The sequence below is a fragment of the Hydractinia symbiolongicarpus genome, chromosome 6, assembly GCF_029227915.1.
Source record: "Hydractinia symbiolongicarpus strain clone_291-10 chromosome 6, HSymV2.1, whole genome shotgun sequence".
In the NCBI taxonomy this organism is placed as follows: Eukaryota; Metazoa; Cnidaria; class Hydrozoa; order Anthoathecata; family Hydractiniidae; genus Hydractinia; species Hydractinia symbiolongicarpus.
In genome coordinates this window covers 30,600,341-30,663,396 of record NC_079880.1, presented here as the reverse complement: position 1 = coordinate 30,663,396, position 63,056 = coordinate 30,600,341, and the positions used below count along the sequence as shown (strand labels likewise).

Genomic DNA, 63,056 nt, shown 5'->3' with positions numbered 1-63,056 from the left:
ATTTTTTGAAAAGAAAACCTTTGGTGGTAGTTTTGTAAAAAACAGAACTGCTTTTCAATAGAAATAAGAAATACGTGGGGTAACTAATAGATGTTACTTTTTCAAATCGTGTCGCAAATTAAGGACAGCACAAAACACAGTAGCTACAAAATTCTACGAATTTGCTTGGACCCCGACAATAATTTGCAAAATATGTGGTAGTTATTTTTTATTTTTAATACCATCAACGTTAGCTAGCATTAATATTTAAAACAACAAGTAAAGTAAAAAGTGAGTATTGCGTCGCTCGTGTTTGTTTTATGCGGAAGCTCAATATCTTAAAAAATCTTTTGTTGTAAATATCTCACTGACGCTCTCAATTACGTCACACGGTTAGCAAAAAGAATAATTTTTTAAAAACGTTTTAATTTCTAGAAAGACGTATACGTTTACAAAAATGGGAAATCGTTGTTGTGTTGGAAAGAGAAAACCTGAAATTGAGTTACCTTTTAAGACATCTGACATTGTCCGTTTAAAAATATCGTGGACCAAAATCAAGCCAGAATGGAACAAGGTCATTAAAATTGCTTTTAAAAGGTATGATGTAGATTATTATTATCTCTTCTCATTTTATTTTGTATTGTTATTGTTGCCCTCTAACATTAAAAAATACTGTAAATTTAAGAAAACCCCGGAGTGTTTTTCAATTCTTTTAGTGATTCAAAATTTTGGATCAATAAAGGCTTTATTTTATATCAATAGTTTTTATGTTATAAGCAAGGTCTCAAATTTCGATGCAAAAAAACACTAACTTCACTGCAGTGCCGAGAGTGTGGACGCTGAACGGAACATAGGTTTGGATGTTTAAGTTAATTAGAAATTATTTGAATAGGCTGATAGGGGAAGTCGAAAGTAAAACTTTTGTAACCTTGCAAAATCATCTGTTTGTTTTCAATAAGACATAACGTGATTAAATGTTTTTTTTAATTTCCATTTTGTTTGGGAAAGTAAAATAGGATGGACTGTAAAAAACTGTTGTCAAATTTTCTTTATCTTGTTGAAGGTGGTTCAGCGCTTATCCAGAAATATGGAGCATGTTCAGCACCGCTGCACAAAACTTGGACGATTTGCTGGAATCACCAATCATTTCACGCCATGCAAAAAAATTTGAAGAATTAATTGAAATTGTCATTTACAATTTGCATAAAGGAGAAGTACTGGTCCAATCGTTGATTGATCATGGCAGATTTCATCATTCGTTTGGTGCACAACAGAGATTTGCAACTGTAAGTATTTTTACAGTTTCGATGTTTAACTAAACAATAACAAATCAAACCTTAATCATACCAGTACTGATGAATATCAGTCGTGGACACAAAGCATGTGACAAGTCAAAGTTTTAGGTAGAGTTTCTCCACATCTTATCTTCCCTCTTGATAAATTAAAATATTCGCCAAAAAAAAAAAGATTAGACTATTCACTTTTATCCATAAATGTTTCCAATGTCGACAATTGTCCCAAATGTTTCACAAAATTGAATAGATTTAAAGATTGTAACTTTTGTCTCTGAAATCACTACTTCTAAACGGATTTATAAATATCATGTTTTTAAAGAGGTTGTTAAAATAGAAAAATATCAGAGGGATTATTATTGAAGAAAGTTTGATGAGAAGTATCTGCAGAAACTACAAGTATATGACTTCTTTCTAATATGAAATTCGCGAGTGCGAGATGTGAGAAAATGGAGCAGTAGCTTCTACTTCTATTTGATTTTTAGACTTTAGCTACAAGTTTGAAGTTTGCAGTTTTCACGTTCCTGCAAAATGACGAAAGTGTGGATGATTGTAAAACACAAGAGGCTTGGGACAGTCTATTCAACTTTTTGTCTGGGTTGCTGAAATTAGGTATGCGAAAAGCGATTGAAGAAGAAAAAAACAGCACAAATGACACAAAACAATCAAAAAAAGAGCAACAGAGATCAATGGCAGACAATTTACGTCACTTATTCGAATGTTAAACAGGTGTAATACACTTAGAAACAGCGTCGGTGCGGATGATTACTTTATGAAAGCGCATTCAAGTTGACGAAAATTCCAACGAAGGATTTTGAATAATGAAAATATAATGGAAGAGTCTTTGAGGATTGATGGGTGAGCTGTTAAAAAGAAAGACATTGTGTATTGAATTAAGAAACTAGAAGCAGATTCTTTTACAAGGGACTGTTTCAGCAATTTTTGTTATAGTCTTTATTGTTATTGTTATTTTATTTTTTGTTGTTGTTGTTGTTGTTGTTGTTGTTGTTGTTGTTGTAGGAAATATATCTCTTTGTAATTATCGTTATCGATGTGGTTTTGGAAAAAAGTACCAGCAATAAAATACATTTTTGCATCCTCATTTCTGTACTTTTCATCTGGTACTTTTGAGCGCAAAAAGACAGTAATTGTGCGCCAAAAGTTTTTTGATTTTTTTTTAATATTCCGTAAAAATTCCATTCATATTTTCTCTCTCGATTAGTTCTGAAATCTAAAAACACGCTACATAGTATACTTTTGCATCCAGATAATCAATGTTATGTTATCTAAATGTCTAAAAAATCCCGTGTAAAGATTGTCATACTGCTGATTTTAGTGAAACAAAACGAATGTTCTAGCACAAAAGGCCGTACGCAACATTAATACAGACAAAATAAGATTGCGGACCACAGCTGGGAGAATGATCATAATTATAGACTGGGATAATAAACATATCATGAACTAAGAGAAAGATGAAAAACCCAGAAATGGTATACACAAAAATACTCATATCAATAGCATTTCTTATCAAATTCAAAACACTTCGAAAACCGAACATTAAGAAAAAGTGAAAATGGTTCGAGAAAAAAAACATGAAAAAAAACTTTTAGAAAAAAAAGAAAACATATTGTTTCCATTAAGGTCCGTAATTACTTTAATCGTTGTGATGTGATTGGTTGATTTCGATCTTCTAATTATCACCTTGACTAATAAACAGCCAAAGATAATTTGCGATCTTTTTCCGTCGATAATACCTGTAAATGTCAAAACGTAGCCTAGAATAAACTGGCTTATATGAGATGAAAATATTTATATTATTTAACGAGAGTGACTGAACAGATGAGTGATATAATACATTACTTGAGAATTATTACTTGCGCAGAAATAACACTTTATATTCTAAACGTTAGTGTGACACTCAATGTTTACAATTTTCGGGGGGTGAGAAGACTTTATTGGAGGGGAAGCGTGTAAAATATCAAGAGGAGTAGGTGGTTTGCAATTGAAACAAAAAATTTTTACGTAATTTCTACATTATCATCATCATCGTCGATTCTATGAAATGTTCGCGCAAAAAGTATGTAAAAACGCCTCTTATTTTTTTTTGTATCGCGTTCCGAGTGTTACTTAACCTGTGCATTTGTTATAATATTTTTCGGTAGATTATGTATTTATGTTTTTCAATTTCGACAAATTGTTCAAATCAGATACGCTCCCAGTAACATTCAAAGGTGACACAAAAGTCATGAAATTGCATATTTGTTAAGGTTTTATTAGCTTATTCATCTAGAAAATATACTTTCAAGTTCCAAACTACATCAAAAATAGACCTCTGCGTGCAAAAAATACAACAAGAGAACTACCCTGATATCTTGTTGAGACGTAAGTATTAATTAAATAGGGCATAAAAAATTGAAAAGGTTTCCCTAACATTTCCAGAAATGTATTGTAGCAATGAAAGGTTTTCAGAAGCCAACTTAACTTAGTAAAAATAAAAACAAAGAACAAACATTTTTTTCCTGACGGAGAAAATAACAATTCATTTTTTGTAAGCCATCTTTAATAAATGGAGGAAAACTAATTCACTTCTACTTTTTCAGTTAGCAGTATTTATTTCTAAGAATGCTCGGATGTGTTCAAGTTAAGTATTTCACGCTTAGCAAAATAATACACAAATTATAAAAATCGCTTCAGCAGTAAAATTTGTGCAAATAATGGGGTTGATAAGAATGATTGTTACCCTCCCAACAGTCGCATTAACCTCATTGATAAAACTACTGTGGCGAAAAACTGCTTACTTTAAAAATTAGCGCGAACTTAACAGAAGAAAGACAAATATGAAGAAATAAACGCAAAAGTTTATGGCAATTTCTGTTTTCTTTTTCTTTTTTTCCTAACTATTATACAATGGTCAGCCTAACATCAGTTGTTGTGTACCTAACAATTTACCATACTGTCTAAAACCCCACCTCGTCTCCAGGACTACTTAGGTTCATAGCTACTAGTTCGTTCTGTCTCAAATATAAGAACGTTAGAAGTCCTAGGGACTATAATGTTTCAACATTGTATTCGCTATTATTGTTTGAAACTTTAGTACTGGTTTCAATTATGAATTTATAAAAGTGCTGCTGTGAATTAGCTTAAAAAAGAATCAACCCTAATTTTTAACAAGCTTAATCTCGCGCTGATTCCCACAATCCGTGACTGAAATAATTAAACAAAGGCAGTTCTTTTCGTCAAACACGGACAAAAGGTTAAAATAGCCGCTACTCTACAGCCTGTCGGCTGTAGAGTTGCTTCTTTCGCGCACACGTGAACCATTTATGGCATTGTTGGAATACGTCGTTTGAGAAAGAAAAACAATCAATGTTCGTCTGACGTAACCCGCCTATTGTTGCACCATAATCCGTTGGATCAAACGAGACAGATAGAATTGCCTCTCTTAATTGCAGCCCTATTAAAATAATTTATACCAGAGTGCGCAGGTTATTGAGAATATCTATTTTGTAAGTTACTAAGTGGGGAAAAAAAGTAAAGAAATAAAATGGACGAGTTTTAGTATTTTATAAGAAGCAGTTTAAATTTTTTTTTCAAATGCACGATATCTAAGTCCTGCAACCATGAACATATATAATGAAACAGCAAGGCTAATTAAGCCGCTATGAGAAATCACGTTGATTGTTTTTATATTGCAGTCGGGCATTTTGGAATTGTCAATGTGCAGTGACTTCGGATTCTAAGTTATTTTGTCAAATACATGCCCTTGAAACATAATAATTGTGGCTGACGGCAGCAAATTCATTTCTCATGAATTTGATAGCGGCAAGAGACCGCTATGAGAAATCACGTTGATTGTTTTTATATTGCAGTCGCGCATTTTGGAATTGTCAATGTGCAGTGACTTCGGATTCTAAGTTATTTTGTCAAATACATGCTCTTGAAACATAATAATTGTGGTTGACGACAGCAAGTTTATTTCTCATGAATTTGATAGCGGCAAGAGACCGCTATGAGAAATCACGTTGATTGTTTTTATATTGCAGTCGCGCATTTTGGAATTGTCAATGTGCAGTGACTTCGGATTCTAAGTTATTTTGTCAAATACATGCTCTTGAAACATAATAATTGTGGCTGACGGCAGCAAATTCATTTCTCATGAATTTGATAGCGGCAAGAGACCGCTATGAGAAATCACGTTGATTGTTTTTATATTGCAGTCGCGCATTTTGGAATTGTCAATGTGCAGTGACTTCGGATTCTAAGTTATTTTGTCAAATACATGCCCTTGAAACATAATAATTGTGGCTGACGGCAGCAAATTCATTTCTCATGAATTTGATAGCGGCAAGAGACCGCTATGAGAAATCACGTTGATTGTTTTTATATTGCAGTCGCGCATTTTGGAATTGTCAATGTGCAGTGACTTCGGATTCTAAGTTATTTTGTCAAATACATGCTCTTGAAACATAATAATTGTGGTTGACGACAGCAAGTTTATTTCTCATGAATTTGATAGCGGCAAGAGACCGCTATGAGAAATCACGTTGATTGTTTTTATATTGCAGTCGCGCATTTTGGAATTGTCAATGTCCAGTGACTTCGGATTCTAAGTTATTTTGTCAAATACATGCTCTTGAAACATAATAATTGTGGCTGACGGCAGCAAGTTCATTTCTCATGAATTTGATAGCGGCAAGAGACCGCTATGAGAAATCACGTTGATTGTTTTTATATTGCAGTCGGGCACTTTGGAATTGTCAATGTGCAGTGACTTCGGATTCTAAGTTATTTTGTCAAATACATGCTCTTGAAACATAATAATTGTGGCTGACGGCAGCAAGTTCATTTCTCATGAATTTGATAGCGGCAAGAGACCGCTATGAGAAATCACGTTGATTGTTTTTATATTGCAGTCGGGCACTTTGGAATTGTCAATGTGTAGTGACTTCGGATTCTAAGTTATTTTGTCAAATACATGCTCTTGAAACATAATAATTGTGGCTGACGGCAGCAAGTTCATTTCTCATGAATTTGATAGCGGCAAGAGACCCTGGAGAGGAGGATGCATAATGTTGATTTAAAGTTCTACCACTTGTTTAACCCATTTTTTAATCCAGTGGTATGGAATATAATTATATCTGGGTTTTATCAAAGCATACATAGTAAAACAAAACCGCTACATTATCAACGAATTCGAAAAAGGAAATCTTGGCCGAGCTAAGAACTGACTTTTTAAATTTCTTAGGCAAATTTGATTTCAAATACTTTGACTTACATGTAGAAATGCAGAAAACGGTTTTATTTTTTTTCGCAAATTGTGATGACGTCTTATATCTGACATCCGGCGGGAAATAGGTGCAAAGCTCTAGGGAAATTTATAAAAGCCAAAAACATATATACTATGGTTTTGAGCCATTCCAGTGAGCTATCAGTAAGGCAACATAAAGACAAAAGTAATTAAAATTTGTTGATTGTTGCAGAAAAACTGTCCCATATGCTGAAATCTCCCGGAAAAAAAACAGCCTTCAAATTTAAGTAACATCTTCGCCAAAATCAAAAAGTAAAAATAAACTTAACACAAAAATATGTGCTATGTTTAATAAGCTTTGTTCACACTAAATTGTTAACGACTTAACAGCGTTAAAGATGTTGTGTTTTAGTTGACAGTGTTAGTGCCCTTAATAACATCGATAGCTTGAATTATTTCGCATGATATGCTTGTGGTATTGACCTTAACGGGAAGAAACGAAACACTTCGTCCAAATGTAGCAAAATGATTAATTCAATAAACCCTGACCTCAGGCATCTAACAACATTAACCATTTGAATGCATCAACCATTTGAATTATTGTTTGTATGGTATAAACTTGGAAAGTGCTTTTTATAACATCAGCGGAGTGTGTGGTTTCACAGCAAGTGGGCCACCCAGTCCTAGTGTTATTGCAGCAACAAAGAGCAGCGCGTCATTTTTTCCAGTAATATGCATGAAAACCTACTATCGTGGACGTTGCTGAATAGGGATCTCGCAACAATGTCCTGTGTCACCTGCTCGATTAGAAAAGTTTTATACAGGTGTATTAAGTATCATTTTCTTTGACAGCTTGTGAAGACTTGTGCATTGTTTACCTGATACTTAGTGCAACAAACAAAAAAACATTACGATAAAGATGGTGGTTAAAATGGTAATTTCTATTTGGTCTGTATTTTCATATGCGGTCAAACTTGATGTACGTACAGTAACTCCCGGGATTTAAAAAAAGTGGTCGTTTTTTGGTCTTCACCAAACTTGTGGAGTGCAAGAAACTAATTGAAATTAGGCAAGCGCTGTGATCTCCAAGTTATGCAAACTGTAATGTGAATGTAAATGCTTTACTACGTATTCGTTTCAAGGTAGAAAAATGTGGCCCATTTGTCTTCAGTTTTTAAATAGAAATAATGATCTTCTTACACAGGTATTATTTTGTCTTAAGATAAGTCGTGTGTTATGTAGGTGGTCGTAACAAATGACAATAAAATACAATTGGGGTAACACGAATGTGGGCGTCTGAGCGGGTCACTGTAAGTTCTTCGCTTTTAACTTTATGAAAACAAGAAATTTTATGACAACCAAAATGGTAACTCTAAGGCATCATGTATTCCAAATATCAGCACGAAAACGTCCTACAAAATGTGTTATGTAAAAACCTTTTACTATTTTCACAGCATCGACTTAAAGAATTTCGTATTCGTTTTTGATAGATTTCATCAGGCAGCACGCATACGCGATGCCACTAACCTAAAAAAATACACATTTTTTTTTATAACAAACATGATATTTTTTTGAAACTGTGATAAAAGATAGTTTCAACTACTAACTCGTTAGTTTTTACAGAGGTAAATTCTTAAATTAACAGGATTGCTTGCATTTTTAGAGCAAAAAATAGGGGTCTGGCCTATGAATCTTACGAAAATCTTCTTTAAAAAGTTAAGAAAGGCCGAGTCTAAACCCCAACAGTATGTTTCTCATAAAAAAGGGGAATATTTATTTAGGAGGTATACAATACCTGATTTTAAAAAAAGCTTAAAAGATTTACCTGAAGCAATGCAACTGAAATGGCGACTCCTCCAACGATTGCCATGTTGTTCTGATAAAAAAATAAAATAAGCGCTGGTTTTTGTAACAATGAAAAACAAATAAAGCAAAAAAAGTAAAGCAAAAACAAAAAAATAAAAGCGAAATTCTGAATGTGGTTTAGTAAATATTTTAAAGAAGAACTATAGAACACATCAGCACAAAATTCATTTTACACCTAATATACATTCAAGAATGGGAGAAAACATATTGTTTTTAAAAATTAAACAGACCTTGTCTGACTTGTTGATCTGGGAGTGTATTGAAGTATGATGTAAGTGAGGTATCTTTCTACAAAAGCAACACGACAATCAATCTTACCTTGATGTTGTGTGCAAATGCTACGGCACCAACAACTAACTCAATAATAACCATGATACCAAGAAGACAAGAAAATGCAAGTATCATGAAATAATGTCCTCTAAAGCCAACATAACATCCAAAACAACTGACAAGCAGTGTTATGAATCCAACAACGATAAGAGACACGCATAAGTTGTTTGATAACTGGTCACCATTATCTATCAGTATGCATCCCACGATGATTAGTGCCACTCCACTGACCTAAGAAGAAAGGCGTAAGTTTTTACTTTACAGAAATCTGTTTTTCGTTGCATTCTGAAATATACCTACATTTGTTTAGAAGGAACTCTTCCAGCATCCATGCTGTGAAAATACCTATTACAAACCTAAGAATGAGGGAAATGAAAGGAGGTATTTTTTTCCACACTTAAATGTTCAAAACGGTTTGTGTAAAAATGTCTCTTTTTTCTTTGCCGCAGAATTCTGTAAAAAAATATAATTCTTGTTGAGGGAACTTTATGAAACAGACACTTGTTTTATTCGTGAGTTTGGCAGAAATCCACCTACTCCATAACAATTTCAGAACTCCATAAAAAACCTTCTGAACACCTTATAAAACTCCCTAATAACCTTCGAATTAGGCAACGCAAACCAACTGTCTTTATGGTCTAAAAAGCATATATTAAGACGTGTTTTACTTTATCCCTTCATATTGCATAAACTCCTGATTTTTACTGTGTTTTTCTCCTATTTACCACCATAACAACTTACCCATATCAGTTGATTGCAGATATAAATAAGATGCTTAAACACATTCACTTCGCTTGAAAAAATCATGGAAGAAGTCTGTTCCTCCATTTTCTTTTAGCTTTTCAAATTACTTGTTTTTTCCACGCTTTGCAAAATTAAACGGATGTACTCAATGTTTTTGTTGTTGTACTGTGACCCGAGATGGGAAGTATAGACTGAGCTTACGATGTCTGTGTCATTGACTGAGGGCTTTGTAGTGCAGTACAACATCAAAACCGATTAGCATCCGTTTTTTACCTGACTGCATCTAAACATAAATTTTCTTATGTAAACAAAGTCAAGCAGAAAAAAATAGACGTTCGATTGTATTACTTTGGGAATTCAAGTTTTGTAAATTTACAAAACATCATCTTCGAATTCGAATTCCTGTATACTTAGTTAGTTAGTTTTATAAGTTTGAAACAACAAGAAATTTAAAAAGAAACTGTATCCTGCCAAGTAAGGGAAAGAAATGGAGGGAGTTTTTTTTACAGCTTTTGAAATGGACTTTAAATAGTGTTCAGTTTAGCATAATGTCAATGTGTTAGAAATCTCACCAATTTTCCAGCAATATTTAGTCAGTCAAACTTTAATCCTGTCCCCACTCCGCTCCATCCCAACATAAAAATATTTGGTTATAAATTTATTAGTGTGGTAAGTTAGCCAAAAAGAACTTCGTCCCCAGTTCAGTACACGACTTAAGTACGAATTACGAATTCTACCTGTGAACTTATCCATGCGTATAGATGTCCACTAATTTCTACGTCAGTTTTTAAATAAAGCATGCCATTTAAGGCATAAATTGGAACTCTAATCGAAAAAATCTTAAACATATTAAGCTTAGGCCATAGGAAAGAATCACCTTAAAACTTCTGTGAAAATTGCTAGTAGTTGAAATTCGTCGTAACGCTTGCAAGGTCAAAATAAACAAAATAAATATTTGAAATAATAAAGAAGTCAGTTTAAAAAAACAAAGAGAAAAATATTAAATGTATAAATGACATTCATAAATGAGTTAAGTCGAAAGGACTTCTCCTTTGTTTTTTGTAAATTTATACATTTAATGTACCCCTTATGTCTCTAATCCTCTGACTGGGAGCGTTTCGCAGCTTGGTCCCAATTATGCGTCGCATTTCTTGCTCATTCGCATCTTTGAAACGCTCGTTGACAGAATCTATAGAGAAAAAAATAGCTTATTTCCAGATAAATAATGGACTTTCATCGAAACGTAGTCAGAAAACACACCATACATAGAAGGGTAACAACGTAATACATCAGCTAATACACTTACCTTACTATAATTTTATAAATTAATTTGCCGACAATCACAAAACAAAAGTACTTACTTTTTAAAAGGTGTCCCGCAGATGCTTTCATTAAAATACCGCCAATTTTTATTGAATGAAAAATTGCTCGATCCGCGAAATTTTAAATTTTTGTTTATTTTTGTTAGCAAAATCTGAGCCTTTCTATTGGTAGGCCTACTTCTTCAACCGACTACTGAAGATGAAAAGACAAAAATGACAAGAAATTTGTTTTAAGTAGCTAGTTTCAGCAGGTGTTATATTTTCTAATGATTCTAGAAATAAAGCGAGTTTAAAAATTACTTGAAGTACAATAAAGTACAATAGATATAATTTCAGCTGGTTATGCTTGTTTTTTTCGACGGTTTCTTGGATGGAACAGCAGACGAATCTTTACTCTTTTTCTTTTTTTCCCATTTGGCAGGGAACCCGCATCGCAAGATTTAATTAAAAATGACCCAAGAATCTTTAAGTTTCAACAAAACTCACTACAGTAACGCAGATGAAGCTTGCAAAATGTTCTCAAAAGAAGTTCTCAAACCGTACATAGAAAACGTTATTAAAGAACAAGAAAAATTATTAAATTTACCACTTGGTCAAAAAACCTTAGTCTTTACTGGAAAAATGACGAAAGAAGTATTGGATCTGTATGAGAAAGAAGATATCGAAATCGTCTGCGTTCCTGCTAATATGACGCACTTACTCCAACCTCTGGTTTTGGTCGTAAACGGTTACGCAAAGAAGAATACACGTAGAAGGTTTAACGATTGGTATACCGCTCAGAGTGGTCTGCAACCAGATGAAGGTAAATCGCTGCAAGACATCAGACATCATCATCAATGGATGGTGGATTTATTCAATGATCTGACGAAAGGTGGCAAGAATGTTATTAAAAACGCCTGGAAAGCAGCAGGTATCACTGAAGCGCTTGAAGCTTGTGTAGAAGGTCTCGAATTACTTGACCATTTCCAGGATATCGATCCTTTGCTTCCAGCTTCTAATGCAGATGATTAACCGAATTTGAGTTCTTTTTCCAGCCTTACAGAGGAACAATTGAAAGTTGCTTACAACAAACGAAGTGAAATAGTAGTGAATGAATTGGATAAAGAATCAAAATATGAACCGATCTCTGGAGATGAAGATGATGTTGACTTCTCTCGTACCGCGTTTGACGCTTTTGATTAACAATTAAGATTCGTTTCGTTTTTTATCTAGTGGTGTTTTTATCCATTTGTGTTTATTTTACCAGACGATATAGTTCTGTTGAAAAAACTTTGAACTAAAATGCAAAACTACACTTTGTCTCGGTTGGTGTAGAAATGACCGGTGTAACGAGGTCGATGAGATTGTGCCATTCGGCCTCGAACCCTCTTGACAACTTATTTTACCTTTTTCAAAAATTGCTATTATTAAATCATCCGCGAAATTAAGTCCCGCGAAAAATTAGAACATCCCTCATCCGCGAAAATAAGTCTCCGCGAAGTACTAACATTTCGTAGATGAGCTCAACCGCGAAATTAAATCCCCGCGAAAATTTAGTTGTTATTTTTTGTTCACATATTATAAACAACATTCTCTGTAAAATTCAGCCATTTATTATATAATTTAAAGGTGAATATTGGCCTGAATGTAAGACCAGTTTTGTGTCTAACCACAGGTTTCCCCATTAATTTAAAGTCTTTGTATTCCAAATTTTTATTAAAAGAAACATTCTCTGAAAAATGATCCCAAAAACATGACTACGGTGGCCGACAGCTGCCATGCAAAAAAAGAATCTAAAATTAAAAAAATAAATCAACTTTGTTTTGGATCAAATGAAATGAAATAAACTTTGCTTAAAATCATTTCATTTGATCTAAAGCAAAGTTGATTTCAATTATTTTTATTTATCCGCGGGAATGAAAACATTGGTGAATCTTTTACGCGAGATTACATGAAAACTAGCCGAGGAGGTAAAAAATTTATTTATAAAGCGGTTCGACATTGATTTTTAAAAGAATGTCTTTAGATCTAGAACTCTATAATGTTGTATTTATTATAATGTAGTCAAGTTTAGCTTAAGATAAACATATTTCATATTCCTGTACAAGTAATTGATTCACTAGTCACTAGTGTTTGAATTGAAATGCAACCTCAGAAACAAAAAGTTGTTTGTTGGCGCGCGATTATTTTTGCGCAAAAGCCGCTTCTTTTGCTTCCCGTACAAAAGTTTGGCTGATTTTTTCTGCCATTTTAAGTCTTATCGCTCCTGGTTACTTGTTGTGGATTTTCGTGTATGTATTTTGTCCTTATCTTAGTCTTTCAACTATGGTTTTACATTGATTTCATATCATTTTGGAGCTTAAAACATTTGGATTGCATCATTTAAGGAACTTATAGCTAGCTAAATCAGGTGCATTTTGGAAAATTATTCTGCAGAATATGTATTGCAAAAGGTCTTATGTCACTCGATCCATAGTTGATGCTCCAAAACCATCCTTATCAACAGGGGTGTTTCCTGATGTTTGCTTATTTTGTTGCAAGAGAGAAAAGAAGACAGGTGTGGTGAAACAAAAGTTAGTTGCTGCTTTGACAGAAAATTGACACTGACACTAATCTTAAGTCATTAGCTTTTGAATTACGGGAGGCTGTTTTTAATGCTGAAAAAGGACGATTACCAGCAAATTTGTTAGTACAGGACATTGGAAAAGGAGAGATTGATGTTCCAGAAGCCATTTCAAAATTTCTATCATATCTTTTTGCAGGACCAGATATCCAAGGATCAAATTCACCTTCAAAATTACGAAGAATTAAGGCTATCAGCCAAGATATTGTCTTCGCTGTTACTTCTGGACGACAAAAACCTCCAAAACATCTTACACTAGGCCTTACTATAAAAAGTATTTCAGGGAGTAGGAAGATAATTGAGATATTAAATTGCATTGTGTGAGCTATCATTCAATCGAAGAACTGGAGACGAAACTCACGCTTGAAGTAAACAAAGATAAAAAATACTATGCCTTATAGAATGAAAGACGATCAGAACTTGGGTACTGTTGTAGCGTTTGACAACTTTAACAGGTTTGTGGAAATTTGAGTGGAAAAAGCACATTGCATGACACTGTATGAATTGCTTATCAAATACAAAGAAAATATGATATTACTGTCCTAAATTATAGAGAAACAAGTGAAAAAGATCAGTCAGTAGTAAGGAATTGATGCCTTCCATCAAGAAAAAGAGAAGAAGAATTTTTGCCTTGCAGGAAGAAACCAAAGATGAACAAAGCTACATTTCTACCAAGAAACGATAAAAGAAGACTGTATATACCTAACTCGTACAAACAATCTTGGTTTAAAGATATCCTTTGGATGATTGATCTACTTGTGAATGACACGAACAACATACCAATATGGGTTGGTTGGAATGCTTCATTACATCTTTGCAATGATGAAAATGTTCAAAAGATATGGTATAATTGTCAACTTAACCAATCTCCTACATCAAGTTCACGGGTTCTTGAAACAATGAAGAAAGCGCAACGCGTAGCTGCAGAAGGAATTAAAGACAGCATTGCTGTAACTTACGATCTTGCAATTTCAAAAGTTGCAATGCAGATTCAAGTGGAAGAATCACCCAGATTCGATAATCTGTTCATTGCCATTTTCCATGCAATTGATAAATTTATAGAAGAATCTGGAGGTTCGTATGTCTTAACGGAGAGCAACATTTTGGCTAAAGGTTGTCTTAAAGGTTTTATAACTGGGAAGAAAGAGATGTAAACGCCTTCATTATCTACTCAGTGTAGCCTTTGAGATACTACATTTCAAGTCGTATATGGCACAGCTGTCAAACGTTGAAGAGGTTACCAGTATTATTCAATCAGAATTGGATGTTATAAAGCAAAATGAATTAAATAGTCAATATACACCTTGCACAGAATTTGGTGCTGTCTTGAAAGGGTATGAACAATACCTTGCAAAGACCAAGGAAGGTGCTCATGGGAAAACAGCACAATACTGGATCACTTATATCAACATGTTTCATCTTTATCATGCGTTTATTAGAAGCATTCAAATCGGTAATTTTTGGGCTATATACGTATTGTTTATCTAAAATTGGAGATATTTTCTTTGCTTTTAACCATCGAAATTACGCACGATGGCTCGTAAGGTATCACGATAACTTACTGAGAGTAGAAGAAACACATCCAACTGTCTTCGAAGAGTTCCGGAAAGGTTGGTTTTCCTTGCAGAGAACTGAGAAATCATTCTCTGCACAACCTATTAATTTAACTCTAGAACAAATCATTAATGCTGATGCAGCAAGTGAACGAACAGGAATCGGAGCGTTAACAAACTTTATATCTGCAAGGCAACGCTGGACTGACAGTCATTTTGTTCGAACCGAATTTATATCTCATATTCTTGACGATCTGTACTTGACAAAAAAGGAAGATGTCACTCAAGACCTAAAGCTAAATCAGATAAGGAAAAATAACACCAACCTTAATGCAATCATAACATCAATAGAAGAAACAATGAATCCATTCTCCGAAAATGTAGACAAAGATAAGTTATACAACATTGGTACTAGCAAATGTGCAGCAGAGGATACTGAAGATTTTCCTCTGAATGTAATGAAATCTGGTTCTGATTTGTGCAAGAAACTTTTAAGGGAATGCATAACTAATCCAAAGCGGTTTGAAGAAAGCATCAAAAGACAATAGTTAAAAACATTTGCAACAGAAGCTGGGATTCAAAAGATTCGAGGACCAAATCAAAAGGTAGTCGCAATTAGTATGGTACGAGACATTTTTAGTTCTATTCTCTACCTATCTTTACAACAGAAAGTTGATATGGCTGAGGTTTTAAAGTTTCCTCTCACTCCAGTACCTTTATCACTGAGTCATGTAGATGGACCAATGCAAAAAACTACAAAAGCTTCGATCATGAAACACTTAGAATCTAAAGTTGTCACCATTAATCCTTCCTACCTTAAGGGAAGAAATTTTCGCGGGAAGAAAATTTCGCGGTTTTCGCGGTTTTTGGAAAAAACCGCGAAATTTTCTTCCCGCGAAAATTTTAAAAATTCACCGACCGCGAAATTAAATTCCCGCGAAATTTTTCGAAATTTGTTGACCGCGAAATTAAATTCTCGCGAAAATTTTTGATTTTATTTGCATTGGAATTATAAATTCAGTGAAAACTGAGAATGGAGAAATGGCATATACATAAAAGTATCTTTTCTAACATAAGAGATGCTCTAAGAATTACAATAATCAATAAAACTTTCATTAATCAATCAGAGTCAATCGTGATAATCTTTTCCGTTTTCTTCTTGCCATCTCGCCTTTTAGTAGTTGTTTTAATGCTAATGGTCTTGCTAAAAAAACTTCGGATATCTTTCTGATTGCTCGCTTCATCTTTGGACTTGCTCTTCTTCGATTGGGATGAAGTGGAAGGTAAATTGATGCTTTCCTCGGTCACATTATTAGGTTGTAAAAAGGATCCCAGATTTTCCTCATTCTTGGGTTCAATGTACAATTCCTCTATAAGTTGTTTATATTTTTCCATCAACAGAAGGTTAATACAAATACCAGCAATTTTCACTGTGATTTTACATGGAATCTCCATACCGCCTTGAACGATGGGAGAGCGTCTATAATGTTCACTTGTAAGCTTGGCATTAACGATTGCTCCTCTATCCATGAAAAATTTTGTAACACGCGAGATCTCTCGTGGAAGATGACCAACTGCATTTGTATCTCCTATTTCGCAAACCTTGATCGCGAAACGATCAAAGGGATTTCCAAACTCGTGATGACCAGCCCAGCTTCATCGAAGTATCGGACGAGATACGGGAAGGATACGTAAACGAAATCGTAGAAAATGATGAAGATGACGACGACAATGATGATGATGCAGAATGGGGGTTCGAAGAAGACTTTGATAGAAACGCATTTGACTTCATTATCGATGATGAATGTAACGAGTAATTAACAATTTAGAAAGACTATTTTTTCTCGACCGCGAAAATTATATTTTTTTCTCGACCGCGAAATTAAATTCCGCGAAAAAAATCGTTTTGATCAACCGCGAAATTAAATTCCCGCGAAAATTTCTTCCCTTAAGGTATGTCAATACTACTATTATTGATGCAATTTTTTTTCTTCACTTGCAGTTTGATTTACCTACCACTTTTGGTGAAATCTCCCATTATCTCTTTAAAAAATGTTAAAAGTGAGTCATACATTCCGTTTTTGATAAAACAGTATCTCCATCAATTAAAGATTGTGAAAGACACAAAAAAATGCTGGACGGGAGAGATTCTTTTACATTTCAGGACCAGGACAGAAGCGCCCTGGAAGCTGGATCCAGGCCTTAAGAAACGACCAGTTTAAAGAATCTCTAGTGCAGTTTCTTGTTCAGAGCTGGGAGGATGACAACCTTGCTCCTGTACTTCAAGGAAAAACCCTGTTTGCAAATGGAGGTAATATTTGCTACTCCTACAAAGTTCACGATGATATGATGCTAAAAACTGTGGAACCGCTGTTGTACTGCTCACACGAAGAAGCAGATTCGCGAATAATTTTATCATGTCACATCAATATCTTCGCCAAATAATGTACTGATTCGCACAGCTGACACTGATGTTATAATTATTACACTCAGTTGTTTTTCTATACTCGATCAGCAAATCAATTTATGGTTAGAGGTTGGTTTGTACACAAAAAATACACTTAGATATATCAGTGTCAACCAATTGCACAAAAAGTTGGGTGATATGCTATGTAAGTCACTCCCTGCATATCACGCTTTCACCGGTTGTGATTATAATGCTGTTTTTAGTCGAAAGGGAAAGATTCAACCATTAAAATTGTTAGAAAAAAGTGAAAAGACTCAGCAGATATTCGGCGAACTAGGTATGTTTCTGTTATATAAAAGAACATATAAAAAATTTACAATAAAATACACGAAGCTTTTCGTAAATAAAACTTTACATCTTCATGTAAGTAATACTGCTAATACAATAAAGCCACTATATATATAATAATATTTTTGCCGAAACTCTCAAAGGACTTTGAATATGAGATGAGTAGAATAGAAAATAAAAATACATTCGTCGTAATAAGAAATTATATTTTTACGTCACGCCGTTATGGAAAAGTAATAATCTTTTTTATTCAACTTGTTCGTTAAGAACAGGCCTTAACGACTTTATATAGAATGCCTCTAAAATTCTCCGCCTTAAACAGTTTTTAGGAGCGCAACTTAAAATTTTCTAACAAAAAGAGTATCCATCATTCGCGACAACATGATTAGCTGGTTCGGACTTTGAATACATTTTGTTATTTTTTAGTTGGCGATTTTTGATTGTTGTGTTTGCAAACGTTATTGCTGTGTGTTACAACCTTATATAAGTTATTGTTCTGTTTGCAAAGTTATATAAGTTATTGTTGTGTTTGCAAAGTTATTTAAGTTATTGTTGAGTTTGCAAAGTTATATAAGTTATTGTTGAGTTTGCAAAGTTATATAAGTTGTTGTTGAGTTTGCAAAGTTATATAAGTTGTTGTTGTGTTTGCAAAGTTATATAAGTTGTTGTTGTGTTTGCAAAGTCATATAAGTTATTGTTGTGTTTGCAAAGTTATATAAGTTATTGTTGTGTTTGCAAAGTTATATAAGTTATTGTTGTGTTTGCAAAGTCATATAAGTTATTGTTGTGTTTGCAAAGTTATATAAGTTATTGTTGTGTTTGCAAAGTTATATAAGTTATTGTTGTGTTTGCAAAGTTATATAAGTTATTGTTGTGTTTGCAAAGTTATATAAGTTATTGTTGTGTTTGCAAAGTTATATAAGTTATTGTTGTGTTTGCAAAGTCATATAAGTTATTGTTCTGTTTGCAAAGTCTTATAAGTTATTGTTGAGTTTGCAAAGTTATAGAAGTTATTGTTTTGTTTGCAAAGTTATAGAAGTTATTGTTGTGTTTGCAAAGTTATATAAGTTATTGTTGTGTTTGCAAAGTCATATAAGTTATTGTTGTGTTTGCAAAGTTATATAAGTTATTGTTGTGTTTGCAAAGTTATATAAGTTATTGTTGTGTTTGCAAAGTTATATTATGTTTTTTCTCTTTTCTTGAATTTATGTACTTCAATCACAAATTGAGAAATGTTTCCTCACCTTTATGGGGGGTCTAACCAAGACTTAGGACCCCAATAATTGGTAAGTTCTTCTTCGTTCAAGTTCTTTTATATAAGTAGTACTTACATACATATTTTGGTGCATGTACTTTATGAGGTATTTTATAGGCTTTTTTGAATTCTTTGTGGGGGTCTTAACTGTACTTTGAACCAAGTATTTTAGTAAGTTATTGTATTTGAAGTCTAAATTTTGATAATTTATCTTGGGTAGTTTTTGTGCCTTGTACCTGGTGAGGTAACATTTACACAGTTTCTATGGGATTTAGAGTCAAGAACTTGGTGGGGGGTCTGACTATGCTTTAAGACCGGATTTTTGGTAAGTTTTTATATTTTTAGACTTCCCCATTGCATCATTGTACAATCTTGTGGGCCTTTTTAGGCCTCTTTGAGGGGGTCTGACCTACACTTTGCCTCTTATAATTTGGTAAGTTTTTCTAAATATTGAATACTTAGCTTCTTATATATTAATTCCCTTGCGTGACTAAAACTGTGAGTCCACGACACGGAAATCACGGGTCACTTTCTTATGACGTGGCTGTACGCTAAAATTTAACTAAAAGATTAGGGATGTACTTCATAGAAATCGCACATAAGGTGTAAATATATAACCCGCTGCTAATAACGATATAAATATATATACCCTTATGCCAAAAAACTCTATGTTAGCATATATATATAGGTATCGCTACATATGAAACGGTATTAGATATTCACAAAGCATACGGACTGTTAAATGAAGTTCCTAGCATAAAACGGAAATTGTGTTTACGAAAAAGATGGCTGTTCTTTTTGAGTATTCTCTACTCTTTCATTCAAAATAAATCTTTAAAAAAACATTTGAAGAAGAGCATGGTTTTATAAATTAATCATAGCAAGGTTCTGTAAGGTTTTTTCATGTTTTATTTTCAGTTTTGATTATATTATTGTTGCCAGACATGTTTTATAGCTAGCATCATAAAAAGCCAACCACCACCAACAACTAGCTAGCTAGCTAGGAATATATATATATATATATATATATATATATGTAGCCATGTTCTTTATACCTAGCTAAGTCTCCAGTTTATATTTAAGTGACTAGCTATTAGCTGCTGTAGCTAGCTAATGCTAGCTTTAAACTAAAGATTCCCAGTATATATATTCCCACAAAACACATCAAACGTTATTAACCCTGAAAATTTTAAACATTTTCCTGGGCTTTTTTTGGTTTGCGAAGTTCTTTTCCTCCAAATATTCTGAAAATAAAGTTCAGAAATTACTTATTTTTAAAATGTAAATTTAATTTGTTTCAAATTGTGGGCAAAAACCTTAATCAGCATGCTAAAAGAACTGACTTTTCTTAATTTAGAATTACTAAACACAACCATTTTCTTACAATTAGTGTAAACTTTTGTGCGTATGGCTTATATTTAATACACCAAAAGAGCTACTTTGTTGATTTCAATTTTATACTCTTTGTAAGCTATTTTTTTCTTCTTTTTGACATTTCTGTTTTACCACTCAATTTTTACATTTTATAAGTTATTTGGAACAGAATGGTATGAAATAGACCAAAATACCTGATCTTAGTTATTTTTAATTTACAGGCTGTGTCTGTGAAACTTTAAGGGGAACATTTGGTGGAAGACAATGGCATGACATATACTGATAGAACTGATTTTTGTTGTGTTAGATGTTATATCTGAACCTTTTTGACATTTTATGTTAATTTTGCGAGGAAGGACCATATATATATACACAGAAGAAGAATTCAATTTTACACCTTGCAAGCTTTGTTTTTCTATATTTTGTATAAATTCTTACTGGGGAGGACTCCGTGCAATATATCGAAATGACTGATCCTTCTCGATTTAAATTTGATGTGTTCTAAATCGTATATAGTTTTAGAAATTTTGTGTAAGATTTAATGGGTAAGGGCTAGATGCAATATGTCAAAAAAACTTTTTTTGTTGAATCAGAAGCACTCCCTACAACCATTCTTTTTTTTACACTTTGTGAAGCTTTTGTGAGGAAAGAGTGTATGCAATATTATCGAAATAACTGATTTTTGTTGCAAACTGTTTTTCTTTGGCATTTTGCATTAAAATATTGTTTTAGAGGGCATATGCAGTAGATATATGTACTGAAATAGTTAAATTTTGCAAACTTTGATTTTGTCGTTACCTCTCATTTTTTACATTTTGATTAAACTTTTGTGGGAGACCGTCGGTATGCGAAGGTCCAAATTAAGAGATTTTAGTATTATTTAGAATTTGTATTTTGTGTTGCAAAATTGGTGCAAAAATTGACATAAAATGAACTTATATACAGATTGATTGCTGTTGTTTAACATGACTCATTATGACTTATATATATATTTTATGAAAATTTGTGACAGAATACTATGTGAGATTTGAAATTTTGTTTACTTTATTGATGGTAAAACAGCATGCAAATTGCTAAAAGGACTTTATTAATTTTAGGTTTAAACACCGTTATTTTGTTGGCATTTTGTCTAAAGTTTGGTGAGGAGGGACTGTATGCAATATATCAAATAATGTTTTATTGCATTATAATTTGTCCTTGCAAATCCCTTTTTTACACCTTAGATAAAAAATTCTGTCAGAGGCACAATTTATTGTTTATTTTTCACATTGTGTGTCAACCTTTGGCAGGGTTTGCAATAAACTAACTGATTTTAACATATACAATGAGAGAGATTTGTGTTTGACATTGATCAGCTTTTTTGTATATATGTGGCGTTTTAAGTGATTTAAATTTTATGGGTGAGATGTATGTTGAAATGCTTTTGGAAACTTCTTTCCGAATAATTTTCGCATTTGTCAGATGGTCAAAGCAAGTAATTTTAGTAGATTTAGATTTTAAATGTCACATAAATACTGCAGTTGTTGAAAACCTTTAATTTTTTTGGTCATTTATATAATAATGCAGATGTAAGATGCGCACTGCTGTATTGTTTGTTTTTTGATGGACATATATCTGCTACATAAATTAAATGGAATACAGTGGATTCTTCCACGGGAAACAGCTAGTATAAGATTATTTTTAACAAGATTTTATGCATGTACCCGATGGGGTGAAAACATGCCCAATTTGGGATAATTCAAGAGGCCTGGAGAGAAACACCCTAAACACAATGCAGCTTACAAACATTTTTTTGCATTTCCAGTTACTTACTCTTAATACATCAGGTCAAACCTTCCGTACCTTATGGGTTGAACGATTTCGTCATGAGCTGGACTATATGAAAATTTTTTGAGAATCACATCCAAGCTGCCACTTTATATAAGCTAGCCTTTCATATGTGATATTTTTTTCCTCATTCACAAGTTTGTTACTCAAATTCGCAGTAAAATGTTGTGGCGATGGCACAAACAGGACTTGCCTATTGGGTTTTACAGGAATTGATTTTTTCGCTTACCCAGTGTTGTATCTTGGTTTTTATTATATATAAACTGTAGTCAATTGTATATTATTGGTATATTCTTTTGTTATTCATGGTTTTTGAAAATAATTGATTGAAAAAAAAAAGAAAATATTATTGATATATATTTTTTTTATTGTAAAAGTTCTTTACAGTGTTTTTTTTTTTAATTGCGACATCACCCTCTATATGCAAGGACTGCTGCTACCCCTTAAAATAGATCTTTCGAACAAAAGCGTAGATAGTTATAGAAGAATTAAACCTCAACCAAATTGTCACTGAACCAACACATATTCAAAGCAACATTCTTGATCTAGTTCTTACCAACAATACAAATCTTATACACAACACTAATATCATCCCTACAGTTCGTTCTACGTCCCACCATAACTTTGTTGAGGTTTCCACTATCTACAAGATCAACTGCACCGACTCCCAACAACTCATCGCACAACACTACCAAATTTCGATAATTTGAACTTTCATAGTGATGCTGTAAACGGGGAAAATATAGGAGAAAATTTCTCTAGAATCAATTGGTCTACAGAATTTATTTACTATACCCCTAGAAGACAAATTTCAGCGTTTTCTTAAAATCTCATACGACAAATAATAAAATTATTTTCATCCTTGGAAAATACCAAGAAAAAGAAAAAAATTGATGCGACGAAGATCTCGGATCATTAAACTGATCTTAAGAATCACCTCCCTGCGTCTCTCCAAAGAACTTGTAGAAATCAAAAAAATCATCAAAATTCATATAAAAATTCTAAAACAAAACAAGAACAATTAGCCACAAATTTCATAAGAAAAACCCTAAATATTTCTTCAACTACACGAAAAAATTTTCGAAAGTGAAAACAAAAGTCGGACCACTTCTTGATAAAAACAAAAAATACGAAAACAATCCTCATAAGATGGCTGAAATTCTGTCTGAACATTACTCTTTGATGTTTAGTAATCCAAAGCCAGAAACCCCAACAAATAAAGTTACTGAACCTACCCCAACCATACAAGAACTAGCTTTCACGGAAAAAAGCATTAAAGATGCAATAAGTGAACTGTCTTCAAACTCGGCTCCAAGTCCAAATGGTTTTCTGGCACTGCTTCTCCTTAATAGACCTGTTCTGAACCAACTAAGAACACCGGGGCAACTTTGGACGCGGGGCTAGCGCGTCTTTAGGGAGGACGGGTGTGCGGGATGGTCCATCTATACACCAATCCGACATCTCCCGGGGAGCGTACGGGAAAAAGGGTCTGGCTGGGGGGAAAAGTTAGTGTTCATAATTTTTTATTGACGGGCCCGGCCTAACTTTGGACAAATGTACGCAAATTCGTCTTAAGTCACCTATTGACAAAGGAATCTTTTAAAAACCGTGTCATCGAATGGGACAAACTCAACTGTACACAAAGGACTCTTGCAATTTTAGAAAACGTGTCACAAGATGAGACAAGCCTAACTATTGAAAAACATTTCCCGTGTTTTTAAAAGACGATTTTTTTTTTGATTTTTTGATTTTCTCTTTATTTAACGTCGATAGATACAATAGTATTTAAATAACTAATTTAAATCGACAACAAAACGTAAAACAAGGCAAACAGCGATAAAAAATAAGAAAAATAAATAAATAAATAAGTAAAGTTAAAATATGTATGGTATATCCATGCATATTTTACAGGTGCAAACATCACCTTCCCAAAATTTTATAGTGAGAAATAAATTTTATAAATGGGGAATAGCAGCACAGTCAGTAGAGCGTTCGACTCATGTCCAAGTGGTTGTGGGTTTGATCCCCACATAAGCCTAGCTAGTAGTGGTATGGAGTCACTCAATACAAGATTTTGAGATTTAACCCTCGCTTTCGAACACCTGGGCGGCTACCTCTCCAAAAATGTTTTACTCATTTGACGTGTGATACCTCAAATGAGAAAAAAACTGCTGACATCAGCAAAACACCAACGACATCTGACGTATCCGATGACATCCGACAGTATCATGCTCAAGTAGTTAAGTAGAGAGGGAAAGTCCCTACTCAATTTTTTGTCTACTTCAGAAAAGATCCGAAAGTCAAGAGGTCGAGAAAGTAAAGAGAGACAAACACGGCAATCTATTTCGATGAGCAACGCGCTGAAATGTTGAAGAGGATGATGAGGATTGATCATAGGTTCAGCTGGCCATATGATGAGGAGGAATTGTTTGACATGTACACCAATGACTATAATCTATCAATGCTTAAAATGGAATACTATACGTCCAAGCCGGAGGGAGGGTAACTCATTCTACGGGAAGATGATCGAAGATGTCGCCAATCGCAAGAGGAAAGCGCAGAATGGATAGAGCTATTAATTGGTGCTTTTCAGGAACGAAAAAAAGGATCTTGAGCTATTGTGAAGCGGAGCGCTGGAACGGGGTAATGAGCGAAAACCTGGTCCTAAGCGACTCTATCCCTGCAAACAAAGGCAAGGATAAGAGATATGTGATTGGATATCTTGCCCAAGACAGCAACGCGGAGCATAGTTCCAACTTATCCCCATTGCTGATAAAGACCCCTAAAAAGGTCTTCTCGCAGGGCGTCTCTGAATATTGTGATAATTCCGCGTTGTTCACTATGGTGTTTGATCTTGGTGACTATCGTGAGTGGTTGGCTAAATACGACGTGATCTTGAACATGCACCGGCAGATTTTAACCATGTTTTAATTGATTTACTAAGATTGAATTGTGTGTTCAAACCGACAAGTTTTCTTGTTTAATTTAATTTTGCTTTGAATTGATTTATTTTTGCGGAGCGTAGTGAAGGGGAGCGCAGCGAAGCTATTTTCCTCGTTCCCATAAATATATTAGAGCGTATCGAATTTCCGCGTTTTCTCCTAGTACATCAAATTTCAAAACGTCCGATTTTTGACCCACTTACCCAAATATTTTTTATGGTCATTTCTTCCGTGAAAATCTGGTTCGTCGAGACCATGCCGTTTCCAGTTGAGATCAGTTTGGCATACGGTCTTAGCCACGGTCACTCTCACTAATATCACGTGACATTGTCTCACATACATAGCGCTTAAAATGAAAATTGCTCGTTGTAGCCATATTGGCTTGTTGTGTTCCGTACGATGTCATTCATTGTACGAAGTTGGGCTTTTTTGCCGTAGCGCTGAGAGTGACTATCCTCGTACAAAACTGACCATCTTCGTACAGCGGCGAATATCGTCAAAAAATGAAAAATAATAACTTTTTTGAAATATCTTCTTTTCTTTTAAGTCTTTTGCAAAAAAAAGACATTTGTTTTACGATTTGGATGCCTCTTTGGAAAATACTAATATGTATATATATATTTATACTTTGTTTTATATTAACAGAGAATAAACAATGATGTTTTTGAAAAATGGTACTAGTGCTCGTAAGTATAAATTTGATCTCTTTGATTCAAATAAGGTTATATCAGGTATGATATTGTTATTGACTTCTTTTATTAACCTTTCCATGGTTTTTATGGTAGTGACCTTTGAATTCTAATGCTATATTGAATTTTCGTTCGAAAAACCTGTAAATCACCCTATATATATTTTCTGTTGGAACGTGGCATAATACTGAAGAATTGAAGGGACAACATGAGTCATTTGCTGCTGCTTTGGCTTCCTTTGTTCAAACTGAAAACTGTCCCCCTATATTAATAGATGCATTGAAGGAGGCTAAACAATCATTCGATAAAAAGAGTGAGAGAAAACAAAGTCACACTCGTGTAATCAATAATGAAACCGATAATCAGTCTTCATGTCAATCATCACAATATACAGATGCAAGTTCTCAAAGTTCCCAAAATTCAGTCATTGCACAAATGAACATAGGCAGAGCGATAATGAGAGATATTGCAAGGCATCACGTTGCTGATATCAATGAGCCGGATGTACAACAAGTTCTTCCCAATGGAGGGCCTACATTTGATTGGAATAATTATGCAATTCAAAGTTTTGGTAGTCAATGGCCAATTAATGCTGACACATGGTTACAATCTATATCTGAAGAAGCAGAAAGAAATGAATTGCATCTGGCTGATGATTGTACCTTACCCCAAATAAACATCTTAAATGCTAATGAATTACAGAGAACAGTCATTGGTATAAATCTTCAGCATTTATTGCAAGTTGCAAAAGGAACTTTGCCAACAGGTACCCAGCCATTACGTTTATTAATACAAGGAACAGCTGGTGTTGGGAAAACATTCATCATTACTGCGCTCACCAGAATCGTTCGGCGTATTTTTAAGCGAAATTCTGCTGTTATGAACTTGGCCCCAACTGGTGCAGCATCAGTCCTCATACCTAATGGTCGCACTATACATTCAATGACTCCACCACCACACAAACTGAAAAAAGATAAGAATTTAAATTCTGTCCAGCTTTCTGACTATCCGTTGGGTGATGTATCTCTAAGAAAGCTGAGAAAGTATACAGGTATGCATGAAAACAATGAGCTGAAATTATTTCAACTTAATATTGATGAACGTAGCATGCAGTCGAAGCTTCTTGTGGCCTGGTGCAGCCAAAGATTATGCGAGGCTACGGGAGACTTTGATAATTATTATGGTGGTGTACCAGCTGTCAATTTCTTTGGTGACCTTGGTCAGCTTGGACCAATTCGTGCTTTGGATCTACATCAGCCACCAAAACACGATGATTCGACAATCAACTTTGCTGGCTATGCAATCTATCGCTCGTTTCAAGATGTTATTGTTCTTACAGAAACAATGCGTCAAGGCCCAGATCAGTTAGCTCTTTTGCAGCGACTTCTTAGAATACGTAATGGATCGATCACTCAACAAGACTGGCAAGATATAAATAGTCGTTACGAAGATGGTTTGCCACAAACCGAAAAATGTAACTTTTCGCATGGTCGCGTCCTTACATTGATGGAAACATGGAATGAAGTTAATGAGGAAAATCACAATAAATTAGCTAGCCTCGGTGTGCCTGTTGCTGTAATTCCATCAAGAGGCAGTGGTAAACACCACTCTTTGACTGATAAGCAACTGGGTCAAATACCGCTGAGATCTTTAATGGCAGTTGGTGCAACTGTAATACTCACTAAGAACCAAAAAGGTCTTACGGGCCTCGGTCTTAATAATGGTGCGATGGGAAAAGTAATTGCAATCCTTTATTCGCCAAATATGTCACCACCTGAATTTCCTATAGCTGTCATTGTCGATTTCCCAAATTATAAAGGCCCAATATGGATTCCAGAACATCCAACATGGATACCAATTACTGCTGTTGAAGGTCGATGTGAATCTAATTGTTGCAGCAGAAATGGCCTGCCATTGATGCCAGGATATGCGATAACAATTGCTAAAAGTCAGGGTATGTCGATTGGAGATGGTAAAACTGCCACCCACATGCGTATCAAGTTACAACAATCAATTCAGATGGAAAAAAATAACCTTGGTACAGCTTACACTGCATTTTCAAGATGCGAAAAAGAAAGGAATTGGGCACTTGTCGAGCCAATTACTCAAGAACGTCTCTTGTACGTTAATACACATCCTCGTATGAAAGCCAGACAAGAGGAAGAGCAACGACTGAAAGCATTATCGAATGAAACCATCAAAAAATTTGATATCACTATAGTAAAGTATATTAACTTGCTGAAAGACCTTGACGAGTTTTGCGATGATGATATTGAAGATGCAGTTTGTCCTTCACCATCTGCAGATTGCTCATGTATTATATGCACATCTCAATCATAATGATAATCACAACTGAAATTAACCTATGTTGCAGATAATATACATTAAAAAACATTGTATATGTTCATATATTTGTTGTGAAATCAATATGCGAAGTAAAATTTTGATTTAGAAAATAAACAAAATAAAAACCGTCTGACCATGAATTCGTAATTATTGGATGTAATAAGCCGAAGTCAAATACTTGATTTAATATCAATGTATAGTAAGCTGTATCCAAGAATCATGGTAAACATTTTTAATTCAACAGACAGAATAGTTGTTTCTCAAAACAACCGTCTGCCCATGAATTCGTAATTATTGGATGTAATAAGCCGAAGTCAAATACTTGATTATAATATCAATGTATAGTAAGCTGTATCCAAGAATCATGGTAAACATTTTTAGTTCGACAGACAGAATAGTTGTTTCTCAAAACAACCGTCTGCCCATGAATTCGTAATTATTGGATGTAATAAGCCGAAGTCAAACACTTGATCTAATATCAATGTGTAGTAAGCTGTATCCAAGAATCATGGTAAACATTTTTAGTTCAACAGACAGAATAGTTGTTTCTCAAAACAACCGTCTGCCCATGAATTCGTAATTATTGGATGTAATAAGCCGAAGTCAGATACTTGATTTAATATCAATGTATAGTAAGCTGTATCCAAGAATCATGGTTAAAATAAAGTAAAAATACTCTGCCTAACATCAGGCATCACGATGTGTGATTATTATCAACAAACTCAATTTAAAGGCAAATTAATCCTCGTTTTTTGTAAGAAGCCTAAGCATTTGTGTGCACTCAAAGTTTATTAAAGTTTTGATAATCAAATTTAAATTGTCCTTATTTAACACTGAAAAATCTTTTATTTACAAGGCTTTTTGTCTAAAATGCATGCTCATTAACACATACCAAGTCTTAAGTTACTGAAGGCCCTAATATAATCAAGTTTGTAACCTGACTTTTGGGTTGATTTACCTTCTTGTCTTTTTTCCTTCTAAGAATGTAAAACAAAAGGTTTTTAACATTAAGCTAAGTCAATTTAAAAGTGGGTCACTTCTTGGTTTCCTCCCCTTTTTTTGTAAAATTTTATGTGTTAATAAAAGCATACAGTGTATGACATTCTAAAAATTTAGTTACATATATTGCGTATGTATATATACTTAAAATTATGCCAGGGGTTCATATAACTTAATTTATGGAAACGTTACTGAGAGAAAGCGTTTAAGCCAAAAAAGAAATGTTTTTTTGCATAAAATGAAATTTAACATTGTGATTGACTTTACTAAGTTTCAAGTTTTACTAAGTTAACACAAAAATTAGATTTGAACTTTTTGTGTTTATTTTGCAAAAGTTTTTACAAATTAAGTATGATCCATCATTGAGTATGGTAACTATTGAAACCAATGTCAGTAAATCCTGAAATGTAAAATCTGACACTTTAATGTTCCTCAAAATGAGTATATTATGAAAAGATTTTATTATATGATAATTTTTAACTGGCCATGATGATACTTAAGATATCACACAGTCTTGATTTTAAACCACGAAGGAAAAAAATTAAAAATTATGTGAGGACATTAAAGAGATATATCGGTGAGGATAGGTCCGGTTGTAAGGGGATGGAGGAGACCGGCAATTAATACCTTATAAAAAGGAATTGAATTTGCACTAAATATGTGAAAGTTAATGTATTTTGTAATTTGAATGATACTGTACAGTTTCAGTTCCTTTGTTGCTCTCTTTTGTCTTTTTCCTGTTTTCAGGTACTATAATAAACTTTCAAGGAATTTGTAGAAGACGTTAGCAAGTTTTTTCAAATTCTACTGGAAGATATAACATGGCAGTTATTTTAAATGAAAAACAATCAGATAAGTACCTCTTATTAATTAATTTTATATTTAAATGTGTACTATACATAAAGGCGAGACCATTTTCATTGTGTAATGTAATTTTTAAGTTATTTTAACAATTTTGAAACCACACCCTTTTTAAATTTCCTTCTGTATAAAATTTGACATGATTATGTCATTGTACCACCAGTAAAATCTTTGCTAATTTTTCACATCAGTATTTTTCATGACTACTCTGTCACAGTTAGTTTGGACAGCCAAATGATCATGTCATTTGATTTTTTGACTGCTTAATTCATAATGCAGTTACTTTAGTACGAAAATTAACATTCTAGTTGTAAATCATTTAGGAAATTTCTTTACATTAACAATGGCAATTGATCACATATGAGAAAAAAGTAGAGGATGAGACATACTAGAGGATTTATTTGGTAAGCATATACTTTACAAGCTTTTTTCTGAAATCGTAGCATTAAGGGTGGGGAGTGGTAGAGCCTTAGTTCTAGCCTGTGTTTGGAAATTTGATTGTTCTAACTTTATTTTTAAGAGTTACACAATTTTCTAATCATCATAATCCTCAAATAATTCCCCTTGTTTATATCAGTTATTAGTATAGTATCTTACTGTTATAGGACCCCTCATAGTTGCTAGTGACAACAAGGTTGCAAAGTGAGAAAAATGATTAGAAGTTTACCAGTATTGCAGTTAATAGACAGATTGAACTTGTTTGTTAGGTCTACTTTTATACGGTAGCAGTAACGTCACGTAGAATTCAAATCAAGATTTTAAATTACCTGTGAAGCTACTTACGTTAAACGTCTTCTGGATACGTATGGCCGTATATAGTAGGCGAGATATGTTGCTACATTTACTTGTTATATAAAACCATTTGGCACTGAATATTTCCTTTGATATTGTTTTGTTCCATAGCATAGATTATTTGTGAGTTTAGTCAGTAAATTTTAGCTACCACAAGGGAATTAATTTAGCAAGCTTTTGTCCATTTGGCGAAAATTCATTTTTTTCTTGGTATTTTTGGGAAAAATTAATAATAAATATATATATTAGTATACATATAGAAAATTGTTCTGAAGTATTTCATTATATCGTCTGCACCAGACAGTTAGGGACCGTTCACATATTACGTAATAAATTTTTTATAAATATCCAAATAAATATCCAAATAAATATGTACAAAATTGACTACTGTATTTTTTTGTCACTATGTAGCACCTTGTAGATTTTTTGACCATTCTTTAATTTTATTATTAAACATTCATAAATAATAAGATTCTTTCTAAGCATCCGAAAATATATACAGTACACTCCCGATAACTCGAACGCCCAATAACTCGAACTTCCAGTAACTTGAACTGTTTTTGAATTCCCGTTGAACCTTCACTAATACTTTCTCACAAAAATCACTCGATAACTCGAACCCCCGATAACTCGAACATTTGTTAAGTCGAACCTGGACAGAAATTCCCCCGATAACTCGAACTTCAGAGGAAAAATGAAAACAATCTCGGTAAAAAGTGACTACTTTTCTTTCAATAATATAAATTGTTCTTCCAAAGTTGACAAAAACTTTTTTCTCCTGTATTTTAATTGACAGAGAGAGACGTTACCGCTACAGTGAAACAGAGTCACATTAGAACTTTTTTCAGTGATGTATAACTATGACTGTATTCTTGTTAGAATAGAAAAGAAAAAAAAATTTTAATAACTCGAACTATTTTCACTTATCGGCCAAAGTTCGAGTTATCGAATGCCCCGGTAAGTCGAACATTCGATAACTCGAACTATTTTTTTGGTCCCTTGAGGTTCGAGTTATCGGGAGTGTACTGTACTGATAATCTAGAAATAATTTGTGATGTTTTACAACTGATTTATTTGTGTTTTTTAGCAAATATAGAGAAAAAAATGGCGGCACAAATTAACTTAGAACTTGGTAAGTATATTATTGATTTTGTTACTATTAGTGGTATTAATAAATAAAAAAATTATACCTGTTATTATATATTATACCGTTTTTTATAGTTTCACTTTATGCTAAATTCGTGGAGCACAGGATACAACATCCTGGCTCCATGAATTATCGGTCGTTTGGCCGATGGCTAAAGCAGGGTGGGGTCGAGTGGACCAATGAAGAAGACCCCACCGAAACAGCTCCCAACATGGAATTGAGTAAGAAATCACTTTTCATGTATTCAAAATTTTGTTAGGATCTAAAACTTTGGTATACCTTAGGTATTATCTATGTTACTTATTGTATTAACCTTTACATTATTTTTTCTTTAAGTGCAAGTATGGACAAAATTTTTACAGTACAGACTTAGACATAGCGGGTCAATGGACCTAGAAGTGTTTGGACGTTGGGTGCATAATGGCGGGGTTGAGTTTTGTGGTGGGCGACGGGATCGTGGTAGAAGTAGCAGTCGTGGTTGGAGACGCGGTCGTGGTGGGAGACGCGGTCGTGGTGGGCCGTATAAGCCACAATATTAAAATGTATTTTTATTACTAACCCTTTGTAAAACGAGGTGCACTTTTTTTTAATAAAATATCCTAAATTTAAAATGGGCCTAAATATTGCCAAAATTCAAACAATTGCTAAACTATTTTTCAGGCTGAATTTAAAATAAATACTTTGAAAAAAACAACATTTTTTCCATTGAAAAAAATAAATACTTTGAAAAAAACAACATTTTTTCCATTGAAATTAACTAGATAAACAAATATTTTGTCTACCTTGTTTTACGAAGGGTTAGATGTTATTAAATTTGTTAATTATCTTAACTCTATATTGAAGAATTTTTTTATTCCCTTGATAGATTCAAAATTTTAATGTCAACTGATGGACACCATCATAAATTAAGCTATTCCAAAACGAATATCAAATGAGATATATTTTTATCCACCTTGTTGCGACGGGTAAACGTAAAGGACGGGCGATCCCGTGGATTTTTACACGGGCAGGCGTCGTCTGTCTGTTCGTGCCTCTGTTTGTCTTTTTGTTACGGAAATGTGATATATAAAGGATGGGCGACCCCTTGTTTTTTCAAAGGGCTACCAACTAGTCTCTATAATAATAGCCGTCGTCTGGCTGTGTGTTCAAAAGGGTTACCGCGTCCTGTTACGGAAACACGAAATGTGATATATAAAGGACGGGCGACCCCGTGGATTTCTCCACGGGTTAACGACTAGTCTCTTTAATAATAGCCGTATTTTGTCGGTCTGTCCGCGAGGAATACGTCGTGTTACGGAAACACGAAATGAGTTACATAAAGGACGGACGACTCCGTGGAATCTTCCACGAGTAACCGACTATCTCTTTAATAATAGCCGTCGTCTGTCTGTGTGTCCGCGAAAGCCGCGTCCTGTTACGGAAACACGAAATGCGATATATAAAGGACGGGCGACCCCGTGGATTTTTCCACGGGTTAACGACTAGTCTCTATTATAATAGCCGTATTTTGTCTGTGTGTTCAAAAGGGTGACCGCGTCCCGTAACGGAAACACGAAATGTGATATATAAAGGACGGGCGACCCCGTGGATTTTTCCACGGGCTAACGACTAGTCTCTTTTTAATAATAGCAGTATTCTGTCTGTCTCTACGCAAGATGGTAACCACAGTAGCATGACATGAAATGCAGTATATAGCTAAAGGACGGGTAAACTAATTGCCTACCCTTTTCATGCCTTTTCTTATGCTGTTGCCTGTGCCTCCCATGCCTTGCTTACCCCTGCCTTGCTGTTTCCTATTCCAGTTTCCCTGCCTGCCTTTGTCGTGTCTTTGAATTGCCGTCCTTCCTATGTCTTTCCTGGTGCCTGCCTACTATGCCCTTGCCTGTGCCTTCCATGCCTTGCCTACCCCTGCCATGCTGATTCCTTGCCATCCTTCCTATGCCTTTCCTGGTGCCTGCCTACTATGCCGTTGCCTGTGCCTTCCATGTCTTGCCTACCCCCCTGCCTTGCCGATTCCCTGCCTGCCTTAGGCCGTGCCCTTTCCTTGCCGTGCTTAATGCCTTTGCCTTGGCAACCTCTCCGCAACACTTTCTATACTGGTTGCGGAGCGTAGTGAAGGGGAGCGCAGCGAAGCTATTTTCCTCGTTCCCATAAATATATTAGAGCGTATCGAATTTCCGCGTTTTCTCCTAGTACATCAAATTTCAAAACGTCCGATTTTTGACCCACTTACCCAAATATTTTTTATGGTCATTTCTTCCGTGAAAATCTGGTTCGTCGAGACCATGCCGTTTCCAGTTGAGATCAGTTTGGCATACGGTCTTAGCCACGGTCACTCTCACTAATATCACGTGACATTGTCTCACATACATAGCGCTTAAAATGAAAATTGCTCGTTGTAGCCATATTGGCTTGTTGTGTTCCGTACGATGTCATTCATTGTACGAAGTTGGGCTTTTTTGCCGTAGCGCTGAGAGTGACTATCCTCGTACAAAACTGACCATCTTCGTACAGCGGCGAATATCGTCAAAAAATGAAAAATAATAACTTTTTTGAAATATCTTCTTTTCTTTTAAGTCTTTTGCAAAAAAAAGACATTGGATGCCTCTTTGGAAAATACTAATATGTATATATATATTTATACTTTGTTTTATATTAACAGAGAATAAACAATGATGTTTTTGAAAAATGGTACTAGTGCTCGTAAGTATAAATTTGATCTCTTTGATTCAAATAAGGTTATATCAGGTATGATATTGTTATTGACTTCTTTTATTAACCTTTCCATGGTTTTTATGGTAGTGACCTTTGAATTCTAATGCTATATTGAATTTTCGTTCGAAAAACCTGTAAATCACCCTTGTCCCCAGTGCCTTTGCGTGGCTTGTACGAAACTGTTTTTGTAAACATAGTTTTGTTAATAATTAAGTGAGAACGGAGAAGAACACAAAAAATTTCAATATTATTTTTTCTAACCTTTTAAGTTATTTCGATAAAGGAAAAGGTAGGTAAATTTCGAATCCTTTTCGAGTGCTTTTTCGAACGCACATTTTAAATTTACATTGAAACTTTTAACGCGTGTTTTTATGTTCAGCACAATGACTGAAAAGTGATACATGGAAGAAAAATTTCAGGAATGGTTGGAAGTTGAAAGGACTAAACGGAATTCCGTAATAATGCCCGAACAGACTTATAAAACAATGGTAGATTTTCTATGTGGAAGAATAGACAACGTTCCACGTGCTATGAAAAGAAAATTGCGAAGAAAAAAATTCCAAGTGATGAGTTATCCTACACTTGGTTTATCGGATGTTTTGTGCTCTCCATTTCCCGATGTAAGAACATTTTTATATATATCTAATTTTGGAAAAACTAAAGTCACAATTATTTTTTTTATAAACATTTCTACTTTTAAGAAATTTTGTTTCAGGCTCGGCATGGTCATATGGTGTTCTCAATTTTTGGATAGCTTCGGTCTAGATGTTCTTATGAGCTTAAGTTCTTAAGAAAGAAGTTTATAAAATTGCCAACTCAAATAATTTTACGGTATTTTAGGGCGATTCTCCTCTGGGAAAATATCGTCGCGTAGCAACAGACCGACAGATGTTTGACATTATCAATAGAGTACACCGCCAAGAAGTTGGTCACCAAGGGGTTCATAAAACGTTTGAAAAGGTATTAGATTCTTCGAACAAACCTCGTTTGAAAGTAAGAGTCCAAGGAATATGGGTGTGTCACTGATTTTTAATTGCTAACAATTTTAGATAGCACGCACCTATGATAACGTTACTAGAGACGCTGTTGGTGCTTATATAAAGCTTTTCACAAAACGGTGCTTATGAAGCTGCTAAACTTCATACTGCTATTTATCGAAGAATAACACCAACCAACCAATGCTTGTCATTTTTTGGAGCAGAATACGAATGTATGATAAAAAACTTCGTTGCGCCATTCATGGAACATATTGTGGAGTCAGCTTGCAACAGTCCGCATTGTGGCATGAAACAATCGAGAGCCTGCTTCGACACATTTCCTTCGGCAACGGTGAAAAGTTCCTTTGTCCATGATGTCCAAAAGTGGTTTCTTGAAGCAACAACGTCAGTTTGTGGAAAGAAAGTAAATCAGAACATTTCTGACGAATTTTCTTTCGTCGACGAAAACATAACAACAGGGTATAGTACGCCAATATGTTCGTATTCGATGGTAAAAGTTATTAATTTTTTAACTATGTTATTGTTTCCATAGGATAAAGAACAGATATTGTAATGAAACAGAATATACAAGGCCCGATTTTTTAAAAAGCTTCCTCAACTATTAGTTGTTGATGTTGCAGGCGATATTGACCCAATAGACATGGCTACCATTCCCGAACAATTACACATTCGGTTTTCCACAAATCAAGGAAATAGGTATTATCGAGGCCAAAAAATATCTTAAGTTCGGTTTGGATGTTTTTTAACTTTGAAAGAGGCCTTCTGAACATTTATAGAATGAGACCTATATTGATATATCCTTTAACCGCGTAATCTTTTTTAAGGTGCCAGAAACTGTGGTGGATGAGTTGGTTGATATAACGCTAGTTAGGGATTTCTGCTCCAAAAAAGCATACAACAAAATGGCAGCAACGATACAGGAGAAAAAACATGCGCCTTTGTGGAAATGCAGTCATTGCAGACGAAAAATTGGAAAAGGAAGATCAATTGCATGCGATCGCTGTCTTGTCTGGCGTCATTTTAAATGCTCCAAATTGGCTGTAAAACCCTTAGGGGACTGGTTTTGGGATCTATGTTTACATATTGCAAAAAAAGGTCAGTAAAGCTTCCCTGAGTTGCTACACAAAATTGTATAATTAACATGTACTATGAGTTTTCTTTTTTTAACTTATATTCCAGATTTCCAGCAGCGTCAACAACAAAGAGAAGCAGGCATTTAAAAATTAATTATAAGCCTGATCGCAAACAATTTCATAATAATAATGAGGTAGTTATACAATGATTACTTTCCTTTAATAGAGAAAGAAGTGGAAGACGAAGAAGAAAGGGAGAGGCAATGGAGGAGAGAGTTTTTGCCATTATTATACAAAAACGGTACCCTGGACTACCTGGTACAACAATCGAAGCTGCCTGAAGTAAATTCACTACTTCTGATTAAACGTTCTGGTAGCAAGTATCAAGCATTTTATAACGAAATACTGGCGACAAAACATCCTCAATTTTATCAAAAACTGATGCGTCATTCGAACATTGCAGAGCCAACTGGAGTCATCACCAATTACATTCGGATGAAGTACCCGTGCGAATTCGATATAGGGAGATTATCGTTAAACCGCATTCAGTTTTTGTTGGTGGAAATTATTGATAGAGTAAATAAAAAAAGCGATGTAAAGACCATAAATTATAATATATAGTAGTCTTCATCAGTTTCTTGGTGTTTTAAGTTGTACGAAGTTGGTATGGTTAAAAAAATTCAAGTTAAGTAGAAGAAGTGAAGTAGGCCCAACCTCGTATACAGTTATTTAAGTTGTACGAAGTTGGTATGGTTAAAAAAAAATTCAACTTAAGTAGAAAAACTGACGTTGGCCCAATCTCGTACACAGTTATTTAAGTTGTACGAAGTTGGTATGGATCAAAAAAATTCAAGTTAAGTAGAAGAAGTGAAGTAGGCCCAACCTCGTACACAGTTATTTAAGTTGTACGAAGTTGGTACAATCATCAGATAATTGTCAAAAATTAACGTTCAGAGAATATTTAAGATATTATCATGTTTACTGAATGTAATTAACAATGTTTAGATATTCATTTCTAAACCAAATTATTCGTTGCCTAATTTTTGTACAGCAATTGTAATGCCCATTTTCGTACAAAATTGCCCATCTTCGTACAAGCGCGAAAAGTGACCAACCTCGTACAACGGGTCAATTTCGTACGGAACAGTTGGACGTAATGGACGGAAGGGGATTTTCAAGAAAACGAAGAAAGGGTATGTTAGCTAGTATATCACTGTTTTTTACATGTAATGAGCCCCTTTCTAGCCTCACTCACACCTAAAGCTAGCTAGTATAAAACTGCCGACTTAGCTGGGATAATATTAAAACTTAGATAGCATATATAGCTATAGATAGCTAACTACTTTAAGAAGAGTTAGCTAGCTCGAGCTTACACCATTGCGGCTCAAGTTACAGAAACGGAAATTATTTCAATAAATATGTATCGGGGAAACTTTTTCAACATGTATATACATTTGTTATTACTGAGGCGTTTTAAATTCTGACAAGCGGTTCTCATGCAATCATCAACGCCTACTGAAAATCTTCAAATATATATATATATATAATTCATTTTTTGGGTTCAATCAGAACAAATTTCAGAAAAATGAAAAAATTTCCTGTTCGGGAAATCTCATAATTTTTTAAACCAGAAAATAATTTCACGATAAAGAAATATTTTCCGTTTTTGTAACTTGACCCGAACACCATTCTTGTTCCGTTTAACCTTTTTTAGCATTTTCGATACATCAGGTTCTAAAGAAAATATGTCCCTGGTGCAAGTAATATTGCGTCCGGAACACACTATGGTACTGCTAATGCGGAAACCCCAGGAAATGTTTCATCAAGGCGAAGATGAAACAGTTTGATTGATTACCATGGAGCACGTGGGAACTTTGTTTTTTATACGATTCGTTATACAATTCAACCGAAAGGGGCATCTAAAATTTTTCGCTTGCGAACCTAGGGGACTCAGTCCCACGCTCCGCAACACTTTCTATACTAGTTGCGGAGAGTAGCGGAGTGCGCGCCAGCGCACGGAGCGTAGCGGAGCCTATTTCCTCATTATATAAGCCAAATATAAGGGAAAAGAAGTACGATGGAGAGTATATAGCATTTCTATGCGATTTCGTCTCTATACATCCGAATTATAAAAATTCAAACAAAAAATCACAGTAATCCAGCAATTTAATGTGGTCATTCTTTAGTACAGTTTATAGTAAGCGAGACAACGTGTTTATCAAGGAGCAAAGCGATGGAGTGTTTGTTGTTTTTTAAAGATGGTGCCAAGCGGAAAATGGGGACGAACTGATATTTTCAAGAAAACGAAAGAGGGAAGTATAAATAGCTAGCTAGTATATCACTATTTTTTACATGTAATGAACCTCTTCTCACCCACACCTAACTAGCAAATAACTACCAACATATGTGGCAAAATAAGCTGGTATAACACTACCAAATTGGCTAGCTAGCAGCATAAACTAGGTAGTTAACCAGCACAAAACTGTTTTTCTCACTAGCTACTTATCTGACATAAAACTGGCTACTTGATCGGCATAAAATTAGCTATGTAGCTAGATTTAAATGATCCTTAAGACATATTTTCTAGTCATACACATACTGCACAATGAGTTAATTATGCTCTGATTAGGAAAGTACCATCAAATATCTACAATTATCCACAAAATATGTTGGTTCTAACAATTTTAGACAAAAAACTAAGAACCAAAAGTTTAGCCAAATCAGCAAAAGAACATTGGTATAGACATATATTCTTTTTAGCAGAAGAGCCTGGACTTTTTTTATAAATAAAAGAATAAATGCAACCTCCATAATGTGTTTTTTGCAACCTTGTCCATAGTATTTATTTTGAAAAATATAGTGAAAATGGAAGGTTATGTAGAGCTATCACTATTTTTCACTTTTAGGTCATTCACACCTCTAAAAAGCTCCCTAACTAAAGCATAAAACATAATTTAGTGGCTCAGATTTTCTAGCTAAATAAAGAGGCTGCCGATAAGCCGCAAACGCCCGCATATATATGGGCGAGTTCGGGCGACTTTTCGAATTAAATTGACGGTTGTCGGCCTTATCTTATCACAAATCATAAAAAACAGTTCTTTTAAGAACTTCGCTATCACATAGTTTATTTTAATTTTTATACTTTTTTAAATAATTCTTCGAGAGTCATTTGTGGTGAATCTTTTTTTTTTCGGGCATTGTTCGGGACTATGCGGGTTTTCTCGGGCAAATACCTGACCTTTTTCAAAAAGCCGAACTCGTCCGAAAACGCACTTTTTACGGCGTATGCGGCTTATCGGCACCCTCGTGCTAAATATACCAAACTAGGTGCCATATTTTTTAGTAAAAAGACTGTGAGCATATATAAGATGCACATGTAAAGTTTTTCATATATATAAAATCATGCCCTGTTGGTCTAATGGCTATGACACTCATGCAAATGAGAGATCCAGGTTCAAATCCTGGACAGGGCTAGGAAAAACATAATTATCTTGCACTTACAACAACCAGGTAAATGTTTCGCCTTTTTCGTGGACTTCTTTAATTATTTCTATATCTTGACTTTTTAATGTTGTTGTCATTGGAACCAAGTTAACTTTTAATCTCAGATTTATTAAAAATTGATAGTTTTTTTGGCGTTATGACCGATTGTTTAAATATTTGTATTGGCACATAGTTCTGCTAACATGATTCACTGTATATATATTGACCGGATATAAATTTGAGAGCTTTGTTTGAGCTACTGAATTTGAAATATTTGCATCTTAATATTTTCTATACTCCTGGATTAATATGATACATATCTTAGATATATCGAGTATACGAATCTTTGAGTTGTAGGGGGATTCTCTATTAAGGTGCCTGCCCCTGCCTTGCCGTTTCCTTGCCTTGCCTAACCCTGCCTTGCTTATTCCTCTTCCTGTTTCCTTGGCTGCCTTTGCCTACCCTTCCTATGCCTTTTCTGGTGCCTGGCTTCTATGCCCTTGCCTGTGCCTTGCCTACCCCTGCCTTGCTGATTCCTCTTCCTGTTTCCTTGCCCGCCTTTGCTGTGCCCTTTCCTTGCCGTGCTTTGCCTTGGCAACCTCTCCGCAACACTTTCTATATTGATTTTTTATTGCATTTTTTTTTTGCATGGCAGCTCTCGGCTACTATACCTGACTACTCCACAATCCTTTTTTTGACTGCCGTAAAAACCCAAAATATATTTTAATGGCGTTTCTCTGGTGGGATTCTGTGAGTTTCTTCAAACAGGCAAAAAAATCTTGCGTGGAATAGTAGGGGCTTTCCCTCTCTACCTTAATTTACATTCAAGATGGCAGACACAGAAGTGGGCCACAGGATTTGTGAAAGTCCAGGCTGTGATAAACTGGCTAAACTACAATGCCCTACTTGTATTAAACTTAATATTAGTGGTAGTTACTTCTGTGAACAGGTAAACATCATAAATTTCTAAATATTTTTTGTTTGATCTTACCAGAAAAAAGCTAGCTAAAAATTATCCACAAATTTAATCGCTTAATACTAAGACTTCAACTCACTCTGAAAAGGCTCTAGCTAAGTTTATATTGATTTATATTTTATGGTTAGCCTCTCATCGTTGAAGCTAAGCTCCCAATTGAACTATGAAACCTTCAAATCTTTGCACAACGAGAAATACAACTTCATATGGGGGATTGAACCCACAACCCTAACCCTTATTAGGTCCAGTTTTTTTTTAAACATATTATGGGGAGAGGGGGCGGGGGCGTGTATTCGCCCCCCTTTCTAATAACTTTTCATAGGCTTGTCCTAATTGAATAAAACTTAGCACACTTATAGTATACATGACACAAAAGGAGCAAAATGACATCAAAAATTTTTTGCTTATGTTAGCTCTTTTTAATGACGTCATCAAATGCTTAAAATTTGTTCAAAATACCATCTGCTAAAAATTCAAATTCTTTAGTTCTAGAGTGAATTTTTTAAATTCTGTTTGAAGTTTCTGAAAGCCAAATGAAAGTTATAAATATAAACATATTTTCCAGTTTTTACATAGTTCACATAAAAAAATTGCAAAAAATGGCCTGGAAATCCGAATTTCAGGTAATATCTGAAGAATCAGGAAATCAGATTAATCACGTGTCGAAAACATACAGAAGGATTTTACTTGATAGATCAAAGTTGTGTTAGAAGTTTCAAGTTCTAAGGATAATCCTGACAGGGTTATTATATTTTCCCAATTTTTATGGGTAGTTTCAAGTAATAGCCAATATCAAAGCCTCTGAGAGGTATAGGACCTAGAAATGGGCACGTAGGTGTCTAACAGATAAATATTCTCTGTAAGTATCATAGCCATGCAACACAGCATATTAAACAGGAGTTATAAAAAAACCTGTCAGGGGGGTGTAATCCCCCTTCTGGACCGTAGGGTTAAGTTGAATGTTTCTAACCCACAAAACATTTATAAGAGGGTGCCAATAAGCGACAAACAGCCACATATATAAAGATGGGTTTAGGCAACCGCTTAAATAAGATATCAATTTTTCATTAACCATATAGCCATTAAGTATATAAATTACGTATGAAACATAGCCTTTTCGACAGCTATGCAAAAAAAACTTTCAACAAAGCTTGTTTCAGTACCTTTTGCATTATTTTTGCCATTACATTTTGAGATACAAGGCTAGCTGTCATACCGTTAATAATAAACACTCCTACCACTATGGAAAGGATGTTTGGCTCATGCATTTCTTGTTAATAGACAAAATTATTGCAATAAATTTTGTGTCTCTCAGATATTTAATTAGTTCCAAAAATGTTTTTTTGATTTTTAAATGATGCAGCTTTTTTTAACACCTGCACTTTTTATGATGTGTGCAGCTTACTGATACTCTCTTCTTTTTTTCTGTTTGTTTTTGAAAAACAAAAAGTGATTTACCAAGTCAGAAGAGCTAATCATATTAACACACAGAGACACACTTTTTTGCTGAAGCATGTTGATGTGTTTGAGGTTTTATTATACAGTAATCCCTAAATTACTTACTTAATTTTGGGCAAGTATTTTACTGTCCCAGTGTCAATCCATCCAATTTAGTGACTTCATAAAATTCCAAAAATTAACAGTACTGTCATTTGAAACAACTACAGTCTTTTTCAGGAATATTTGAGTAGGTGTGCCATGATTCACGCATGTAAATCAGGTAACGTGTGCGATGTAAAACGCACATGCATAGGATGTTACGCGTGCGATATGGGCCCCAAGGTTAATCTTTGTTGTGTATTCATTTTGCGGTAGAAAAGTGGGGAACGTTTTGAATCGTGAACCCCAAACACGATTATCGAGTGTTTACGTATAGCGACTCTCTCAATCTTAACTTCCTTTTCTACAAGTCCGAAATAGTATGCATGACTATACTGTCATTTTCATAAATTTATTGTTTATGTTGCAAGTCATCACAAGCAAATAGGCAAAAATATGCTTCGTTTTCAAATTAAAAAAGAACGTTTATCCACGTGGCTTAAATAAAACTTCAAAATTCATTTAGAAAGTTCAGCTATATTTTAACAAAATTTAAGAACCGCATGGCTGGATTTCTTATGTAAGGCCTGGTTACCAACGACAAGGGGGCCAGGCAAGGGAGATTTATGTCTACATAGTTCTTTTAACTAAGTGAATTAGCGAGGATGGTCAGGTTAGCTATGAATAGGCTTGCTCGTGGATTAAAAGGACCAGGACTATTCAATAATTCTGAGATCTGAAAGTGTCCGACCAAAACAGAAATCTATCGGACGTTTTGTCGGACGAAAGTTCGAAACGAGCTATGGACATGTCCGACCAAACTGGAAATGTGGCGGACATTTTGTCTGACGAGTCTCCAAAAAAATTTTTTGAGGGCTGCCATCGCATGCTACAAAATGGATTTTATAGGTTGGTTTTGAAAACTCAATATTTATTTTTCAGGCGTTAATCACACGCCTGAAACAATTTAGGCGTGTGCCAAGGCGTGTGTGTGCAATCGCACGCCTCTCCTGAAAAAGACTGCAACTATACTAACAACAATCAATTTGCACAAGCTTTTCTAAAATTGAGTGCTTAAGGCAAAAGTCCACTTCGATTGCAATGGATGGCTTACATAGCGTTGCACGGTTGTTTGTCCAAGCAGCATAATGTTGACTGGAAACAGAAATGCACACAAAAGCTCAAAATAATGGTGGTTCATGCATATTTATTCATTCGCTTATAGTGCTCCTAAAAAGTCACAATAGTTTTAACTTTTGATCAAAAGCGTGCAAAAGTGTTCTTAATTATTGTGCAAATATTAAGCACTTTAAGTGTGTCTTGAACCAACGTGCTGAAAGACTGAAGTAGACTTTCCCCTTTGTGCAGATAAATTTATAGGTACAACCAAACTTAAAATTAAAAGTCCTAAACTGTATACACTAACTTTCTACTGACATATTTAATAAATTAGTTACATATGTCCCTTTCACATATATAGACGTTTTGTCAGCAAAATAAAAGCTTCCCTTGGTATGCCTGATGTTTATTTATTTTCAGAGTTGTTTCAAGGCTAGTTGGAAAATACACAAGTTAATTCACAAGAAAACAGGTAATACATTTTTCATCATTCATTCATTCTCGGCTTAACGTCCGTTTTCCATGCTAGCATGGGATAGACGGAGTATATTAATGACCCTCTTTCTCTTCGGGGGGTATATTAATGTCACTCTTCCAATACATATAATACATAATTGTTATGACAATTTTATGATGGGAAAAATCCACATATTTAATTGAGAAAAATTAATGTTTGCCTAGAGAAAAATTTTTTGATGACATAAGCAATTTACCCCATCTTTATACAAAAAAAATGTTCTTCAGATACTTATTATCCTATTTTCCATTTTTGCACAATTTAAAATGTTGATAAGAAAGTATAAGATCATGTCTTTGCTGGACAGTCACAAAGGTATCAGAATTTAAAAGTTTGTTGTCAGCAATGATCTGTTTAATAATATGTATATTTAAACATATTCTTTAAGAACTTGTTTGATTTTGCTTGGTAATTTATTTTCTATGTAAGCACTGTTCATGGAAAAATCTATTTTTTATATACAACAAATTTATAAAATGTTAGCATTTATTATTGAAAAACCTTTACCAGGGGGTCAATATAACATGCAAAATTTAATGCTTAATTTTTCTTCCAAGGTCTGTAATTTTCAAAATAATTTGTGTGACCTGTTTTATAATCTTTTGTTGTTTTGTAGAAAACACGTTGAGTAATCTTATGCAACATTTGAATGGAAGTAGCAGCACAAATACAAGTCCTTGGCCTGGGTATATTTATACTGGTTCACTACGACCTTATTATCCACTGGTGAGAATTACAACAACATACTTTTGTTTCAATCAGTATTTCAGTAATCAATATTTTTAAAAAAGAAATTCAAGTCATCAAGTATATGTTAAGTATATGGAATTTTCTGAATGACCTTTATGAAAGTCATTCAAGTGATTGCAGTACCCGTGGTTGTCCATATTTAAACAGCTTTTAACCATAAAGCTTTGTATTTGGCATTGATTATATGTTTTATGAATGTTTAAAGCTTGTTTTCCATTAACCTATGTTTTGTTGCACAACAGTTGCACAACAACTATGGACTTTAGTGGGAACCAAGCCTTTAACGTTTAACTAACAACCAACCTTCTCTTCTTTTCTACAATTTTAGAGTCCTAAAAGACATGTACCTGAGCACATAGCTCGACCTGATTATGCAGACCATCCAGAAGGTATGTGAGACCAGCGATTTCATGAGTTTGCAGTTGCATTTTGTTTGTTCAATGTGTTCACGGTGACCACTCCTTCTTAAATTCATGAAATAACCTTAGAAAAAGAAAATCTCCTCAAAAGTACTTAAATATACTTAAAAAAATTGAAATTTTCGCTATTCTCCTTTATTTATCCTTATTTCTTATCTTTTCTGATCGTAACTTTTTTGGAAATGTGTTCATGCATTGTTCATCACCAGTAAAATAAGACATGTTTCTCTGTTACCTGAAATCCTATATTTTCTGTTTTTTAGGGCATAATTTATATGTATATTTGTATAATATGTATAATTTTATTATCATAGAACATAGTATGTAACATTAAAGATAGTGAACTAAAATTGGTTTTCTCCTTAATTATCCTTATTTTTTTATTTTTTTATTCTCGTTTGCAGCAAAATATCCTTAAAAAATGTCAATTTGTCTCCTTAATTCTCCCTAATATTCTTACTTTTTTTCGCATTTTATTAATGGTGTTTTTTGTTTGTTTGTTTCTGTTTCTATGTTTTGATTTTTTCTGTTTGTGTGATTGTTTGAAATTTTATTTTTTCATGTTTTTTCGTTTGCTTGTTTGTTTGTTTCTGTTTCTGTGTTTTTTGTTTGTGCTTTTATTGTTTGTTTCATGCTTTTTCATATTTGTTTGTTAGGTTATCCTGCAAGTGAGATGGAAGTAAAAAGAAGTACACAGATTATTGTTCATACATCTGAAGATATTGAGAAGATGAGAACTGTTTGTAGGGTATGTTACCCATGTGTGCTGTGATGAAAATTAAGGATTATCATGCACAAATGTCTAACTCTTAAATTTTAATGTCAGTTTATCTTGCTACTACTTTAACAGTCTCTACTTTCTATAAATTTATTCAATTTTTTTTAATAGCTGGCACGGGAATGCCTGGATGCTGGTGCAAAAGCTGTCCGTCCAGGTGTTACCACCGATGAAATAGATCGAATAATTCATGAGGTATACTGGTGTGCATGTTTCTAGAGGGGTGATCATTTTTACCTGAATTTAGGTTGCCAAGTTTCTTATTTAAGTTCTTCAGTAAATTACCAGAACATATATTTACAGGCCACTGTTGAAAGAAACTGTTATCCATCACCACTGAATTACCATAACTTTCCTAAGAGCTGTTGCACGTAAGTTGTGTTATTTTTTTATGTCACTGTGTTTTTTCAAGTGACACTCATGGTGCTTGTTAAAAATGATGAAACCCTATCCCTCCCGTTCGTCATCTGACCCAATGATGCTATATAGTAAACACAGGGGTTGTTAAGGGTTGAGCCCCCTGCCGTATTCAGAAACTTAATCAATATTAAATCTTAGCAAAAATTGCTGCTTGTAAAAAAATGCTGATAATAACTATGATCCAATGGCTTTAAAAATAGTACTAAAAGCCTTGTTGCCATGGCACTCATACATAATTTTCTCAATCTCTAATAAACTTTAAATTCGATTTCAAAAGCTGTAGGGCATTTTTACAATCTTACGTAAATTCTCTTGCCAAATACGCAGCTTGGCTCCTTAGATCCAAAACCAGGTAATGGATTAAATCTCAAGTTTTATAATCTCATTAAGTTGGTGCGACGGTGAACATAACTCGCTTCGACATTGGATATAGAACAAACTACGTGGATGACGTTGCCAATAAATGGATTACAAAGAAATTCCGTAGTTTGTTCTCCCTTACCTGTCATGCAGCATCTATGAAGGGGTATTTACCTGTGGTGAAACTTGCGTTGGTGAAACTATTGGGAACGTACATACCAGGTGGAACGAACACAATAGCGTGAAAAATGAATCTGGACCTGCCAAACACTTCGAGAAAACCGACAGCACAAGTTTTCATGGCGTGTCCTTGTTGTCAGCACCAACAAATTACCGACAACGACGTAATTTGAAAGCATCGATGATTGCTGTTAAAAATCCATCATTAAACAATCAAATCGATACAAAGAAACTCCCCTTATTTCATTATGGTGTCACTTAGAGTTTAGAGAATTTTAATTTTAATTTTAACTTTTAACCTATTAAATAGAAATGACGTTTTTACTTGTAAAGTTTTATGCATTGAGAATGGTTATATAAACCGAAAAGCTTCTGCTAATTTTAACTTCTGTGTTTTCATTTGTTTTTACTATGAATATGTTGTATTTTTATAACGCTGTAATTATAAGCCGCCCTTTCTTTTTTTTCTAAACGAACGCGACGCTATTTACAGGACAGTGCGATTAAACATTCCTGTCACGTTAACGCTTGCAAAAGACGTGGCACAAAATCACGTCAACGCAGTACTTTCATACTCAACCAAAAACATACAATTTTTTTGTTTTGATATTTTTTGCTAGGTCTGTCAATGAAGTTATATGTCATGGTATTCCTGACCAGAGAGAATTACAAGAGGGAGATATTGTAAATCGTGAGTCGTTTTTATTCTCGTATCAACTCTTTCTCGTTCTTACTTTTGATTGCACTAAACTCCTTTTTTAACTCATTATAACGCACAGTTTTTCCTTTACGACAGGCAGTAACGCTTTACGCATTGGTCCATTTTCTACAGTGAGTCGGCGTGCCTAACGCGTTGGTATTACATTCTTGTAGTGACGAAAGAACTAACAGAGACACAGTTATTTGAGCAGTTTTTATTTTTATGTGTGTTTTACAAAACAAAACCATATAAAAATTTTAAGGTGTATAACCACATGTTTTGTAATGAAAACAACTGAGATGGGAGTATTTTTTAAAGTTGTAATAATTTCAAGGATTCCAGCCTGGTTTTTGCGTATGTTGGTAAAAATAACTTATAAGAGTGAAATATAAGTACCAACAGGTGACCTTTTGTAATACCATCACAAATACTCTTCGTGTTCTTTCGTAGTCGATGTGACGTGTTATTACGACGGTTTCCATGGGGATTTGAACGAAACTCTCTTCGTCGGGAAAGTCGACGACGACACTAAGTTGCTGGTTGAGACAGCGTATGACTCTTTGATGGCCGCTGTTAACGAAGGTAATTTATTTACTTGCTTATTTTTTTTAAATTGGAAATTTTAACAGAGAATAAATACTGTTGTATTATGTAGTGAAACCTGGGGCTAGATATCGTGACATGGGGCAGTACATACAAAAAGAAGCACACGCTAATGGTTGTTCCGTCACAAGAACTTACTGCGGTCATGGTATACATCGGTGAGTAATGGTTCGTTTGTCAAATCTATGAAGGTGGGCAAAACGCGTTTACTGATGTACTGGTACATTTCTGCTTGCTTCAAATGGAAGTGTATTTTAAACTAAAGTCAAGTATATTACGCTTTCTTATCAATTTTGTAGCATTTATATTTGGATTGACTTTTATTCTATATTTAGGTTATTTCATACAGCTCCAAATGTTCCACACTATGCTAGTACGTATTGGTTTAAGTACCTCGTAAGATTAACTGCTTTCAAGCGCGTTAGGTATGCACGGAGGTAAAATGAATATATTCTTTTTATAGAAAACAAAGCTGTTGGCGTAATGAAACCTGGTCACGTGTTCACTATAGAGCCAATGATAAATAAAGGTAGGTTTCGTTTTATGCAGCACTGATCGATTTCTTCGAACCCAGTCCTCCCGGCTTGCTTGTGCTGCTTGTTTCGGTCCCACTCCGCGATCGAGCAGCAGACGTTGAGGTTTCAGACAATACAACCTTGCTCTTGTGTCGACAAAGCCTTAACATAATTTTAATTTCTCGTCTTAATTCGGCGTTCGTTAGTGTGTATATTAATGGATTTAACACGGTTGTGAGATAGTTCAGTAGAAATAAACTATAGGCGTGTTTAATCTGCTTATATGGAATGCAGTGGTCACACGATGCTTCGATTATTATTACTGTCAAGTAGGGCATAGTGCATATGAGATGTGTGACCACGATGCTCATCGTCGTGCGCACCGCTTTTTTGTTTATCTGGCGCTTGTTTATCGTATTGGACGGGGATGTGCCGTCATCATGGGCGTTTTTCTTCACCACGTTTTGTGTTCGTTGCCATGAGATTGTTGTCTTTTGTATCTTTTTGTGATGCAGTGATGCGAGATGGTATATTCTGATGTTTAAAATGGCTGCCACAAGGGTGGGTAGTATGGTCAGCGCAACGACTGTCCACAACAGAAATTCTCTCGTAAGCACTCGCGATATGATGCAATTTCTTTGGCTTAATTTTAAATCGACTGTTTCGTTAAACACGAACATCTTTCTTATCCAAAGTACTGGGACGAGGTTGCAAATACTTACTAACCAAATACACGCCAACAAACCTAGTACTCGTGTCTTTGTTACTTTCACGAAGTACAATAACGGTGAGCTCAAGTATACAAATCGATCATACGCAATTAAAGCTACGTTACCAATTGATATAACGTAGAATAATACTATCATGACGGCGACGCACTGGCAGAATATAAAATCGCCGGTTGTGTAGATGCTGATTCCCATGGTGGAGCCGAAAAGCGCAGTGAGAAAGTCGCACACAGCTAGATGGAAATAAAGCATGTATGTGCTTGTGTGTAGCTGTTTCTTTCTCAGGATGGCGATCATCACGATCATATTGAGCATGATTCCCGCAGGACCAAGCACTGCTAGCAATGCGATGGTACCAACACGTTGCACACTGATTTTCATTGGTGCCATCTAAAACGAAAAAGTTTTCCTTCTTTAAATGTCAATACTCTTACTAATTTGGTTGAGTGTTTTTCATTACTATTTCGTTATTTTAGTGTTGAGATTTGCATATGAAAACTGTCCAACCTGAGAAACTTCTAACAGGGTCATAAATGACATTCCCCTGAAATATATAGATTTAAACCCTTTTTCCTTTTCCTTGTCTTAGTTCGTCAGGAAGTTGCAACTCTTCTTATTTGAGACTTCGTTAGCAAATCTTCTCCTTTTTGCTCAGATTGTATCAAAAAGAAAGTGTTAAAGTATCGAATCACTTATCATCATCGTATGAAGGATGTATAAAGAATGCACAGTTTGGTATACTACTGAAAAACTATTAAGTACGTCCACATATCCCTCCCCTTTTCCCATTCTAAAAAATGTAAAATTTTGCACCCCTTCATGCGAATTTTTGAAATATTTTAGAGAGGTGTTTTTGTCCAAAGAACTTGTGATCGATTTTAAGTTTAGGAAACAGTGAGTTACACGGCTATCTTACTAACCAGTACTTATTTTTGACAAGCGAAGATCAAAAGTTAGTGATATATATTTGTGTATGTATGTGTGTATATATATATGTGTATATATTTGATCGAAGATGTGGAAATATTTCGCATGTTTTTTCTTTCCTTATACACAGAATTTAAGCAAGTAATACATCTCGAATCTGCACAGCCTCATTTTGATAGTTTACTAGTTTCGACTCACCGAACTCATAGAGCTGTAGTTTTTGTCCATGCTTTGTTGATTTTTTTTTTACTTTTTTTTGCTTGTAGAACAAAAAAATAAAATAATTCGCCTTTAAAATTTTCACAAATCTAAAGCCCAGTCCTTGCATTATTGCAATTTTAAAATCAGTTTTATCAACCACGTTAATCAAAAAAAATATTTTTATTCTATCTTTAATTTTTTTTATTTAAAAACTCATAATACTAGACTTTACCTTGAAAAAAAACTCAGCGCGTATTAGCTGTCCAAAAGTAAAATAAACTTATTTCATCCTATTCAGAGTTTGGCGTTTAAACATTTCAAAGGTTGCGAAATTCACTTGTGGGAAAACATCCCTAAATCAATTCTTAACATACTTATATAATTTAAGATAAGCTCACCAAAGAAAGATAAAAGTGAAAATAAAAAAATCTATTGGTGGTAAAAACAAAGTTAGAGAAACATACCCCCTCGCCGCCACGTTGTCAAATAAAAAAGAAGAAGAGTTTTCCTGTTCGAGAAAAGAAGTATTGAATTTTTAAAAGATCCGCTGTTTCTTCTGCTACAGCTGTTTCCACTTATTTAATCAATACACTGACAATAAAAATGAGATGTTTTTGTTTGTACATACTTAATTTATTCGCCTGTTTCATTCCACTCTTTGTCAGGTCGATTTTACGCGATCATATATGGTCATGCACGTGGAGATATTAGGAGGGCTCTGTGTGTGAAATGTTGTACCGTAAAAGCAGGTTTTATTCATTCATCATTCTTGTTCAATGGCATTCAAACTTCGAGGTGTTCTCTATCATATCTGGGCAGATTTTTATGCACTGTCACAAAAAAGTACTAGCTTAATTTTGTATTTATCCTCGGTATGTGCTTATCCGACTTATATTTTCGAGAATTTTCCATTCGAACGAGTTTCATTGTTTCGTTTCTCCTTAGTCTTTTCATGCTAACATGCTGGGAAGAATCAGTAGTCGACCTTCCATTCGTTGTAGAATATGCAACGAATGGGAGACCGAATACTTAGTTTTCAAAGATGGCATCTGCCATCTTTTTCCCGCCCTTTCTTTGTGCCGCTCGATTTCTGTTGATTTAATTTTCGCAGTATTTCTTTTAACAATTGTATGTTGAGATTCGGCGTTTATAGACAATAATTTATATTTATAGGTACTTGGCGAGATGTGCTATGGCCTGATGACTGGACAGCTGTCACTCAGGTAAGTAAAAGTTCTTCAGAAATAATAGATTGTCAAGTTTACGGTTTAGCGCGGTTGTGAATCATGCGCCTGGCAAAATAAAAAGTGGAGAGCTGCGAATTTGTTTAGTATACCGAAAATCGGGCGACTTCAAAAACATTAGTTTAGGAATATTATGCTAATTACGTTTCGTAACTTTCTTTTAATACCGAAATTAGTTTCACGCCTATTGTTAAAATCTCTTCAGATGTTTCTCTTCATCTGCAGGTCAAATCTTGATGGATTTTTGATAGTGGTAGAGTTAAACCGTTTTAAAATTCCCTTTCGACTTTCTCATAAAACCTGATAGCTCGAAGCCCCGGTAACTTTTTTAAGTCCCATAGAGGTTCGAGTTATCAGGGGTATACTGTATTTCGTTTTGTGTTTGAAAATATGCAATGTAACCCCTTTCGAATTTCCACAGGACACTGTTTTTGTTATAGGATGGGCAGCGTTCAGCACAGTTCGAGCAAACGTTACTTGTCACCGAGACCGGCGTAGAGATCTTAACAGCGCGAAAAGAAAACAACGGCAGGCCATATTTTAGAGATCAATTGGACGGTGTACCATTATGAGAAAAAATACGTATACCCATACGTATCTTTATAGCAGCTTTTCGGTGGGAGGAAACGTCCGATAAAAACAGATTCTCCGTCCGGGGAAAAGGCGTCTAAAAAGCGTCTACACTCCTCCAGTTTACTCGATCGGATAGTATACTGGAATATCGTAATGCGACGAGTTTATTTTTGGAACTTTTTATTATTAATAATGGATTTTTTTACGAAATTATAATGTCAAAAAATCTATTACTTGTATCTTTTTTTTTGACTAGTGTCAGCATTTTTAAGTGAGCGACCAAAAATAACAATACGGTGGAACTCAAAGTGTATCAGCCATGAGGTTTTTCCTACATAGCGGGTGGCCACAAATTAGCTTTTATTGCTTCAAAAACTTGCTCTGGCGCAATATGATGTCCACTAAAGAGAAATTTCTGCCATAAGGGGACATTATCACTGCATAAAAAATGTAAATGCTATTTGCACAGTACACTTTTGCTTTCCAGTAACAATACGTCAGTAACGTCGTCGTCCAGTTTACATGTTTTATTCGTTCTGTTTCATTTCATTTTGGTTTAAACGACTCTTTTAATTGCGTGACAATAAGACGTGTTACCACTTAAAAGAGTGAGCAATCCCATTTTTGCATCGACCGGTGTAGTGATTCAAACGGTTTTGTTTAAGTGTAAACCAACCAAGAGGGGGCTAAAGTCTCGGTTTTTCGACAGTATTGCCATAGAGCAGTTTACACTTATATATACTCATTCGCAAACTTCTTACTTCCACAACTCAATATCATAAAATGTGTCATGTAACTCCGATTTTTAAAACAAAGAATTTTTTTTTCCTATAAAAAATCTGTGCTTAAACTAACTTTACGCATGAATCAAGCCTATGGCGAAGATTTTTACAAGCCTAAAGATGCCTGTGTAATTAACGGCGACTTCAAAAAGAGAAAAGAGAGCACCTCTAATCAACGGGGGCAAACTGCGGTCATGTCTTTATAGAAGACGCAGTGAACCTTGTTACTGAAAATATTCTCTTATTGGGTAACCGGAAAAAAATAGAAATATTTCGCTCCAAACATTTGAAAAGCTGGTGATTCGAAGTAACAAACAAAACTCTTATAAAGCTAAACTAAATAGACCACGGGTTACCTAGTTCGCGGATTGAGGTTCTAAAAACAAATTAGAGCGGGGGAAAAAATGGACACCCCTCATCATTAGACAAAAAGTGACTGCATCAAAGATTGATAGATAGCCGACTGTGTGCTGGAAAAAAGATTTTTACTTTGGCCGTTCTTAATAAATTGTTGGTTTGCTGTTTTCCGACTCGTAGTTTTGATGCAGAGTCAGTCGGTCGGCAGATTATTTTTTTTACTTTTTCGTCAGACAAAAAAAAAAAAAGTTTAATGACTGCTCTGGTCTTCTTGTGAGCCTCGCTTTACTGTGTAACAGTGTGACCACTAATAAAGTGAGAACAAAAGTAAGGATATTAAGGAGACAAATTCACACTTTTTAAGGATATTTTGCTGCGAACGAGAATAAAAAAATAAGGATAATTAAGGAGAAAACCAATTTTAGTTCTCTATCTTTATTGTTACATACTATGTTCTATGATAAAAAAATTATACATATAAATTATGCCCTGAAAGATAGAAAATATAGGATTTCAAGTAACAGAGAAATATGTCTTACTGGTGATAAACAATCCATTAACACATTTCCAAAAAAATAACGGTCAGAGAAAATAAGAAATTAAGGAGAATAGCTAAAATTTCAACTTTTTTAAGTATATTTAAGTACTTTTAAGAAGATTTTCTTTTTCTAAGGTTATTTAAGGAATTTAAGGAGGAGTGGTAACCCTGTGTAACAAGTATGGTAGCCGTTTGAAGTGCGCTATCGCAGTGTGATCTGTTGTTTTGATTATTTATTTGCTTAGCGATTTCTTTGCTATATTTTCATTTAACTAAAAATAATTTGACTACGTGGTTTAATTGTTTTTGAGTCGGGAATAGGCGAGAACAAAGCAAAAAATCTTTAAGGACGGCCTTACATTAAAAAAGTTAAAAGATGTGCGAAATTTGTACGATGACAAAAAAAACAGTAAAAAAGGATACAAATAGGACCATTTATAATCACATTTAAAACAAGAATAAAAATTTCCAAAACTAGTCAATATTTATAACTTAATAACGTCTTATAAAGATTTATTCTACAGAAATCACGCATGTTTGGAAATGCCACAAATAGCTCAAAATCCACTAACTAGCAAAAGTTTTATTTACAAAAAGTTTTAACACATTATATCTAAACGACATGGCGTTTCACATTGCATAGGATGTTCGTTTTATGGAAAACACATCACACAACCATTATTTCGGCTATGAAGGTATAGCATAATTAACTGCGCTTTTATTCTTGAATCCCAAACCGACATTTTCAATACACCACTGATTCTTTTTTCTGCTGTTTCTTTTTTACACCAGTCGCAGCGTAATGTTCTTGGAAGCTGTTTCGTGTTGTTAGATACTCCACGCGCGCTTCTTCGTAGAGTTCAGGTTTTGCTAGCCTGCAACGAAACAAAAATATAACAACTATGCCAAAGATGTATAACTGAATCTTCCCTAACCTTTTGGTTTGTAGAACACCACTTATCGCCGTCGCAATAAACATACAGAACATAGTATATACGCTTCAAGACAATAAAAGATGTTGCATTTTTCACCTAATGTACTCAAGGCCCAGTGCTTCTCAACAAACTTACGCCCTCAAATAAAATAACGACGTGGTACATAACATAGGAGACACTGCAATGTATCTATAAATCATCCCCCGGACAGTTGACTATTTTTTTTCCACCAGGCATTAGAATAAGGAAGTACATACATTTCTTTGAGACAACTCTTCATCGCTTTTGTTTCCTTTCCACAAGACCACGCCATCGAAATTGTTCGGCCTTTAACGCATTCAGCAAAACCTAGAAGTTGAAAATATAATTTTGTCACATTGAAAAATCCCTAGCATTAAGTATATGTTGTTTTTTGTTTCAAAGACTTTTGCAGGAAAGGCTTTTCCCGAAATCTTTAAAACTTGGAAAAAGTTTGTGCCTGCAATGCCTTTTTGACTTTAGACTTTATGTTGCCATGATGACACCTAATATAAAAAAGTTTATAAAATTTATACACAGATAAACGAATATTCATCAAACTATCTCTTAAAAGGACTGGCTCATAGATTTTCAGGAAATTCTTCTAAGTTAAGAAACAGTTGCGTATTAAAAATGTGCAAACATATATAACTTGTTTATCTACAATATAGACATACACCAAACAATAAACAGACCAGCAGGCGCATTTATTCGCCACCTAAAGCTTTTTTATGTTTGGAATGGAAGAAAATTTGACAGATTGAATTCTCATCCTTATACTGATGAAGGTGTTCACACATTTTAATCCTTATGGTGTGTATAGTCACGCTTTTTAAACAGATTTGTAAAAAATTAAATATTGTTGTACTTACTGGCCATGACATCTTTGCATAGTACTTTGGCCTTTTTCTTCATCAAGTTTGGGATAAGCACTTCAGACTCAATTTTTCGTAAATGATCTCCTTTAGCCCAAGGAGCTATATCAAGAAGCTCCTTGTTAACGGCTTTTTTTCCATGCAAATCTTTTATTTCTTCGACCATTTCTTCTTCTTTTAGTAGAAAAATAATATACGTATATAATGTGCAGTAAAAATTATAATAATAATAATAATAATAATAATAATAATAATAATAATAATAATAATAATAATAATAATAATAATAATAATAATAATAATAATAATAATAATAATAAAGGCAGCCAATGAGACTAAAGGTGGTTGCATTTTGTCAAGTTTTACAAGGCAATGTTGTTTGGTGGAAACAAAGAAATTATTGAAGCTTGAATCAAATAACCAGCTTTATTCAGGAAAGATTACCAATGTGTAACATGCGGCAATAAGCACAGGTGTCTGTGTGCTTTTGGAGGTTCAGTGTTTTTCAGTTTGTTAAAAAGGTAGCCATTCTGTATGTGCTATTAATGCCACACCTACTTGCCAATCCTAATATGGAAACATTTTGTGTGCTATCTTGAAATTACTCAGTTTTTATTTGTAGTGTTCACTTAGAGGTGATCACTGTATGATTGAAGAACTTTGTGACAATGTGGATATGCATACTGCCCCTTATTTATTTATTTTTTGTTAAAACTTGATATTCTGCATACTATGGCACTTTTTCATTGCAGTGGGCATCCCTGAGGTCATCAGTGACACACGGAAAGCTTTTAAGCCGATCTCACAAAAGCCTACCTCCATCATGGGGGTAGGCTTTCGTCAAAGTTGACATCAAAGTTGTAGGCAATATCCTAGCAATTCTCTGCCACACTAAACAGAATGCACCTACAACTGCCACTATGGATACAATATTAGTAAGCGCCTCTTTTGACATCCAAAGTTTCTAAAATTTGTATTGACTAGGATGTATTCAAAAACTAGCAAACATACTACATACTAAATGAGCAGGTTTTCTAAAACATCATCATTAATAATGAACCTCTTGAACAAATCAATTTCGTTGACACTTTAGGTAATTACCTTTTAATTCCTTATATTATGCTGCCAATACAGTATGTCGAACATCAAAAACTCTGATTGATAACATTTATATTATTTTATATTTATATTATATTATTTATATTATCTGGTAATTTTATTATTGGCATATCAGACCATTTCGCTCAATTTACTATTTTGCAAAATGAACATTTTCGTGAAGAAAGCATTAAGAGTAAAAAGTTTGGCAGTATCAATTTTAAACAAATATTTAGTTCAACTGACTGGGAAAAGGTGCTATAAATCTTAACAATAAAAAGCCTAGCCTTTTTTTTATTCTTTCTTTAATCAGCTGAATGAACTTATAGATCTGTGCACACCCACAAGGAAGTTGTACAAAAAACAGGCTAAAAATAATATGAAACCATGGATAACCAAGGGAATTAAAAAATCCATATTCAGAAGAGATTCCTTGTTAAAAAAATTTATAAATACTAAAAATGCAGTAATTAAGGGCATTTTACGCAGTGAATATATATAAATTAAGAAATAAAATTGTTGCTCCTATTAAAATTAGTAAAAATAACTTAATATAAAAAGTTCTTTAAAGAAAACATTAAAAAATCTAAAGCCACTTGGAAGGGTAAAATGAAATTATTAATAAGGTAGATAACACTAGGTTGAGGATGGCTAGTGTAAATGTTGGTACTCTGAGAGGTAGAGCAGGTGAAGTAGTTGAAATGTTAGAACGTAGATCTGTTGATATGTGTTGTGTTCAGGAAGTTAGGTGGAGAGGAGCTTCAGTGAGATTTGTGGAAGGTAGGAGGGCAAGGTATAAGCTTTTTTGGATTGGTAATAGCGATGGATATGGAGGGGTTAGCATATTCGTTGCGGAGAAGTGGGTAGAAAAAGTAATAGATGTTATGCGTGTTAATAGTCGTATTATAGTGATAAAGTTTTTGATAGGTAATAGGATTGTCACTTTTCTGTCAGTTTATGCTCCACAGTGTGGACTCAGTGAGGAAGATAAAGATAAGTTTTATGATGAGTTAATAGCAGTCACATCAAAGTTTGGAGACACTGAACTTGTCATGGTGGGCGGCGACTTTAATGGTCATGTTGGGAAGTCATCTGAAGGTTATAGAGGTGTGCATGGAGGCTATGGATTTGGGAGCAGAAATAAGGAAGGGGAGAGATTGCTTGAGTTTGGAATGGCAACGGACATGGTGGTTTGCAACACATCATTCAGTAAGAGACAGAGTAGGCTGATAACATATGAGTCAGGTGGTTGTAAGACACAGATAGATACTTTTTGGTTAGAAAGTCAGACAAGAAAGTGGTGAAGGACGTGAAAGTTATATCAGGGCAAGAGTGTGTTTCCCAGCATAGGTTGCTGGTTTGTGATATTATCTTGAAGAGTGTTAAAGAAGCCAAGGAAAAGTACAGGCCCCGTCGAAAAGTCTGGAAGCTGAAGGAAGAGATTGTAGCAAGACAATTTAGTGCAAAAGTTCAGCAGTTAGCCTACAATAGTCAACGTGATAGTGAGAATGTTGAAAGTACTTGGACTACTTTGAAGAATTGTCTTCTAGAAGCTTCTGATGATACCTGTGGGTGGACGAAAGGACCAGCTAGACATAGACAGACCTGGTGGTGGAATAATGAGGTTGACCAGTGTATAAAGGAAAAGAGGAAACTTTGGAAAGAGTGGAAGTCAGGTGGTAGTAAAAATATTTACTTAGAAGCTAAGCGTCGCGCTCGTACAGCAGTGTATAAGGCAAAATCAGAAGCAGAGAGAAACAGATTTGCAGATGTGTTAAGAAGGGAAGACCAGCGCAATGAGGTATTCAAGATAGCAAAACAAATGAAGAAGACTAATCAAGATATTGTTGGTGAGAAGTGTATACGTAATGATGAAGGTGTTTTGGCTAGCACAGAGGAGGAGAAAAGGGTAGCTTGGAAGAATCATTATCAGAGGTTGCTTAACACTGAGTTTGATTGGGACGAGGATAATTTGTCTGATGATGATGTCGTAGAAGGGCCAGCTATGCAGATCAAGACAGAATGGGTAGTGGAGGCTATTAGGAAATTGAAGATTGGCAAGGCTGCAGGAGTATCAGGTATTGTTGCAGAGATGGTAAAAGCATCTGGATATATTGGAGTTGAGCTTATTACAAGTCTTGCTAACCAGATTATAAAGGATGGTGCTATTCCGAGTGAGTGGCAGTCGAGTGTAATAGTGAACTGTTTCAAGGGCAAGGGTGATGCATTAGAAAGGGGTAACTATAGAGGTTTGAAGTTGGTTGATCAAGTAATGAAAGTTATTGAAAGAGTGATTGATAAGTTACTTAGAGAAAGAATTGATATAGATAAGATGCAATTTGGTTTTGTTCCAGGGCGTGGCACTACAGATGCAATATTTTTACTCAGACAGCTTCAGGAAAAGTATTTAGGAAAGAGAAAGAATCTCTATTTTGCCATTGTAGATTTAGAGAAAGCTTTTGATAGAGTGCCACGTAAAGTTATTTGGTAGGCTATGAGAAAATTAGGTGTGGATGAGTGGCTAGTTACGATGGTTCAGTCTATGTACAGCAATGCTAGAAGTCGTGTCAGGATTAACGATTCACTTAGTGATGAATTTAGTGTAAATGTTGGTGTACATCAGGGTTCTGTACTTAGTCCTTTGTTGTTTATTCTAGTCTTAGAAGCGCTGTCGATGGAGTTCAGAACAGGTTGTCCATGGGAGTTATTGTATGCAGATGATTTGGTTCTCATAGCAGAGTCGATGGAAGAATTAGTTGAAAAGTTTGAAAAGTGGAAGAAAGGACTAGAAGAGAAAGGGCTGAAGGTAAACACAGCAAAGTCTAAAGTCATGATAAGTAGCATTGCAGCCAAGTGTGACCTTGTAGTTGGAAAGTGGCCTTGTGGAGTTTGCAGGAAAGGGGTTGGTAGTAACTCAATTTTTTGTCAGACTTGCAAGCATTGGGTACATAAGAAGTGCAGTAGTATTAGTGGAAGGTTAAGAGCTGACATACAGTTTGCATGCAAGCGTTGCAAAGGTGAGATTATAGAGAATAAAGTATTTCCAGCTTTAATGATGTACAACAGTGGCTCGTTAGAGATAGTTAAGAACTTCTGTTACTTAGGTGATATGTTGGGCAGTGAAGGGGGTGTTGGAAGAAGTGTTACTTGCAGGATAGGTTCTGCTTGGAAAAAGTTTAGAGAGTTACTTCCTTTATTGACTAGCAGAGTCCTGTCAATTGAGGTAAAAGGTAGGTTGTATGAGACCTGTGTAAAAAGTGTTATGTTGTACGGTAGTGAGACATGGGCAGTGAAGCAGGAAGATCTTGACCGTTTAGAAAGGAATGATATGAGAATGGTTAGGTGGATGTGTAATGCCAGTCTGAGAGACAGAAAGAGTTCAGATGAGCTAAGAAGCAGGCTAAGTCTCCGTAGAATTAAATATGTTATCCAGATAAGAAGATTGAATTGGCTGGGGCACTTGGAAAGAATGGAGGAGGATAATTGGGTAAGAAAGTGTAGAGACTTGATAGTTCCTGGGGCAAAGCCCAGAGGCAGACCGAGAAAGACTTGGCAGGAGGTTATAAGGACAGACTTGATAGAGAGGAAGTTGAGTTTAGATCTAACACAGTCTAGATCAGATTGGAAGAGGGACATTAATATACCCCGTCCAACCCATGCTAGCATGGAAAACGGACGTTAAGCCGAGAATGATGATGATGATAAATGATGAATAAATCAAATAAAAATCAACCTAAGATCTTTCTAAATAAATATAATAATATAATTTCAGACCCTAGTGAAATTGCAAATTCATTTAATGAGTTTTTCAGTTCTATTGCCACCAAACTTCAAGAAAAAATACCTTATTTTGGCAATTATATACAAAGACTTTATCTCAAGGAACCTCTCAACTAAATCATTTTTTTTAAACTGTGACTCCAGATGATATGCCCAAAACAATTCAATCTTTAAACCATAATAAAAGCTGTGGTGAATTCAGTATTCCAAAAGCTATTTTTGTTTTTGTATCACATGAACTATCTCTTATTTTAACGAAAATAATCAATTTCTCTTTTGAACCAGGGATTTTTCCATCTTTCCTTAAAATTAGTAAAGTAATCCCAATTTTCAAAAACAAAGTATCAAACCAAGATGTGAACAATTATCGTTCTATCACTCTACTTTCAAATATAGACAAAATTTTTGAAAAACTTGTTCATAAAAGGCTTACAACCTTTTTAATCAAGCATAATATATTTTTTAAAAGACAATTTGGTTTTAGAAGTATGCATTCTACCAATCATGCTCTGATTACTTTAACTGAAGATATACGTAGGGCACTTGATGATGGGCAGTTTTCTTGTGGTGTGTTCATAGATCTCCAAAAAGCTTTCGATACTGTTAGTTATAATATACTACTTCAAAAACCTAGAACTATATGGTATAAGGGATATTGCTTATAATTGGATCAGATCTTACGTTACTGAAAGATCTTAATTCGTAAATTATGGAGGGAATAATTCTATTTTAAAGAAGGTTCTATGTGGTGTAACTCAAGGTTCCGTGTTAGGACCCTTACTTTTTATCATCTATATTAATGATCTTTCTAATGCCATAATTTTTAGTAAAACTACATTATTTGCTGATGATATATACATGTCTACTTTTTTCAAGCCCCTATCTAAAAAGGATCAACAAATGTTCAATATTGATCTCAAGAGGCTGTTTAAATAGTTATGTGCAAATTAAATATCCTAAATGTTTCAAAAACTGAGGTTATCCTTTTTCGTAGTCTAAGTAAAAAAATCAACCTAAATTTTAATCTAAAGCTTAATGGCAAACCTCTAAATTTAAGTAAGTCAGTAAGATACCTCGGAGTTTTATTAAACTGTTTCTTATCCTGAAGTCCTTATATACAAAATTTATCTACTAAACTTCGAAATGCTAATGGTATCATCTCCAAACTACGTTATTTTGTTCCAAAATCTACTATGCTTTGTATCTAATGCTCTTTTTGATTCTCATTTAAGATATGCTTGCCAGGTTTGGGCCCAAAACCCTAATCCCATTACCAACAGAACTTTTCTTCTTAAAAACTTTCTGATTTTAATGCACATTCTCCTTTATTTAATGAACTCCGGATTCTAAAGCTTACTGACCTTACTATGTCCGTAAATGTTTTAATGATTTATCAAATTTTAAACAGGCAAAATTTTTCTCTAAGTAATACTTTTGATCTCAGATACTACTCTAATACTCGCATCACTAGGGGGAGATCAAGGGGTTTATTAGCGAAAAGTCACTGTAAAACCTCTAAATATGGTATTAATTCTATTGTTCATCAGTCAGTTGTTCACTGGAATGAGCTGCAGTCTTTGTGTCCTGAACTAGATCTTGCTACTATATTAAAATCTAGTCACTAAATTGCAAAATAGCATATTTTTAAGTAATTACATTGCCTAATTAATGACAAATGTTTTACTTGTTTTTTTATTGGCAGTTATTTAGTATATTAATTATCTAGCAAACACTGGTGGCCTTCTCCAGAATAGTCTTCAACTAATAGGTGTGTTTCCTATCATTTGAACAAGGTTTGCAATCAAGCACAAAGAAACTCTGCTCAAGCAAATGCTCTTATTTCTCATGTCACATATATGATCATGGTTAAATGTGACCATGTCACATCTAACCATATGTTGCAGCCATAAATGTCAATGCTACAGAAATACC

At 34.5% G+C, this 63,056-nt stretch overlaps 6 protein-coding genes across 9 annotated transcripts in view; 4 read left to right on the top strand and 2 right to left on the bottom strand.

Moving 5' to 3' along the window:
- LOC130648112 (uncharacterized) overlaps nt 1-2,721 on the top strand; it is a 2,859-nt gene extending 138 nt beyond the window's left edge. Inside the window, exons 1-3 of the mRNA XM_057454136.1 lie at nt 1-576; nt 1,043-1,265; nt 1,757-2,721. The exon at nt 1-576 is cut by the window's left edge and continues 138 nt beyond it. Coding sequence (XP_057310119.1) covers nt 437-576; nt 1,043-1,265; nt 1,757-1,996 — 603 coding nt within the window. The 5' untranslated portion in view covers nt 1-436 and the 3' untranslated portion in view covers nt 1,997-2,721. The remainder of the gene's footprint in view (nt 577-1,042; nt 1,266-1,756) is intronic.
- A 5,162-nt stretch (nt 2,722-7,883) lies between these two features.
- On the bottom strand, nt 7,884-23,538 carry LOC130648114 (uncharacterized). The gene is made up of 4 exons (XM_057454139.1): nt 23,383-23,538; nt 8,704-8,946; nt 8,345-8,395; nt 7,884-8,046 (listed from the first exon to the last, which is right to left on the bottom strand). The coding sequence occupies exons 1-4, from the start codon at nt 23,419-23,421 to the stop codon at nt 7,981-7,983; spliced, it is 399 nt and encodes a 132-aa protein (XP_057310122.1). The 5' UTR covers nt 23,422-23,538; the 3' UTR covers nt 7,884-7,980.
- Nucleotides 23,539-29,010: 5,472 nt separating this feature from the next.
- On the top strand, nt 29,011-32,758 carry LOC130648115 (uncharacterized). Its single transcript, XM_057454140.1, has 4 exons — nt 29,011-30,388; nt 31,864-31,908; nt 31,998-32,144; nt 32,260-32,758. The coding sequence occupies exons 2-4, from the start codon at nt 31,881-31,883 to the stop codon at nt 32,460-32,462; spliced, it is 378 nt and encodes a 125-aa protein (XP_057310123.1). The 5' UTR covers nt 29,011-30,388; nt 31,864-31,880; the 3' UTR covers nt 32,463-32,758.
- Nucleotides 32,759-34,557: 1,799 nt separating this feature from the next.
- On the top strand, nt 34,558-37,342 carry LOC130648109 (uncharacterized). Of its 4 annotated transcripts, none has more exons than XR_008982920.1 (4): nt 34,558-35,258; nt 35,479-35,598; nt 35,688-36,095; nt 36,169-37,342. XR_008982920.1 is itself a non-coding variant. In XM_057454133.1 (3 exons), the coding sequence occupies exons 1-3, from the start codon at nt 35,040-35,042 to the stop codon at nt 35,763-35,765; spliced, it is 417 nt and encodes a 138-aa protein (XP_057310116.1). In that variant the 5' UTR covers nt 34,558-35,039; the 3' UTR covers nt 35,766-37,342. The 4 variants fall into 4 exon arrangements, 1 of the variants encoding a protein (XP_057310116.1); XR_008982919.1 differs by having other exon boundaries at nt 35,688-36,332; nt 36,461-37,342; XR_008982918.1 differs by having other exon boundaries at nt 35,688-36,731; nt 36,816-37,342.
- Nucleotides 37,343-40,558: 3,216 nt separating this feature from the next.
- Nucleotides 40,559-52,971, top strand: LOC130648108 (methionine aminopeptidase 1-like). Its single transcript, XM_057454132.1, has 14 exons — nt 40,559-41,141; nt 44,247-44,298; nt 44,960-45,069; nt 45,422-45,482; nt 46,169-46,260; nt 46,402-46,485; nt 46,594-46,661; nt 47,871-47,941; nt 48,401-48,532; nt 48,606-48,711; nt 48,889-48,926; nt 49,017-49,082; nt 52,098-52,147; nt 52,609-52,971. The coding sequence occupies exons 1-14, from the start codon at nt 41,022-41,024 to the stop codon at nt 52,738-52,740; spliced, it is 1,182 nt and encodes a 393-aa protein (XP_057310115.1). The 5' UTR covers nt 40,559-41,021; the 3' UTR covers nt 52,741-52,971.
- Nucleotides 52,972-54,283: 1,312 nt separating this feature from the next.
- LOC130648103 (COX assembly mitochondrial protein homolog) lies at nt 54,284-56,448 on the bottom strand. Its single transcript, XM_057454125.1, has 3 exons — nt 56,244-56,448; nt 55,611-55,701; nt 54,284-55,293 (listed from the first exon to the last, which is right to left on the bottom strand). Exons 1-3 carry the CDS (start codon nt 56,410-56,412, stop codon nt 55,164-55,166), a joined length of 390 nt encoding a protein of 129 aa, XP_057310108.1. The 5' UTR covers nt 56,413-56,448; the 3' UTR covers nt 54,284-55,163.
- Between the last annotated feature and the right edge of the window lie 6,608 nt (nt 56,449-63,056).

What these genes read in the sequence shown, in the direction of transcription:
- LOC130648115 (XM_057454140.1), top strand. Translation starts at nt 31,881, where the DNA reads ATGGCGGCACAAATTAACTTAGAACTTG. An exon ending in ACAAATTAACTTAGAACTTG is followed by an intron (nt 31,909 to 31,997) that starts GTAAGTATATTA and finishes CGTTTTTTATAG; the next exon opens with TTTCACTTTATGCTAAATTC. An exon ending in AGCTCCCAACATGGAATTGA is followed by an intron (nt 32,145 to 32,259) that starts GTAAGAAATCAC and finishes TTTTTCTTTAAG; the next exon opens with TGCAAGTATGGACAAAATTT.
- LOC130648108 (XM_057454132.1), top strand. Translation starts at nt 41,022, where the DNA reads ATGGCAGACACAGAAGTGGGCCACAGGATTTGTGAAAGTCCAGGCTGT. An exon ending in GTTAATTCACAAGAAAACAG is followed by an intron (nt 44,299 to 44,959) that starts GTAATACATTTT and finishes GTTGTTTTGTAG; the next exon opens with AAAACACGTTGAGTAATCTT. An exon ending in TACGACCTTATTATCCACTG is followed by an intron (nt 45,070 to 45,421) that starts GTGAGAATTACA and finishes CTACAATTTTAG; the next exon opens with AGTCCTAAAAGACATGTACC.
- LOC130648114 (XM_057454139.1), bottom strand. Translation starts at nt 23,421, where the DNA reads ATGCTTTTTTCCGTGAAAGCTAGTTCTTGTATGGTTGGG. An exon ending in CTAGTTCTTGTATGGTTGGG is followed by an intron (nt 8,947 to 23,382) that starts GTAGGTTCAGTA and finishes CTTTCTTCTTAG; the next exon opens with GTCAGTGGAGTGGCACTAAT. An exon ending in CATTTGCACACAACATCAAG is followed by an intron (nt 8,396 to 8,703) that starts GTAAGATTGATT and finishes TTTTTTTATCAG; the next exon opens with AACAACATGGCAATCGTTGG.
- LOC130648103 (XM_057454125.1), bottom strand. Translation starts at nt 56,412, where the DNA reads ATGGTCGAAGAAATAAAAGATTTGCATGGAAAAAAAGCCGTTAACAAG. An exon ending in ATGCAAAGATGTCATGGCCA is followed by an intron (nt 55,702 to 56,243) that starts GTAAGTACAACA and finishes TTCAACTTCTAG; the next exon opens with GTTTTGCTGAATGCGTTAAA. An exon ending in AAGAGTTGTCTCAAAGAAAT is followed by an intron (nt 55,294 to 55,610) that starts GTATGTACTTCC and finishes GTTTCGTTGCAG; the next exon opens with GCTAGCAAAACCTGAACTCT.
- LOC130648109 (XM_057454133.1), top strand. Translation starts at nt 35,040, where the DNA reads ATGGAAGAAAAATTTCAGGAATGGTTGGAAGTTGAAAGGACTAAACGG. An exon ending in TGTGCTCTCCATTTCCCGAT is followed by an intron (nt 35,259 to 35,478) that starts GTAAGAACATTT and finishes ACGGTATTTTAG; the next exon opens with GGCGATTCTCCTCTGGGAAA. An exon ending in TTCATAAAACGTTTGAAAAG is followed by an intron (nt 35,599 to 35,687) that starts GTATTAGATTCT and finishes TAACAATTTTAG; the next exon opens with ATAGCACGCACCTATGATAA.